The 72089-nt window shown below is 37.8% G+C and overlaps 2 protein-coding genes across 4 annotated transcripts; one reads left to right on the forward strand and one right to left on the reverse strand.

The window, feature by feature from the left end:
- Positions 1-21389: 21389 nt before the first annotated feature.
- On the reverse strand, positions 21390-26516 carry LOC123841243 (centrin-4). Of its 2 annotated transcripts, none has more exons than XM_045870888.3 (5): positions 26398-26516; positions 24831-24977; positions 24307-24435; positions 23117-23254; positions 21390-22962 (listed from the first exon to the last, which is right to left on the reverse strand). In XM_045870888.3, the coding sequence occupies exons 1-5, from the start codon at positions 26398-26400 to the stop codon at positions 22873-22875; spliced, it is 507 nt and encodes a 168-aa protein (XP_045726844.1). In that variant the 5' UTR covers positions 26401-26516; the 3' UTR covers positions 21390-22872. The 2 variants fall into 2 exon arrangements, with proteins under 2 accessions (XP_045726844.1, XP_045726843.1); XM_045870887.3 differs by lacking the exon at positions 26398-26516 and adding an exon at positions 25636-26386.
- A 166-nt stretch (positions 26517-26682) lies between these two features.
- BBS12 (Bardet-Biedl syndrome 12) lies at positions 26683-45462 on the forward strand. 2 transcript variants are annotated; one of them, XM_064585023.1, is made up of 3 exons: positions 26683-26840; positions 35879-35939; positions 37761-45462. In XM_064585023.1, exon 3 carries the CDS (start codon positions 37768-37770, stop codon positions 39907-39909), a length of 2142 nt encoding a protein of 713 aa, XP_064441093.1. In that variant the 5' UTR covers positions 26683-26840; positions 35879-35939; positions 37761-37767; the 3' UTR covers positions 39910-45462. The 2 variants fall into 2 exon arrangements, with proteins under 2 accessions (XP_064441093.1, XP_064441092.1); XM_064585022.1 differs by lacking the exon at positions 35879-35939 and having other exon boundaries at positions 26684-26840.
- The last annotated feature ends 26627 nt before the right edge of the window (positions 45463-72089 follow it).

Raw genomic sequence — 72089 nt, forward strand, 5'->3', positions numbered from 1 at the left:
GAAACAATATTATAACGTTTCAAAAGGCCATTTAGCCTCATAATAAAACTGAATGATATCAATAATGCCAAGGCACCCAAAGGACACGTTTTCTCTCACTGCTCAGATTTCCTTCTCTCTTTTGGCCCCCCTTTTTCTTCGTTTGCTCTTTCCAAAGGAAGAGGAGCAGCTGATTGGTTGAAGCCTAATGTTCATTGGGTCACCTTTCCCGAGTGGGCAGGATCACTGTAGAAAAGGTGATAAGGACCCTCACTATCTCAGCTCTGTCATCCTCCCACAGTTGTTTGGCTTCATGGACTTGGAGTCTGCTCTGCAGCCTCTCTCTCTCTTTCTCTCCCCCTCTCTCTGCCTCTCCTTCTCTCCCTCTCTTTTTCTTCTTCCCAGGCATACCTGAGATTACAGTTCCCACATTTCATATTTTCAAAGGCAGCAGGAAATTGCAATTTAGTCTCAGGCCTAAGATAGGTTTTCCATCACAGAATACTTCAAATTCTTTAATCAAGGAGTTTAAAAAATGCTGGTTCAGATTAATAGATCAGTGTTTAATTTCTCTTATTTGACTGGTGGTCCTTACTAAATGCATCAGTCATAAAGCTGAAGTGCCAGGAATAGCTGGCATTTAGAAGTCTTAATACCCAATCCTTAATGCTCCCTATTCCTGTGGAAAAATTCTTCCTATGTTCCAACTGAGGAAGCTGGGGCACATCTCAAATGCAACCTCCTTTCATGTCCTGCGTGGGGGACGGCTCCACTTCACAATGACTCCTCTTTTGGAAGAATCTCCAGTTCTTTTGTAGAGAAGTAGTGGTCATGTTTTGTTAGAAAACAGACATAAAAGTTGATTTTAGAAAAACTAAGAGAGGTAGTAGAAAATATATGTGTTCCATTTCTTTAAAAATTGCATAAAAATGCATTAACTCATTTTTCTCTGTTCAGAATGCAGAGATTTAGCTGTTTCCTAACCTTGGCTTCAACTGATCAAAATTTATTCTAATATAAACTCTCAACATCATTTTTTCAGAGAACTCTGACATTCTTCAGTAACATCACTATTTTAACTAACATTACTTTTTTTATAAAGATTTTTATTTATTTGAGAGAGAGAGAGTGAGAATGAGCAGGGGGGAGGGGCAGAGGAAGAGGGAGAAGCAGACTTCCCGCTGAGCAGGGAGCCCGATGTGGGGCTCAATCCCAGGACCCTGGGACCATGACCTGATCTAAAGGCAGCCGCTTGACTGACTGAGCCACCCAGGCATCCCATAACTTTACTTTTTTATTTAATTAAAATCTTATTATTAATTTTTTCTCATATTTTTAAAAAATCAAACTATTTAGTATAGACATATGACCTTTCTGTTTGTAACCAGAATTTTCTCCTTAAATTCATTCTGAAAGCCATTTCTCTCCGTAATCGATACCTCATAAGAGCCTCATGTACTGAGAAAGATAATTGAATTGTCATTGAACTGTTTTCCCTACAAATTTTATAGCCAGTAAAACTTTACTGGTAATCATATATTTTAACTATAAAAATTTAATAACATTAAAACTGAGATTTTCCAGCCCTCATTTAATATAGCTGGTATTTAAAAATGAGCTGAAATCTATGTATCATGTCTTATATACAGTTCAAATACTTGTAAAGGCCATTGTAAGACTTCACTTCTAGGTAACAGGTGACTTGAGCCAAGGGCTTAAAGACTAAGTAAGATTATCTTGTAAATCAATTCTGAGTACCCAGCAAAAGCACTTTAAAAACTCTCTCCGGAGTGCCATATTCTTACTGTTGAGTGGCCCACCCCAGCTGGACTAGTGGCAGTGGCTAGCCAGGCCAGTTGCACAGGTCCTGGCTTCTCTCTGTGGCTGATAGAGATGGGAGGCTTTGGTGCAGTGGGTGGCTGACTTCTCCTGTGAGGAGGAAACTCCTCTGTGGAAGAGCACCAACATTCTGAGAGAAGCAGGGACAAGCAAGGAAAAGAGGGAGAGCCCTGGCAGGATTTGATCCTGGCTTCATGTGCCCAAGCACCAGATACATCCCTGTGCCTCCCACAGTTACATGAGTGACCCAGTTCTCTTTAAAACAGATCAAAATACTCTTCTCCTTGAATAGCAGAAATAGGGACATGTCTAGAGCCTGGCACTACTTTTGGTCACTGCACAAGCCATGAGAGAGCTACCAGCTCATGAGGCCTCAGAGAGACCAAGGAGGGTGGGGGTTCCAGGGTCAGCTTTCCATAGAGAACATGGGTATGAGCCACACCCTTTTGAGATGCCCCTCTTCCTAAGCTTTGGAGGAAGTAAGGGATGCCATCCTGGCCCTCGTACCCAACAGCTTTCGCCTAAAATGCATGGAGTGTTTCTTTCTTTTAGAAATCATAGCAAAACGACTACTAGTAGTAGTTTACAAGTCTCTTTTACAAGAGATTTTAGTTTACAAAATCTCTTCTACTGATTATAGAATTGGGGGTGTAGTATCATATATATAAAGAAACCATCAACTAATCAGTATTTCAATATAGAACTAGGACTTTATTGTTATTACTATCAACAATATTAATAAAAGTTTGGGGCGCCTGGGAGGCTCAGTCGTTAAGTGTCTGCCCTTGGCTCAGGTTATGAATCAGGCTCCCTGCTCGGCGGGAAGCCTGCTTCTCCCTCTCCCACTCCCTCTGCTTGTGTTCCTGCTCTCGCTATCTCTCTCTCTGTCAAATAAATAAATAAAATCTTTAAAAAAAAAAAAGTAAAACATTTTGCTCTTTGGGCTTCCGAAGACAAAAAGCATGCATCCAAGGAAGCAAAACAAAATCCAGAAACTGTAGATATGAATCACCTTTTTCATGAGTGTGTGTATATGCATATATGTATACACATATAATATACATACACTAATCACAAATGTAAAATAAGGATTTTATACATAAGAATGTGTGTAACATAGGAATTATAAACATACAATTCCTTTTTAGTGTTTAAGGACCACAGCTTAATTGAGGACAACTTGGGGAGAAATATTACCTATTAAGTTTTATGCTTTTGGTCCATTTATGTAACTCTTTCTTTTCAGGACTTGTTTCATAACAAATAATGGCAGAATTTACTCAGTGTTTCTAATAAAAACTATTGTAAATTGTGAGAAATGAAATAAAAATGTTGATAAATGACCACTAAGAGATAATAAATGGGAGCTAAAAACAGATCGAAGACCCAGCTGTGTCACAATAATTAAAAGGGTTTGAGTCTAGCTGGATAACTGCCTTAATTCTCTCTCACTTTGACCCTGATAAAGGAATTGATGAATGACATGAATTTTAAGAGGTTACTCCGTGACTTCAAAAGAGGTGTTCCAATAATGATCGTACTAATGACTCAGTTGAATTTCTAGCTATAAAAATGATGCTTATTTGCTCTAATTATGTATGTATATACTCAAGCTGTAAGCTCTTTTTTATATAGAGCAGCTCCTAAGGAGTAGCAATTAAGGTGTGGCCATCAAGCGCCAAACGGCCTGACATATAGAAATGTTCAGGTTTTCCTTTGAAGGTCCAGCCAGCTTACCCTAAGTCTTTTCATGTGTCTTATGTATATTGCTCAGCAGTGTGGGCATAGACACATTCCTCCTTCCTTTCACAAAGAGAAGCATTATGGTGATTTCTTGATACTTCATGCCAAAATCAACGGTAGGTTATTCAAAAATGGTCTAATCTGAGTATTAGAGAAGTACTGTAAAAATTCAGAGTCTTTGAGATTAAATAATAAAGATCTAAGGCAAGAGGAATTGTAAAGCTATTCAACTACCCCATGTTGACTCCTGCTTAGAGAACTTTTTTCCCCAGATAATATAGGGAATGTGCATAGCACTAATTAGACAGGTTATTTATTGATTCATCACTCAGAGAGCTACATGTATGTATAGGATTATTCATAAATGGTAACATGTATTAATTTTTAAATATTTTTTCTAGATCCTGATGGGTTAGACAGGCATCATGTTATAGTGATAAGAATAAGGAATGGATAAACTGACAGACATGAAAAGAGGGAAGAAGGGACAGTGAAGGGGAAATGGATCCACTATGACATGCAAATATAAAGTTCCCTAGCTAAGAACAATGAAGCATTAAAAAAAATACATGTAAAGGTATTGTGGTACTTTTCCATTAATTTTTCAAAGGTCTTGACCTCCTAAAGAAAAATTTCTGACTAAAAGGGGTTTTCCTCGCCACCCAGTTACTTCTTCTGCTGGGTCCTACAGAGAAATAATGCTCCTATATTTGGCCCTTCAGACAGTTGCCACGGAAATGAGAGCTGCAAACACTTTCAGCTTTCTGGCTTCGCTGTGGGATCCAGTGTCACCATGATTAAGCTGTCAGAGAACCTCCTTAAGTACAGTTTTACCTGATAAGTAAGAGTTTCCAGAAAAATGGTGACACATACAGGAAGGAAAATAGATTGTTTAACTCACTCTGAAAAATCCCTTTGATTCACAGACTGTCTACATGATTGAAACCATCTCTTTCTCTAAACAGACTCTTCTCAATTCACAGACAAGTACCTCAGGGGACAAATAAAATGCCCCTAGCTTTGCATAAAGAAGTATCACATTAACAAAAGGAAAATAGGGTGTCTGAGTGCTGAAGAAGTAAGAAAGCAAAATGTTAAAATTGGGGGAAGCCAGAGTGAATGAGAGGGAGAGAATCAAATGCCATTCAAACCATTTTGAGGAATATTAAATATGCTATTGGAAAAAAGAAAAACCACTGTGGATGTCAAAGAACACTGGCTTTTCACAGAAATGATTGGATATGGAGGGGATGGATCTACAGCAGTGGACTTGAAACCTTGTTATCTTTCTGTTCCCAGCAAAGAAGACCTGGCTTCTCTGGGAAAAAGCTCTAGCTTTCACTCTGAAACCACTGAGTAGTTCTACTCCATGTCATTGACCCCTAATGAAACTCTTATTGATTCAGGTCAGTGTTTTTCATTAGTTTGGGGATTAGAAAAGAGAACACACCACTCCCTGTGGTATCATAGCTGCAAATGAAAGAACTGGTTGGCAGAAGCCAATGTTTAGACAGCTACTTGGAAGAAGACTTTCCAGATAATGGTGGAATAGGAAAAAGAAGTTGCAACTTGAAAAGATTGTACCCTCCATCTTACATTCGGAATTTATAAGTTCTTTTAGTTAAAAATACCCCTGTCATCTATATGCTTGCTGGTGGGTGTCTAAATTATTGCAACCATTTTGGAGAGCAATTTGGAAATATCTAGAATATTTGAAGATGTGGATTCCATACAAACTAACAATTTTACTACAGGTGGATGCTATGGACTGCATTGTGTCCTCCCAAAATTCATATGTTGAAGCCCTGACCCCCAATGTGACTATATCTGGTGATTGGGTCTTTAGTAGGTAATTAAGGTTAAATGAGGTCGTATGGGTGGGGCCTTAACTGATAGCATAAGAAGAGATATATCTTTCTCCCCCTCTCTCTCATTCCCCCTCTTTCTGTCATGTGATGACATAGCTAGAAGGTGACTATCTACAAGCCAGCTGAGACCTCTCACCAGACCCCAACCATGCTGGTACCCTGATCTTGCACTTCCAGCCTCTAGGACCGTGAGAAAATAAATATCTGTTGTTTAAACCACCCAGTGTATGGCATTTGGTTATGGTAGACCAAGCTGACTAAGATAGTGGCTATCCTAGAAAATGTAAAGATATTCATTATATTGTTGTTCCTAAAAGCACAAATATGGAAACAATCTAACTTCTTCTAGAAAAATAAATATATACACTGTTTGTTCACATAACAGAATTGTACTGAGTAGTTGAAATGAATGAACAATAGTAATAAGTATTAATGTAAATGAATCTCAAAAATATAATGTCAAGCAAAAAATCAAGCTGTAAAGGGTATTTACACATGCTATCACGTAAATTTTGAAATACCTAAAACAATAGTTTATAATTTTAGGGATACATAATTGTATAGTAAAAGTACAAACATCTGCCTGGAAGTTATACACACCAACTACTTCTGAGAAGAAAGGGAAAAATAATAGTGAAGGCAAGGAAGTGACTTTTGCTATATGTGTAATGTTTTATTTCTTAATAAGAAATGAGATTTGTGCAAATTTCAGCAAATTGCATCTTTTAAATCTAGGTGGTAAATGCATGGTGCCTGTTATATTATTTTCTGTTGGTTTCACATATTTGATAAATAAAAAATGTTTTCCCTTGTCATCTGGGTTTTCAGCAGTATGATAGTACTTTTTAGACAGATAGTTCTTATCCACCTTTTATATATGCTGCAATAGGAAGCCCAGAGAAGTTAGGTCATATGGCCAAAGTGTCCCATCTAGTTAAACAGTGACTTGAGAACTAGAAATGAGTTGTCTGTCCATAGCACACTCCACACGTCTGTTAATTTTCTGCTGTAGAGACAATGACTCCAACTTTGTCATCTAAGACAGAAATAATCCAAATCACATCCAACTGTGGAATAGCACATTTGAGCTCACTGGATCTTTTCTGTCCCCCAAGTCATACTCCACGGTTGATGTGTTACTTATTTTGCTTACTCACAGGCATCCACACGACTTAGGAGAGTTCAGATTTTCTACTTTCGAAAAAAAGTATATGAGGAAACAAGACTGCTTACTGATCTACAAATTTTCTGAAACAATTGAGAAGTTGGCTGAAGCTTTATAAATGGGAATTTTACTGGTTATAATTAAGTTTGGTTAGAAGATTTTAGTCAGGAAATTTATATTCTTTATAAGACAGATTTTTAAAACTGTTCAACATAGATTTACAGCATGAGAATTAGAAGCCATTTATACTGAATTTCCAAATTAATCCTAGTAATTGAGTTTTTGAAAAATGAATGACATGAAGGATTGCACGATATAATATTGAAACATTAGGTAGGAAATATTCAGGGATTTTAAGAGTAAGTGTTTTTTTCTGCCAACACCTAACATATTCAGACAAAAATAATCATTATCTAATCTTTATCATGTTTTACATAGTTGGGGCAAGGAATTTTGGCTTTGTAAATTAGGTAGTGTCAACTCACTTCAGATAACTGATAGGATTCTTTAACCTACATCTTATAAAATAAATAAATACATACATAGGACTTGAAGGAAGACTGAACTTCTTTTGAGAAATAATGACTAAATACACAACTTTTGCATAACTTCGTACTAAAATTTACTAAAAATACAAAGCTGAGGAGAGATGATCACAATGGCTGGGCACAGACACACACACACACTACATGCTTAGCCAGCTACAGGTAAGAACATGGGCTCTACACTTGCTCAAATTAGATAGCTGTGTTTTTTTCCATTATCTACATTCTGCTGATTCTTTAGTGTGTCCCAAACAACATCTGTTGTTTCCATCATCAAAGGCCTTATCTCTATTTGCTTATCTGACTGCTCAAAATTAATTTTAAATCTTATCTTGATAAGTAGTATTCCTAAAATGTTCTTTCCATTCAACATGCTTGGCAAAAAGTTGTGTACCCTTTGTTCTCTGGCCAAATGCCTCAATGATATTCCCATACTGTGTTGATGGAAGGGATATTTTAACTCTAGTCCTTTGGGCAGGAGGAGTGCCTTTTTTGATTGGATTTGAGAGCTGTGAATTGTATAAGACTGATGAATCACAGACCTGTACCTCTGAAACAAATAATACATTGTATGTTTAAGAAGAAAAAAAAAGAAGAAGATAGTAGGAAGGGAAAAAATCAGAAGAGGAGATGAACCATGAGAGACTATGGACTCAGAAATAAACTGAGGGTTCTGGAGGGGAGGGGGGGGAATGGGTTAGCCTGGTGATGGGTATTAAAGAGGGCATGTATTGGGGTGCCTGGGTGGCTCAGTCGGTTAAGCGTCTGCCTTCGGCTCAGGACATGATCCCAGGGTCCTGGGATCGAGTCCCACATCGGGCTCCCTGCTCAGTGGGAAGCCTGCTTCGCGCCCTCTTCCTCTGCCTGCTGCTCTCTCTCTGTCAAATAAATAAGTAAAATCTTAAAAAATAAAAAAATAATAAAAATAAAGAGGGCATGTATTGAATAGGGCACTGGGTGTTATACGCAAACAATGAATCATGGGACACTACATCAAAATAAATAAATAAATAAGTAGGAAAAAATATTAAAAAAACAAAACAGTAAAAACATAAGAACCATGACACTTCTTGTGTCCAACCCCTAAACACTTCTAAGGGCACGGCAGTTCAGGGGTGTTTTGTAAATGATAGCATGGGGTTGCTATTCACATGCTACTTTATGGGTTTTTACTTCATTATTTTCATGTGGTTTGATAAGTGACTTATCCACATTATTTCCAAGAGAAGTAAAAGGTACTTACATATTTCTAATAACAAGACAGAAAGAGATAATGTAATACAGTGTAATTATATATTTTTTCATTCCCTTAAAATTAATTTAAAGGACCTTATTTGAGAACATAATTTATTTTGACTATGGGTGTTTCTTTGTTTATATATAGTTAGTTCTTTTGTACATGCCAGTTTTTCCCAAACTGAATTCTGTAGAGCTGTGTTATTAACTCTTCTGTTAAGTGTGAAGGAAAAAAAAAGTGTTCAATTCTCAAGTAAACTGGTATATTTAGGGTTAGAACAAATTAAATAAGTTTCATTTTTGAAGACCTCAGAGCCTATATGTGACTATCCATTATACAACACAAGAAATGCTAAAATATACAGGGTAACACCCTTCCTTTTTGATTTTTATTATAGAATGCTTATTTGTATCACTTAGACACTGTATTTATTCATACTTAGGCAGATTATATAAACTTGGACTTACATTTCTAAATTGGCATCCTAACCCAGTTTTTAAATGCAACTGAATTTTTTACTTCTTTTTATTTAAATTATAAAATTTATGTTCATAGAAATTCAAACCATATATAGGTATGATGAACAAAAAGCAAATACCTTTACCTTCTCCTCCCCCAGAAGTAACCACTGTCATCAGCTTAGTAAGTCTCTTCTTTCTAGTCATTTTTATATGAAACAATTGGATTCCTACTTCATAGGGGAAAATGTCAAACATCTTCAAAATTGGATTGGAGGGAAAAATATTTTTTAAAAATCTTCAAATAATATACTTCCCCCATAATTCCATGGCTTACATTTTGAATAGTGTTAGATTTGATTTTAAGTGCAATTCTTGACTTTTAATGAACAAAAGTAATTAGTTATCATGAAAGTGAGATAAAGAATAATACAATTTCTGTAAGTCTTTCCCCAAATTGTGCTAGATAAATTACATCTTTAACTTTGATCTTTCCTTAAATCCTTCTCTGATTTACATCAAACTACCAAAATAAGCATAAATCAAACCACACCTTCATTCACCAAACTGAAATAAGACCTCAACGCCCTCTAGTGGGGTGACCTCCATCCTCCATCGTTTATGACCAACCCCCGGGTCCAGTGGGTAAGATGAAGTAACATGAACTCTTACTGTTAGAATTGTACTTCCCTCCTTCATTCATCCAACAAATATTTAAACTTGTACTTAAAATTTTCTGGTAGACATGAGTCATCACCAAGAAAGCAAGGGAAAATTATTTTGGGAGGAAATGTCCATATATAAAATATCAAGTAATAACTTTTATCACTATCATCAGTCTCTGATCTTCCAAGTTATCCACTTGCCTTGACTGCCTACTCTTGGTAACCTCATGACTGTCTACTTTTTAACCTACAAAGATTTAAATCTATTCTTTCATTTAAAAAAGAAAAACAGATTCATCTTTTTCATTGGTTTCACTTCTCTGGATTTACCACTTTCCTTAAGTATTACTCCACTCACTTTTCTAAACAGTAACAAAAAGTGTTCAGGAACCACTGAATCCATTTGTCAGGAACCCATATCCATGGGCTATCAACCTCCCCCACTTAAAAGATAACACCTGTTGCAAGGAATGATGAGAGCACAGTGCTTAAGAGCACAGAGAGTGGATGGACATCTTGGCTCTTTACACAGTTTGGCTACTGTGGACATTGCTGCTATAAACATTGGGGTGCACGTACCCCTTCGGATCCCTACATTTGTATCTTTGGGGTACATACCCAGTAGTGCAATTGCCGGGTCTTATGGTAGCTCTATTTTCGACTTGACGAACTGCCATGCTATTTTCTAGAGTGGCTGCACAAGCTTGCATTCCCACCAACAGTGTAGGAGGGTTCCCCTTTCTCCGCATCCCTGCCAACATCTGTCATTTCCTGACTTGTTAATTTTAGCCATTCTAACTGGTGTGAGGTGATATCTCATTGAGGTTTTGATTTGGATTTCCCTGATGCCAAGCGATGTTGAGCACTTTCATGTCCATCGACAAATGAATGGATAAAGAAGATGTGGTGTATATATATACAATGGAATATTATGCAGCCATCAAAAGGAATGAAATCTTGCCATTTGCAATGACGTGGATGGAACTGGAGGGTATTATGCTGAGTGAAATAAGTCAATCAGAGAAAGACAAGTATCATATGATCTCACTGATATGAGGAATTCTTAATCTCAGGAAACAAACTGAGGGTTGCTGGAGTGGTGGGGGGTGGGAGGGATGGGGTGGCTGGGTGATAGACATTGGGGAGGGTATGTGCTATGGTGAGCGCTGTGAATTGGGTAATACTGTTGAATCACAGACCTGTACCTCTGAAACAAATAATACATCATATGTTTAAAAAAAAAAGAAGAAGATAGTAGGAAGGGAAAAATGAAGGGGGGAATCGGAGGGGGAGACGAACCATGAGAGACTATGGACTCTGAGAAACAAACTGAGGGTTAGAGAGGGGAGGGGGGCGGGGGGATGGCTTAGCCTGGTGATGGGTATTAAAGAGGGCACGTACTGAATGGAGCACTGGGTGTTATACGCAAACAATGAATCATGGAACACTACCTCAAAAACTAATGATGTAATGTATGGTGATTAACATAACATAATAAAAAATAAAAGAAATTTTCTAATAAAAAAAAAAAGAGCACAGAGGGTGGAGCCAGCAGGCCTGACTCAAAGTCCAAATGAGCCATTTATTGTCCATGTGACTTTGAGCCAGTCACTTAAACCATCTCTATCTTAGTTTTCTTGTCTGTAAAATCAGAATGATAATAATAGGATCCCATAGGCAAAGGATTTAAGAAAGTCCATGTACAGGAGGTAGAACAGTGCCTAACTCAGTAACTGTTACTTAATATAACTCTTTCATCAGAGTTCTGTGAATGAAAATCAGATAGCATGAATGAAAGATTTGAATCATGCCTCTTTTTTTTCCCCAAACCAAATGCAGCTATCCATTAGGTCCTCACCATCCCTTGTTTAAATGATTGTAGTAGCCTCATAACTGGCCTTTCAGCCAGCAGTCTCTCCCAGTGCCAGTCCAGGGTGATCCATAAGATTTATTTTCCTGAAAAGAATACTGATATTTCTAATTCAGGATATGATGAACTCATCTTCCTGTTGAAGACAACTATAAAAGCTACTATATGAAAAAACTGTGTGAGGGAACAGGAAAGTGCCCAGTTCAGGCAAGATTGGAAAGGAAAAGCTGCAATCCTTGAGAGAAGAGAAGCACTGGAGAGAAGCGCCATACTCATCGTGACTTTTTCCCTGAGGGCATTTTCCAATTCAAAAAAATAGGGGAAGATCCCTGATGATGAATAATGTTGAGCATCTCTTCATGTGTCTGTTGGCCAATCCACATGTCTTCTTTGGAAAAATGTCTACTTCTGTCCATTTTTTTAAACTGGATTTTTTTTGGATGTTGAGTTTTAGAAATTCTTTAGATATCATCTCACACCAGTCAGAATGGCTAATATTAAGAACATAAGAAACAACAGGTGTTGGCAAGGATGCAGAGAAAGGGCAACACTCTTACATTGTTGGTGGGAATACAAACTGGTGAAGCTACTCTGGAAAACCGTATGAAGATTCCTCAAAAAGTTAAAAATAGATCTACCCTATGATCTAGGAATTGTACTACCAGGTATTTACCCAAAGAATACAAAAATACTAATTCAAAGGGATACATGCAGCCCGATGTTTATAGCAGCATTATCAACAATAGCCAAATTATGGGAAGAGCCCAAATGTCCATCAACTGGTGAATGGATAAAGAAGTGAATAATAGAATATTACTCAGCCATAAAAGAGAATGAAATCTTGCCATTTGCAACAGTGTGGATGGAGCTAGAGAGTACTGTACTAAGCGAAATAAGCCAGTCAAAGAAAGACAAATACCATATGATTTCACTCATATGTGGAATTTAAGAAACAAAACAAATGAATAAAGGGAAAAAGAGAGAGAGAGGCAAACCAAGAAATGGACTCTTAACTATAGAGAATAAATGATGGTTACCAGAGGGGAGGGGGTGGGGGGATAGGTGAAATAGGTGATGGAGATTAAGGAGCTCACTTGTGATGAGCACTGGGCATTGTATGGAAATGTGGAATCACTATATTGTACACCTGAAACTAATATTACGCTGTATGTTAACTAACTGGAATTTAAATAAAAACTTAATAAATAAATAACTAAACAATCAAATAGGAGAAATAGGCCCCAAGCAGAAAGGCAGGAATCTTATTGAGCTGAAGGAGAAACAGGTTGGAATTTGGGGATGCCAAAGGATCTAGCACTTGGGAAGAAAAATTACACAGAGCAGGGATTCAAATTTGAGCTCAAGCCCAGGCAAGGTGAAGGGGAGCAGGGCTGTGTCAGTAAGTACCCTGGGCTTTCAGTCAATGCAGAAGTATCACATCTGGGAGTAAGGGCAAACATGAAATAGAAAATCCTTAATAATGATGAAAACCATTTCTCAAAAGAACAAAATTATTCTTCTATATTTTATATACCTCCTAGAAGAAAACTTAACCTTCTGTGAAAGAAGATGACAGCATTTATAGTCTCTCCAATTTTTCATCCACAATATCTAGCTAAGACAAAAAAGAACCAAAGAACTAAAAGCCACAATTTAAAAGAAAAACAAAAATCAACCTAGAGATAAGATATTGAAGTAATCAGACAGGGACTTTAAAATAAAGATAATTTATGTGTTCAATAAAACTGAGGAGAATGTGGAGAATTTCAACAGAGACCTGGAATCTGTTAGAGAACTTCTGGTAAACTGGAAAACAAGTCAGTAAACTATATAGAGTTTGAAGCACAGGGAGAAAGGGGGATAGAAAACACCAAAAAGAGTGTGAGAGACATATGAAGAAAAGTGATAAAGTCTAACATACATTTATTTAATTGGAGTTCTAGAAAGAGGAGATGATGGCTCAGAAACAGTTTTTGACGAAATACTGGCTAAAGTAGTTTCGAAGCTGATTAAAAGCCGTCAAACCACAGAATCAAGATACTATGAATCTCATGTAGAAAACAAGTGTAAGGAAAACCACACCTGGGTACATCATAGTTATGCTGCTAATAACCAAGACAAACAAAAATCTTAAAAGCACTCAGAGGAGAAAACCCCCCCACACATTATCTTCAAAGAACCAACAGGGGCACCTGAGTGGTTCAGTCGTTAAGCGTCTGCCTTCGGCTCAGGTCATGATTCCAGGGTCCCGGGATGGAGCCCTGCGTCAGGCTCCCTGCTTGGTGGGAAGCCTGCTTCTCCCTCTCCCACTCCCCCTGCTTGTGTTCCCTCTCTCTCTGTCAAATAAATAAATAAAATTAAAAAATAGAATCAATAATAAAGCCATAAGCTTACTTTTCAACAGAAATTATGGAAATCAGCACATAATGGAATGACATTAAAAGGTTAAAGGTTTTTTAATAAAGACCTTCCTATCATTTCACCTAGAATTCTATACACAGTAGAAATGTTATTCAAAAAAAAGAAGGCAAAAATTAAGGTCTTTTCAGACAAACAAAATCTGAGAGAATTTATCACCAGTAGCTCTTCACCACAACAAATGCTAAAGACTTATTTAGCCTAAAGAAATGATCCCCCAGACGGAAACACAGGCTTGCATAAAGGAATGAAGAGCACCAGAAAGAATATGTAAGTAATCTAAATGAAATACACTGGTTTATAAAAGACAAATAATAATCTGATTATAAATAGAAGTAAAATGCATGACAAAAGCACAGTAGATCAGAAAGAGAAATGGAGTTAAGCTGTTGTAAAATTCTGTTTGGGGGGCATTGTAGAAGTACTAATCAAAGGTAAATTATAATAAGTCTAGGATGCATGTTGTAGTCTATTGTTGCTCAACAAACAACCCCAAAATGTACTGGTTTAAAACAATAACAGCATTTATTTTGCTTATAAATCAACAATTCAAGCAAGGCTGGGTGGGGACGTCTTGTCTCTACTCAGAATCAGCTATGGTGGCTCAAAGACTGGATGCTGGAACCATCTGAAGACTTAATAACTTACCTGTCTGGCAGTTGGTGTTAGTCATTGGCTGGAACCCTCAGCTATTCCCAGAATACCTCCATGTGGTTGTTCCATGTGGCTACCTACCATAGCATGGTGGCTGGATTCCAAGGTTGGGTGCTCAGAAAGAGAGCCAGGCAGAAGCTATATCACCTTTCCTAACCTATTATCACAAGTCCTGCAGTGTCACTTCCACTACATTCTATTAGTTTAGAAGCATGTCACTATGGACAACTCATTCAAACGGAGGGAAAGGAGGACTCTTTCTGTTGATGGGAGGAACATCAAAGAATTTGTGAACATGTTTTAAAACCACAAGAGTAAGTTTCAACAATTTTCAAATAACTGTTATTATGACACTTCCTGATAATAATGCAATTCAGCTATAAATCATTATCAAAAAGCAGCATTTAAAAATTTAAAAATTCCCTGTATATTTGGAATATAAAGAGCACACTTGCATTAATAATTTATTGGTCAAATAATAATAAAAATTTTAAAACTTAGGATGAAATCACAGTAAACCTACTGCATATTTAAATATATATTTAGAGCGGATATTTGAAGAAAAATTTTACCCTTAGGAAAAAAAATGCTGAACATTAGTAACAGAAGGATGTAACCTTAAAAGTAAAAAGCAAAACAATAAACAGAGAGGAGGAAGTAAAATAAAAATAAAATTAATAAAATAGAAAACAAAGACACAATAGAGAGGATAAACAAAGTCAGTAGTTCATGCTTTAAAAGTTCTAACAAAACTGGCAAAACCTCTAGCAAGATTGATCAAGGTGAAAAAAAGGCATAATTATACAACACTAACATAAAAATGGATATAACCAAGATGTAACAGAAATGTATTTGGCTGAAAATGTTTGCATGTTCATTACATACTTTTTCTTTCCAATATTGGCTGTGATGATTAATAAGGAGTGGAGAACAAATGAAGGTCCACTAGGTCCTGTTGCAACTGAATGTTTGGCAGCCCTCTCTAATATGTCAGTGATCAATTTTCCTTACCCTGGGACTATCTCTATGTTGCTAGTGTAAATGACACAAAATCATGATGCCTAACAATGTGGACATGAATGATTTTTTAAACTTTTCTATTGAGGTATAATACTCATACAAACGCACAAGCCAAATAAACAGCTCAATGGGTTAAGACAATGTAAACACTTAGGTAATTACTATGTAAGCCAAGATACATGAAGTTGCCAAGAATTCAGAAATCCCTTGCAAGCCCCTCCTCCTCCTCCTTCCTCCTTTTTCCCACTATCATGACTTTTAACTCTATGGTTTAGATATGCCTGGTTTTAAACTTTATAGAGACGGCATCTCTGCAGAACATATATTTTTGTTCTTGATTTCTTTCAGTCAATGCTGCTTGCAATTGGTCCATGTGGCTGTATGGAGGTGAATTTTTTTCATTGCTATGTGCATTCCATTATGTAAATATGTAACAATTTATACATTTAACTGTTGAACATTTAGAGTGGTTTCAGTTTTTTACTATTATGTATATTGCTGCCATGGAACATTTTTTGTATGTCTCATGGCACACATGTGCACATATTTCAGTTGGGTATGTAAGTAGAAATACATGCTGGTCATGACATATGCATATGTTCATCTTTATTGAATTACGCCAACTGTTTTCAAAACAGTTGAAGCAATGTACAGCAGTAGTTGAGAATTTCCATTGTTTCACATTCTTATCAACACTTTGAATTATTATTTTAGTTTTACCCATTCTGCTGGATTTATAGTGCTATCTCAGGATGATATTAACTTGTTTTGCCCATGTGTGATTTTTTTGTGACTGCTGTAACAAATGATCACAAACTTGGTGTCTTAAAACAACAGAAATCTATTCTCTCACAGCTCTGGAGTCCAGAAATTCAAAATCAGTTTTACTGGGTCCAGATCAAGGTGCCAGCCAGGATACTCTCCCTCCTGAAGCTTATTCTTTAACTCTTCCAGCTCCTTAGAGCTGTCAGCATTCCTTGACTTATAGGCACATTGCTTCATCAGATCTTTAGTAATTCTATTTTTCTTCAGTCTAGAAGGAAATGCTACATAATTAGGAATTAAAGATACTGTGAAACACTTAAGAATGTTCATGAGCATCCATGCCATTGTAGAAACAATATTTTCTGCCTCCATGATTACATTACCTTCTCTTCTATGTGTCAAATATCCTTCTGCCTCTCTTTTTTTTTATTTTATTATGTTATGTTAATCACCATACATTACATCATTAGTTTTTGATGTAGTGTTCCATGATTCATTGTCTGCATATAACACCCAGTGCTCCACTCACTATTCTTTAATACCCATCACCAGGCTAACCCATCCCCCCATCCCCCTTCCCCTCTAGAACCCTCAGTTTTTTTCTCAGAGTCCATAGTCTCTCATGGTTCGTCTCCCCCTCCAATTCCCCCCCCCCCTTCATTTTTCCCTTCCTACTATCTTCTTTTTTTTTTTTAACATATAATGTATTATTTGTTTCAGAGGTACAGGTCTGTGATTCAATAGTCTTACACAATTCACAGTGCTCACCATAGCACATATCCTCCCCAATGTCTATCACCCAGCCACCCCATCCCTCCCACCCCCCACCACTCCAGCAACCCTCAGTTTGTTTCCTGAGATTAAGAACTCCTCAAATCAGTGAGATCATATGATACATGTCTTTCTCTGATTGACTTATTTCACTCAGCATAATACCCTCCAGTTCCATCCATGTCGTTGCAAATGGTAAGATTTCATTCCTTTTGATGGCTGCATAATATTCCATTGTATATATGGAATGCATATGTATGTATATGTATATACCACACCTTCTTTATCCAGTCATCTGTCGATGGACATCTTGGCTCTTTCCACAGTTTGGCTATTGTGGACATTGCTGCTATAAACATCGGGGTGCATGTACCCCTTCAGATCCCTATATTTGTATCTTTGGGATAAATACCCAGTAGTGCAATTGCTGGGTTGTATGGTAGCTCTATTTTCAACTTTTTGAGGAACCTCCATACTGTTTTCCAGCGTGGCTGCACCAGCTTGCATTCCCACCAACAGTGTAGGAGGGTTCCCCTTTCTTTGCATCCCCGCCAACATCTGTTGTTTCCTGACTTGTTAATTTTAGCCATTCAGAACATTCCATCCCAAAGCAACAGAATACACATTCTTCTCTAATGCCCATGGAACATTCTCCAGAATAGATCACATCCTAGGTCACAAATCAGGTCTCAACTGGTACCAAAAGATTGGGATCGTTCCATGTGTATTTTTGGACCACAATGCTTTGAAACTAGAACTCAATCACAAGAGGAAAGTTGGAAAGAACTCAAATACATGGAGGCTAAAGAGCATCCTACTAAAGAATGAATGGGTCAACCAGGAAATTAAGAATTAAAAAAATTCATGGAAACCAATGAAAATGAAAACACAACTGTTCAAAATCTTTGGAATGCAGTAAAGGCAGTCCTAAGAGGAAAATATATAGCAATACAAGCCTTTCTCAAGAAACAAGAAAGGTCTCAAATGCACAACCTAACCCTACTCCTAAAGGAGCTGGAGAAAGAACAGCAAATAAAGCCTAAACCCAGCAGGAGAAGAGAAATAATAAAGATCAGAGCAGAAATCAATGAAATAGAAGCCAAAAGAACAGTAGAACAGATCAACGAAACTAGGAGCTGGTTCTTTGAAAGAATTAATAAGATTGATAAACCCCTGGCCAGACTTATCAAAAAAAAAAAAAAGAGAGAGAGAGAAATGACCCAAATAAATAAAATCATGAATGAAAGAGGAGAGATCACAACGAACACCAAAGAAATCAAACAATTACAAGAACATATTATGAGCAACTATATGCCAGCAAATTAGATAATCTGGAAGAAATGGATGCATTCCTAGAGATGTATAAGCTACCAAAACTGAACCAGGAAGAAATAGAAAACCTGAACAGACCCATAACCACTAAGGAAATTGAAGCAGTAATCAAAAATCTCCCAATAAACAAGAGCCCAGGGCCAGATGGCTTCCCAGGGGAATTCTACCAAACATTTAAAGAAGAATTAATACCTATTCTTCTGAAACTGTTCCAAAAAATAGAAATGGAAGGAAAACTTCCAAACTCATTTTATGAGGCCACCATTACCTTGATCCCCAAACCAGACAAAGACCGCATCAAAAAGGAGAATTACAGACCAATATCCCTGATGAACATGGATGCAAAAATTCTCACCAAAATTCTCACCAAAATACTAGCCAATAGGATCTAATAGTACCTTAAAAGGATTATTCACCACGACCAAGTGGGATTTATTCCTGGGCTACAAGGTTGTTTCAACATCTGCAAATCAATCAATGTGATACAACACATTAATAAAAGAACAAGAACCATATGATCCTCTCAATAGATGCAGAAAAAGCATTTGACAAAGTACAGCATCCTTTCTTGATCAAAACTCTTCAGAGTATAGGGATAGAGGGTCCATACCTCAATATCATAAAAGCCATGTATGAAAACCCACAGCGAATATCATTCTCAATGGGGAAAAACTGAGAGCTTTCCCCCTAAGGTCAGGAACGCAGCAGGGATGTCCACTATCACCACTGCTATTCAACATACTATTAGAAGTCCTAGCCACAGCAACCAGACAACAAAAAGAAATAAAAGGCCTCTGAATCAGCAAAGAAGAAGTCAAACTCTCACTCTTTGCAGATGATATGACACTTTATGTGGAAAACCCAAAAGACCACCCCAAAACTGCTAGAACTCATACAGGAATTCAGTAAAGTGGCAGGATATAAAATCAATTCTGCATCTCTTTTATAAAGATACTTGTGGTTGCATTTTGGGCCCACTAGATAAGCCAGGAAATCTAACTCATTGTCCTTAATTTGATCATAATGCAAAGTTGCTTTTTGTTTATGTGTGTGTGTGTGTGGTTTGTTTTGTTTTTTTGGGGATTTTTTGTCATATAAGATAACATTCATGGTTTCCAGGGATTAGAACATGAATCTTTTTGGAGGCCATTATTCAGCCTACTACTTTCCTTATTTTGATTTTTCACATATTTTTGACCATTTCCATATCCTTTTCTATGAAGTGCCTACTCAAGTCTTTTGCTCACTTTTAAAAATTGGGCTTTTTCTTACAGATTTTTAAAAATTATATGTTCTACATACAAGTATTTAGTCAGGTAGATTTATTAAAAGTATCTTTTTCCACTTAGTAGCTTATGTCTTCATTCTCTCCTTTCATGAAGAGAAGTTCTCATAGTACAATTTATCAATGTTTTCCTTTAAAGTTAGTGGGTTTTGTTTCCTAATTAGAAATCTGATCTCAAGGTCATGATCATATATTGTTACCTTGCATGTCTTGATCAACAATAATTTAGACTTAGTTTTTATGTATAGTGTCAGGTTGGGGTCGTTTTCTTTTACTCTTTTTGGATATCCTATTGACTTGGAACAATTTATTATAATGTTCCACTACTCTGCAGTTACCTGTATCCTAAATCAATGGCCATATACATATGAGTCTGTTTCAGGACTTTCTGTTCTATTCCATTGGTCCATTAGTCTATCCTAGTTAACACCACACTATTCTAATTACTATGACCCTATAATAAATCTTGATAGTCAGGCAAGCTAGCCTCTCACCTTGTTCTTTGAGTCTGTATTGGTCCCTTGGATTTCCATATAAATTTTAGGCTTGTCAAGTTTCACATAGGCTAGGATTTTGATTGCACTATAAGCTATAGATCAATAAAGGGAGAATTGACATCTGTATAATATTGAGTTTTCCAATCCATGAACCTAATAATATTCCTCCATTTATTTAGGTCTTCTTTAGTACTCTTCTATAGTTTTTGATGTTGAAGATCTGTGCATCTTCATTAGATTCAGTGGTAAGATTTTTATACTTTTAATACTATTAATAGTATCTTAAATTTCATTTTCTAATTACTCATATCTGGTTTGTAAAAATAGAATTGTGCTTATATTTGTATTTGCATAACAACTTTGCATCCAGCAATCTCTAAATTCTTTGGGATATTCTATGTATATATATACTGTCATCTGCAAATGGAATTTTATTTCTTCCTTTCTGATCTCTTTTTTTCTGTTTCTTGCCTTAATGTACTGGCTAGCACTTCTGTACAATGTTAAATAGAGGTAGTGATAAAGGACATTCTGTCCTAGGGAGAACTGGGGATTGAATGAGAAGGAACTCTTTGAACTTGTTCATGTATATTTAGAACTCTTTGAACTTGTTCATGTGTATTTTTAAGTATACTACCCACTTAAAAATATAAATCATTTAACAACTTAAAGCCCATAATTTTCACATATGAAGCATGTTTAACAGTTATGTCTTAGCCTAGAAGGAAATGCTGCATAATTAGGAATTAAAGACACTGTGAGGGCGCCTGGGTGGCTCAGTTGAGTGTCTGCCTTCAGCTCGGGTCATGATCTTGGGGTCCTGGGATTGAGCCTTAAATCTGGCTCCCTGATCAGCTGAGAGCCTACTTCTCCCTCTGCCCCTCCCCCAGCTGTGCTCTCATTCTCTCTCTCTCTCTCTCCCCCAAATAAATAAGTAAAATCTTTAAAAAAAAAACCTCACAATTGTTAAGGGGCGCCTGGGTGGCTCAGTTGGTTAAGCGACTGCCTTCGGCTCAGGTCACGATCCTGGAGTCCCGGGATCGAATCCCACATCGGGCTCCCTGCTCGGCAGGGAGTCTGCTTCTCCCTCTGACCCTCCTCCCTCTCATGCTCTCTGTCTCTCATTCTCTCTGTCTCAAATAAATAAATAAAATCTTTAAAAAAAAAAAAAATAAAGACACTGTGGAACACTTAATGAGCGTAAGCATATATACCATTGTAGTTTCAATTGAAAAAAACCTCTTGTGTTGACAAAACCTTGAGTCTTCATTTCAGTTGAGCTAAAAATGAACTAGGTGGGGCAATTAAAGTTACATTTTCTATAATCCTTTCTTGCTCCAAAGACAATTACTTAGATTTAGGAAGAGTTTGTATCCAGCAAGTGGCATCTGTTGCCTATTATCAGGAGCAGAAACCTGAGAGCTTCTGCCAGTGCATCTTGGTATCAGTTTAATTGCCAAGGAAAACACAATGCAGTCAACTACGGGGTGGAAAAATTCTTCATTCATATAGAGAAGAGACAGAGCAGTATCAGTTTCAGTAGCGAAAGTCGGTTTCCCATGGCCAGCTGGCCCCTCCCAGAAGCCAATACAGGGCAACTGGCCTGTAAACAGCCATCCTGTTGTGCTGCAGAAGGAGCCCACCCTCTCTGAAGGGGACATCCCCTTTCCAAAGTGGGGTTGGCCAGGTGCCATATTACACACACAGGCACCATATTATACACATGCTTAAGCAGAAAAAAGTACATATGGAGTCTGAAATGGAAAGATATTCACAGACAATTCCAGCATAAGCTATAGAGACTCTTTCTTGGTAAAGAAGTATCCTAGGCCCAAGGCCCAGTCTTGTGTGACCCAGTGGGGGATCAAAAGACTGTATCTTGAGACTGCCTTTCCCAACAGTTTGGCTCTTTCATAAAACAAAACAAAACAAAACAAAACAAAGTTAAATTACAAGAGTCGTAATATTAAATGAGTTAGAAAATATACACTTAAATTATCCTGAGATATTTTATCCATAGGGAAGCTGCATAGTGAAGCATAAGGATACAAGATTTAGAATCCATGTTTTACTTATTATCTATGAACAACTGAACAATTTTTAAGTCCTCTGAACTTTAGTTTTCTCATATGTAGTAAAATGGAGCTAATACTACCAGCTTCCCCAAATTGTAACATTGAGATAACATATGTAAAATCCCTAGCACCTCCCATGCAGAGGTATTAAAAGCTCACTTGCAGGGTCAAACTTACAGGAAAATCTAGGTAGTACAAGTACTGCTTTGAATTTCTTTATAAGAGGAAAACTAGCAAATAATGTAGTTGCTAGGCAATTTTATTTAATACTTTACATATCTGAATAACTGATTAAAAAGCAAATATTTATCAGTTTTAAAGAGTTGCACAAAAAGAAAATAATAGGGAAACTAATTGCTTGTTCGCCAAATTCATTTGGATGTGGGGTCAGTTTCATTAAACTTAAAAAAATTCTAAGTCTTCAGACCCTGGAGCTCTAAAAGTAGCAGTTGGAATTAATACTGGTTTGGGATCCATGGTTCACAGAAATCATTACATTTTCTTTGTTTCTTGATGCTGCAGATTTAACAACATATTGGTAGAAACATGTAACTTCTCACATGGATTAGACATCAAGAGACCATTTTGTGCATATAAACTAAAACTTGAAAATACATTCAGATATGATGGAACTGTATAGCAAATATAAAGTTGTTAACAACTTTCCAGAAGGAATAAAAAAAGTATTAATAAAGAGTGGTCTTTTTCATCATTCTCAAAAATTCTTCCTCATTTATTTCTCCGTCCCTATCACGATCAGCTTCATCAAGCATTTCCTGTAGAACAAAATGTAAATATGATATGTGAAATCATTAAAAATGAATGATATAAATGAATATTCAAATACACAAATTTTATTTTGAATGTATTTGACCAACAAAATTAAGATTTATATACATGTAAATCATAATTATAAAAATAAAAAATTACCTGAAGTTCATCATCTGTTATATTTTCCCCCAGTTCTTTAGCAACCCTCTTGATATTGTTTAGTGTTATGCTTCCAGTATCATCATCATCAAATAATTTGAAAGCCTTCAATATTTCTTCTTTTTCATCTTTTTCACTCTTTAAAAACAGAAGCAATTAAATGTCATTAATCTTTCATTTATTCTATCAAATTGGACTTATGGGGTGTTTGAGGTCTAGAGTAGCAATGTACCAGGTAGCTGAGTTCTGACTTTACTGCTATAACTTTTTTTTTATTATTATGTTATGTTAATCACCATATGTTACATCATTAGTTTTTGATGTAGTGTTCCATGATTCATTGTTTGTGTATAACACCCAGTGCTCCATGCAGAACGTGCCCTCTTTAATACCCATCACCAGGCTAACCCATCCCCCCACCTTCCTCCCCTCTAGAAGCCTCACTGCTATAACTTTTAATAATTATTCCAAATGCACTCACATTTGCTCTCAAGGTATCTTAAATTCAAGATTTGTTAAAGTGGAAGAGGCAAGGATGGTAAAGAGAATATATCTCTTATTAGCACCAGCAACTGATATCCATTATCAAAAATGTAAGCTCTAAGTTCTGAGAACATCGGGAGGTTGTCTCATCCAATGCTCTCTAGAATAGTGCTTGGCAAAAATGGGCACTCAGGAGATGTTTGCTAAATTCAAGGCTTCAAAATTCTGACCCCATTTCTCTCTATCCAGCTATATATCCTTATTATTTCCTAACAACCTTCTCCACACTGGACAGTCTTCATTACTATCCTGAAAACATCTTTAATCTTGCTATTCCTATCTACCTAAATCCTACCCATCTTTAAAGACCTAGTTCCGGGGCTCCTGGGTGGCTCAGTTGTTAAGCATCTGCCTTTGGCTCAGGTCATGATCCCAGGGTCCTGGGATCAAGCCCAGCATCAGGCTCCCTGCTCTGCGGGAAGCCTGCTTCTCCCTCTCCCACTCCCCCTGCTTGTGTTCCCTCTCTCGCTGTGTCTCTCTCTGTCAAATAAATAAATAAAATCTTTAAAAAAATAAAAAATAAAAAAATAAAGACCTAGTTCCAATTCTTCCTCTATGAAACCTCTGATTGTTCCAGCCAAAAAAAAAAAAAAAAAAAAAAAGTAGAAGGCTATTGCTTGTATTTCTTTGAAAAACAAAATCACTACCATTTTTACACTCATTATGGCAAAAAAATCTTCAAAAGTAATGGTGCCAATTCCTTCTTTGTCGATTTCAGCTATCATTCTTTTAATTTCTTCTTTCTTTGGTTCAAATCCTAAGGCTTGCATTGCAATCTGAAATAGGAAGCAAATAAATTATAATATGTCACATTCTCATTCCTAGGTTGTAAATGACCTATTAGTGACTAGATTTTCTCTTTTTCACTATGGACAAGGCATAAACCTAGGGAAAGTTAGGTCAGGAGGACTAGGTTCCAGTCCCACTATGCCACAGGATATGTTACTGTCACCTGCTGGGTTTTGTTGTACTCATTCATAAAATAAGAATAAAATGCCTAACAAGATACTATTTTGTTAGTACGAGGCAGGTATATATACTGAAGGTGTAGGTGTCCACACTGATGAGATTTTATATCAAGCTTTTAGACGGCTGCTGTTAAAGACTGAAAGATTGTCACAAATAAATGATGGTTTTTAAAATGTCTTAGAATCAGAAGTAATTTCAAAACCTTCAGTTCTTTCACATCTATGGTTCCAGACCCATCAACGTCAAATAAATCAAAGGCCTCTTTAATTTCTTGCTTTTGGGTTTCATTCAGTTCAAGTTTTGCTGCTCTTTTCTTCCCTTGGTCTGAACCTGTGCAGTAGTTGGATGCCTGTAATAAATACACATGTGCATGAAAAACTATGTAACTGGAAAACTTACCAGAACCAGAATAATCGATGATAAATATAATAAATAAGCATATTCGAGAACCCTATTCCCTACTATATAATGACCATCAGCAATTTCCCTTTTCCCTTTGCTAACATTTATGCTTTTAGTTATTAATATCTTGGTGGAAAGCCTGGTTCTTTCTACCACTTAAGTTTTTCCTGCAAACTAGTGCTTTTTTTTTCTTAAGATTTTATTTATTTATTCAAGAGAAAGAGAGAGAGAGAGAGAGAGAGAGAGCACGACAGGGGGTAGGGTCAGAGGGAGAAGCAGACTCCCCGCTGAGCTGGAAGCCTGATGTGGGACTCGATCCTGCGACCCCTGGATCATGACCTGAGCCGAAGGCAGACGCTTAACCAACTGAGCCACCCAGGCGCCCAAACCAGTGCTTTTTGAGAGAGAGAAGAGGCAAAGGCATGCATGCTCCAACAGTAGATGTTATGTCCGAGTACGAGTACGAGCCTTACTTGGGATATCTAAAAAGTAGTGTCTAAGGCACACCTTTCATCTAGGCCTATATGTCTCGTAACAAAATTTGTTTATTTTGTGGGATAGGTTTGCTTGAAACATAATACCCTTTCCCACCTATTTTAGCGTACTTTTCTATATTGCAGAAGCTGAGAGATGAAAACTCCATTTTCCAGGTGAAAAACTACTCCAGGGATCGGAGTAAGAGTAAAAGTTGGGCCAATTATCAGCATCCAGGTAAGGTGGAGGTCATCTTCCTGCTGTGTGCCATTTTCCCGCAAGCAAGGTCACAGTGTTACTCCTGGGGTTTTTCTGCAGCCTCATTTCACTATCTTGTCTCCAGCTTCGGGTTAAGAAGCAGTGGCAGCAGGGATGGCAACTGGGCATCACGGTCCTGTGCGCCTCGCCTCCGGTCTCACGTGGCGGCGGCGGCGGCTTCCTGGTCCCTGGACTGCAGATACACAGGTGTGCAGTTCCAGCCTTCAGAACCTTCACCTTCCCAACCGTGGCGGAGTGAGGAGCTACCCTGGCCACTTTTTCGGAGTTCAGGGCCTCTTTGCTAGAGGGCTGGACCCTCCAACAGTTTCTAAGCCTCTTATTCTCTGTATTCAATTCCTTTCTGGCTAACCAGTGGTCTCCGTTTGCATCACGGAACCTATCGCGGTTGGCGGGGACGACGCGGAACGAACGAACTGCAGGCCCGCTCTTGCGGCCCTAGAGCCACGGCAACGTGCTTCTAGTTGGCCACGAGAGGAGGGGTTACTAAATGACGCTCGAGGATCAGGGGGTATCGAATAATACATTTCATAAACCAAACAAAATTCCTTCCTTGCTCCGGCTTGAAACTTCAGCCCTAGGCCCGGCCCAGCAAGGGGTTACGGCTTGGCACTCACCATGTCCCCAACCGGTGCCCTCAGCCGGGACCTCCCGGCCTCAGCCGCCAGCCGCGCAGCCCAACTGCAGTCTACACAGTTCAGCTAAGGCCGCTCTAGCCACCCTCTCAGGCAGCCCCGCCCACCCAGGCTTGCCTACTGATTGACAGTTATTCTACCCAATGGTCAGAAAAGAAGGCGCTTGCATCCCGCCCCCTCTCTACTTTCTACCAATAGAATAACGCTCTGCCTTTCAGAGCCGACCGTTAGGCAGAACTTTCCCTCTGGTATCTTAGCGACCAGCCCCACCCGGCCGACTCGCCGCTCCGCTTCGCACATGCGCAAAATGCGGGCGGAGAAGGGGGCGTCTTCGTCCCGGGGCTTTGGTGTCCCAGCGCTAGCCAGAACGTCGTCTGAGGTGGGAAGCTGGGATCTGAAGCCTCGCGTGAAAAGAAAAGAATGAGGTTAGTAACGAGATGCTTCCACAGACTGCTAAGTCTTTAGTGCAGACGCGGAGAGCCTTTATTTGCCTTTTTGACCTTTTCGTGCCCCGGGAAAGGATGAGAATCCAGGGCCTGGCGGGCCGGGTAATTTGGCCCAGTTTTGGTTTACCATCCGGCGGGGATTAACAGAGGTGGGAGGGAACTGACCTTTCCAGGGCCGCTAGATATTTCTCAGCCCCCACAGTGCCTGGTGCTTGGCCTTCAGCTTTTCCCTCTTACCTGGTTCAGAGGGATTCTGGCGCGGTAGCCAAATGGCTGGAAGGAAGTGGGCATGGGGGCAGGATGGGTGTTGGGATGCACCGGGCCTCACCGCATAGATTTTACCAATGTTGTATGTATTTGTCGGGTAGGACTTTGGCTCCAACCGTAATCACGATCAGACACCTATCCCTCCTCCCCACCCCACTCCTCACCCTCAGCCATTCTTGTGGTTGAATCCCAAGATGTGGCCGGCTTTCCAGCCATATCCAGCATAAATCCAGTCATGAGTCAGACATAGGTAGTCTGATAATCCAATTGACTCAGTAATTGCCGAGATTTAGAAGCCCGTAACTACTGTAAATCAAAGCAAATTCCTGTCCAGAGGGCCAGACTTGTTGGTTTGCCCAGTCGTGAATCTGGTCAGGGACCAGCTAAAGGGGTGGGAGAGAATGAGGTGGACCTCTGACTTCCTGGTAGAAATGAAGAGATGATAGTCCTTCAAAACTTCTAACCCTAATTCCTCACTCATCAGGACTCTTTATGCCTCCTGCAGTACCTTCTGCAGAGTAAGTCCTTTATTTTCCAGAAATCATACTGGATTCTCCAGTAGTGGATTCATGAGGAACATTAACTTTTGCCTAGTGTTTTTTTTCCTCTTTATCCCACTTATCTCCTTGAAGGCAGGGCAAGAAAAATGTGCAGAGTACATTCTTGAAGCAGTCTCCCAAATCACTGTTCGTACTGTAGTATGTAAAGCATGGCCCATTTTCCAAAACCATCATCCCGTCTGGTTCACATTATATCCCAGTCAGACACTCAAGCTTTGTGATCATAGATAAACAACACATTAGGATTCTGGAAAATGGGTAAGGTTATTCTAATATTTGAAGTGATTTTTCCGTATAAAGTTGTCCCAGTGGAAATTAAAATTATGCAAGTTCAAGATATTTTGTGAATTAAGTAAAATGTTCATTCACTTAATTATAATACAGTAGACCCTTAAACAACAAGGATTTGAACTGTGTGGACCTACTTATACATGGTTTTTTTTGGAGATTTGCCACAATTTGAAAAAACTCCCTGTTGAACCCTGTAGCCTAGATATACTGAAAAAAAATTCTTATTAAAGGTATTATTTTAAGAATACAGCGTATAATACATGTAACATATAAAATATGTGTTAATTGACTGTTTTTGTTATCGGTAAGGCTTCCAAACAACAGTAGGCTATTAGTAGTTAAGTTTTGGGGGAGTCAAGAGTTATATTTGGATTTTCAGTTGTGCAGTGGTCCCCGTCCCTAGCCCCCGGTGTTTGAGGGTTAATTGTATTTTGATTTTTCAGGCCATTAACCTCACCGGGAAAGTTGCTCTTGATGAGTTTCAAGGACATTTACTTCATCTTTACTACTGATGTTAAGGGGATTTCTGAGACCCAGAAATGAATAGTAACCAAATATATAGAACTGAATTCTAACCTAGATCAATTTTGATCTTATGACAATTAAAAGGCTGAGTAATATGTTAACCTGCTTTTACATCACTTTATGATTTAGGCTCTTGTATTTGGGAAATTAACTTCTAGTAAAAATGATTTTTTTATTATAGGCTCAGATTGCAATTTCTAGGTCTTGGGTCTAGGAAGTACTTAGTTTTGAAAAATAGCTGTGACTAATCCGATTGTATTGTAAAACAGTAGTAGTAGTAATAATAATTAGTCTAGGAAAATATTAAATCCATTGGCACTCTTAATTCTACTAAATTTACTTAACGCTTTCCACATGTCCTATACTGTGCCAACTGTTGGGTGAGTTTGAAAGGAGCTGAGTGTGGAGTATAAAGATGAATAAAAGTAAGGAACCCACAGATTAGTGGGGGAGAAAGGACAGACATAAATACAGAGTTTTAAATTCAGGGTGCTAAGTGCTTTAGTAGATGTGTGTAGAAAGTGCTTGAGTACAGGAAGGAGGCACTACTTCTTCCTGGGGCATTGAAGAAGGTTGTATCAAAAATGTGGAGCCCTTCATCATTCCTGCTCAGCCAAAAGTCTGCTCCTCCTCTCCCTCTGCTCCTCCCCCCACTCATGCGTGCGCGCACTCTCTCTCTCTCTCTCAAATAAATAAATAAAATTTTAAAAAATGTGGTATTTGCCTTGGGTCATGAAAGATATATAGCATTTGCCAAGGTGAAGAAAGGGTAGGATATTCAAATCTGAATATAGCATGTGTAAAAATGAAAATAAATGTATGTTCTAGTGTGGCAAGATCATAGGGTTTATAAGGAAAGGTGGAAAAGGAGTCATAAATTACATTGAGGTCCGATTATGGGACATCTTTGTCAAACTAAGGAGTAAAGATTTTATTTTCTAAGCTAGATAGATGTTTTTAGGCAATGGACTGCTTTGATTAGGTTTGTGCTTTGCAAAGATAATTCTGACAACCATGTGAAGGAGGAACCATCTTGGAAGCAATTAAAGGATCTCAACTAAGGCAGTGCCAAGTAGGAAGCACGTCAACACTAAAGGTGATTGAAACTTAAATTTTGGTGGAGTAATACAGCCATCTGTTTAATCTTGTCAGTTTTGTGCTTAAAGTTAAGATAGCAAATATGGTGAAAACCATTCATTCATTTGTTCATCAAATATTTATTGTCAGCAGCGTGTCAGACAATATTCTTGGTATGTGTGATACCTCAGTGACTAGAATTGTCCTCCTGGGAATTACATTCCAACAGAGGGAGATGGTCAATAAATAATAAATAGATATGTAAACTGTGTACTACTTTATAAGGTGGTAAGTTTTATGGAAAAAAGGATGTAGAGCAGTTAAAGGGAATCCAAGTGTAGAGGAAAAAGAGGAGTTTGTGGTGTTATATAGGGTGCTCAAGGGAGGCCTCACTGAAAAGGGTAAATTTGAGTAAATATTTAGAGGTGGCAAGGCAATAGATTTCTCAGGGATGAACATCCCAGAGGGAATGACTAGAACAGAAACTCTAAGTTAGGGAGAATGACTTGGACAGTGCTCGAGGGATAGCGTAGTAGAAAACAAAGGGGAGTAAGAGGGAGGAGTGCAGATTATTAGGGTTTTATTAAGACCTTCATTTTCATTCCTAGTGAAATGGGAAGGCATTGCAAGACTGAGCAGAGGAGTGAAAGGATCTGAGTTGATAATTTTTAAAGGGGTTCCTGTGTCAGACAAAGGAGTAAAGACCTTTACGTTCCAAGTTGAAGGTTTTTAAGTAATGGAATATGATTAGACTGCTATATTGGGAATAGACTGGAGATATACAAACTGTTGATTTTGATAATGAAAAAAGCTAATCATACCTGTCAGAAAATATTAATATATTTTTAATTAATTTATTTATTTTTGATGTAGTGTTCCATGATTCATTGTTTGTGTATAACACCCAGTGCTCCATTCAATACATGCCCTCTTTAACACCCATCACTAGGCTAACCCATCCCCCCATCCCCCTCCCCTCTAGACCCTCAGTTTGTTTCTCAGAGTCCACAGTCTCTCATGGTACGTCTCCCCCTCCGATTTCCCCCCCTTCATTTTTCCCTTCCTACTATCTTTTTTTTTTTTTTAACATATAATGTATTATTTGTTTCAGAGGTACAGGTCTGTGATTCAGCAGTCTTACACAATTCACAGCGCTCACCATAGCACATACCCTCCCCAATGTCTGTCACCCAGCCACCCCATCCCTCCCACCCCCCACCACTCCAGCAACCCTCAGTTTGTTTCCTGAGATTAAGAATTCCTCATATCAGTGAGATCATATGATACATGTCTTTCTCTGATTGACTTATTTCACTCAGCATAATACCCTCCAGTTCCATCCATGTCGTTGCAAATGGTAAGATTTCATTCCTTTTGATGGCTGCATAATATTCCATTGTATATATGGAATGCATATGTATGTATATGTATATACCACACCTTCTTTATCCAGTCATCTGTTGATGGACATCTTGGCTCTTTCCACAGTTTGGCTATTGTGGACATTGCTGCTATAAACATCGGGGTGCATGTACCCCTTTGGATCCCTATATTTGTATCTTTGGGGTAAATACCCAGTAGTGCAATTGCTGGGTTGTATGGTAGCTCTATTTTCAACTTTTTGAGGAACCTCCATACTGTTTTCCAGCGTGGCTGCACCAGCTTGCATTCCCACCAACAGTGTAGGAGGGTTCCCCTTTTTCCGCATCCTCGCCAACATCTGTCGTTTCCTGACTTGTTAATTTTAGCCATTCTGACTGGTGTGAGGTGGTATCTCATTGAGGTTTTGATTTGGATTTCCCTGATGCCGAGCGATGTTGAGCACTTTTTCATGTGTCTCTTGGCCATTTGGATGACTTCTTTGCAGAAATGTCTGTTCGTGTCTTCTGCCCATTTCTTGATGGGAATATTTGTTCTTTGGGTGTTGAGGTTGATAAGTTCTTTATAGAACTTATAAAGAACTTTATAGTTCTTTATAGAACTTTGATAAGTTCTTTATAGCCAACATTCCTCTGGCTATTTGGGCTCTTTTCTGGTTCCATACAAATTTTAGGATTATTTGTTCCATTTCTTTGAAAAAAGTTGATGGTATTTTGATAGGGATTGCATTAAATGTGTAGATTGCTCTAGGTAGCATTGACATCTTCACAATATTTGTTCTTCCAATCCATGAGCATAGAACATTTTTTCCATTTCTTTGTGTCTTCCTCAATTTCTTTCATGAGTATTTTATAGTTTTCTAAGTAAAAACTGAGAGCTTTCCCTCTAAGGTCAGGAACAGGGCAGGGATGTCCACTATCACCACTGCTATTCAACATAGTACTAGAAGTCCTAGCCACAGCAATCAGAGAACAAAAAGAAATAAAAGGCATCCGAACCGGCAAAGGAGTCAAACTCTCACTCTTTGCAGATTATATGATACTTTATGTGGAAAACCCAAAAGACTCCACCCCAAAACTGCTAGAACTCATACAGGAATTCAGTAAAGTGGCAGGATATAAAATCAATGCATGGAAATCAGTTGCATTTATATACACCAACAACAAGACAGAAGAAAGAGAAATGAAGGAGTCAATCCCATTTACAATTGCACCCAAACCATAAGATACCTAGGAATAAATCTAACCAAAGAGGCAAAGAATCTGTACTCAGAAAATATTAATATTTTTTAAAAATTCAACTCCTGACAAGTATTGCATGTCTTGGTATTCTAAACCAAATGCCTTAAACAAGACTAGGCATATTAGGAAAAGAAAGATGCTTTTGATGTCAAAACCCAGTGAAGTAGTGTGACTGTGCTTCTATTACATGCTTAGAGAGTTAAAGAAACATTAAGCTGGCAAGTAAAGTTGTTAGGGAACCCAATAATAAAACAGCTGTTTGTGGAAAACATTGGTGCTGATGTATCACAGAACAAAAATCAGAGTGTGTCAATTTAATGCCAAGAAAAGTTATCAGAGATGTTTTTTTGATCTTTGAAATTATTTATTTCACCATCCTCTTTACTGTCTTTGCCTTTTTATACTCAACTTTTTAGAAGATTGGGGATTTTTGTTTGAGTTTTTATTTTATGTTAATTAACTAATATCTCCAAAATAATTATTTAGGAGCTTTTCTGAACTTAGGAATGCTAAGACTTCTTTTTTTTTGAATTGCTGCTGATACTTGGAATAGAGTCTTCAAATGCTGAAATAGCGTTTCTCTTGAATATTTGTTTGTTCATATTTTATTGGATATAGTTGACAAAATATTATATTAGTTTCAGATGTACAACATAGTGATTCGACAACTCAATATGTTATGCTCTGCTTATCACAAGTATAGCTACCATCTATCACCATACAATGCTATTACAAAACCATTGACTATATTCTTTATGCTGTACCTTTCATCTCTGTGACTTATTCCTTCCATAATTGGAAGCCTGTACCTCCCACTCCCTTTTACCCCTTTTTGCCCATCCCATACACCCCTTCCCTCTGGCAACCACCAGTGTGTTCTGTGTATTTATGGGTCTGTTTCTGCCTTTTCTGTTTGTTTTGTTTTCTAGGTTCCACATATAAGTGAAATAATTGAATATTTTGAGATCAGTTTTATGTAACTTTTTGCTTGTAAATTTTGTTTAAATAATTTCATGTCTTCTCTGGGAAAACTGTTTTCACATAAATTAAATACAGACTTTGAAAGTTTGAAATAGCCTATGACTTTTTCCTTTTGCTTTAAATTCTGTAGGACTTTTCCATTCATACAGTAATATGTTGTGATTTAAACATAGTATAAAGAGGAAACCATAAACAGAGACTCCGATGCTTCGGGAAAAAAGGGCATATCCATACCAAGGGTATGACCAGGCTTGGAAGAAGGCAAGAAGGTTTGGAAGTGGAAAATGCAGTGGAAAATTCTACAGGAGAAAGGGTGAATCACTATCATGTCAGGTAGAGGGGCAGCCAGAAGGCAGTATTGTATGGTAGTTAATAGCATGGGACTCTGGCATTAGACAAATCTGAATTTTAGTTCATAACCTATTAGTTACTAGCTGTGAGGTTTGGTATGTTACTTATCTATTTTTCATTTTAATAGGTTAAGTGTAGTACCTACCTCATAATATTATGAGAACTATATTACATAATCCATGTAAAGTGCCTCATACTTAATAAGCTGTCAGAACATGTTAGAAATGAAAAAACAAACAAAAAGCCAGTCCTTTCAAGCTTGTCTTTTCAACAAATTATTTTGGAGCAACTGGATATCCAGGAGGAAACAAAATGCTACCAGCATGGTTGTGTTTGTCTTTCTTTTTATTTTATTTCCTCACACCATTTACAAATATCAGTTTAAGATGAATTATAAATATAAATGTAAAAGCTAAAACAAAAAGAGCTAAATTGGACGATTCACACTCCCTCACTTCAAAGCCCATCACAAAGCTACAGTAATCAAAAAAGTGTGGTCCTTGGGCACCTGGGTGGCTTAGTCGGTTAAGCATATGACTCTTGATTTCGGCTCAGGTCATGATGATCTCAGGGTCATGGGATCACGTGGTCCTGGCTTAAGGATGAACATACAGACCAATCAGATGGAATTGAGAGTCCAGAAATAAACCCAAAAATCTATTGCCAATTGATTTTTGACAAAGATGCCAAAACCAGTCAATTGGGAAAAGAATTGTCTTTCAACAAATGATGCTGGGACAATTTGACATCCAAATGCAAAAGAATGAAGTTGGACCCCTACTTCATCCCATATACAAAAATCAAATGTATCAATGAACTTTAAGATATAAAACTATAAAACTCTTTGAAGAAAACACTGGGTCAGATCTTTATGACTTTGGATTTGGCAATAGATTCTTAGACATGATACCAAGAGCATGAACAACAAAAGAAAAAATAGACAAATTCAACTTCATTAAAATGGGAAACTTTTATGCATCAAAATGATTATCAAAAGAGTGGAAAATACAACCTACAGAAAGAGAAAATATTTGTAAATTGTATTTTGATAAGGTTCTTGTTTCCAGAATATGTAAAGAATTCTTACAATTCAACAACAAAAAGACAACTCAATTTTTTTGAATAGATATTTCTCCAAAAAAAATATACAGATAGCCAACCAGTACATGAAAAGATGCTTAACATCACTAGTCATTAGAGAAAGACAAATCAAAACTGAAATGAAATATCACTTCACATCCACTAGGATGTCTATTATTAAAAAAACAAAAAACATTAAAAACAGAAGATATGTATTGGTGTGCATACTGGGTTGAATAGTGTTCCCTCCAAAATTCATGTCCACCCAGAATCTCAGAATGTGATTTCATTTGGAAATAGGGTCTTTATAGAAGTAGCTAGTTAAGTTCATGCCAGATTAGGGCTGACCCTAAATACAATGAATGGTGTTCTTTTAAGAAAGTTATATGGAGGAAAAGCAGATACTGAGTTTTGTTACCAAAAGCCATGGACCTCCAGGAGCCAACTAGAAGCTGGAAGAGCCTTCCCTAGAGCCTTCAGAAGAATCATGGCCCTGCAGATACCTTGATTTCAGACTTCTGGACTCCAGAACCATGAGAGAATAAAAATGTATTGTTTTAAGCACCCAGTTTTTGGTAATTTGGTATAGCAGCCCTAGGAAATCAATACAACAAGGATGTAGAGAAATTGAAACCCTCATATATTGCCAGTGGGAAAGTAAAATGATTTAGCTCAATGGAAGACAGTTTGGCAGTTCCTCAGAAAGTTAAACATAAAATGACCATGTGACCACTCCTAGGTGTATACCCAAAAGAATTGAAAACAGATACTCAGACATTTGTACACAAATGTTCATAGTAGCACAATTCACAATAGACAAAAGGTAGAAACAACTGAAGTGTCCATCAACGGATAAACAAGGTGATACATACATACAATGGAATAGTACTCAGCCATAAAAAGGAATGAAGTACTGATACCTAATACTGTGTGGATGAACCTCAAAAACATTATGCTAAGTGAAAGAAGCCAGACACAAAAGGTCACATATTGTGTGATTCTATTTATATGAAATATCCAGAATAGGTAGATCCATAGCCATGGAAGACTAAAACCATAACGTTTTTAGAAGAAGAATATCTTTTGTACTTAGGGGTAGGCAAAACTTTAAAAAATAGAACCCAAAAAGCAATAGCCTTTTATAAAAAGGAAAAAAAAAAAAGATAAATGAACTAGGAAAGTAGATTGCCAAACAACAATAAGGGCCACTTGAGGTTTGAAATGCTACCAGCGTGGTTGTGTTTGTCTTTCTTTTTATTTTCAGCTGCAGCAAGGTAAGCATGGAGTAGAGAGTTGGATTTCATCAAGATTAGTGTCTTTGCAAGGTGAGTAGGATGAACCTGAAGAGGGATAAGGATTTTGAGGATATATGTGCAAGGGAGTGAATATAATAACTGACAGATAGGAATTTAAACTGGGTAAGTAGAGAATTGATAATATGGGGTGGGGGGTGAAGCGAAACATGGTAGGATCAGATAATTGTAAGATATGATGGGTCTCAGGGTTAGAATATTGGAGTCCTAGAGTATATTTTGATGCAGTCTAGGGATATTCCTGGGTGTATCAAGAGTTTTATCTTTATTTTATAGAATTGAAATGTTCACAAAAGAGCATTTGAAACTGACTTCAAACAATTCATTATACCTTTTCCTAGGCTGTATTAGCTTTTCTACTTAGTCCTTGAAAACTTATAGGAAGCCACTCTTGAGGAATAGTTGTGTTATGGCTTTCTCCTGATCTTAAGTATCTCAGATAGTGGTGCTCCTCAGCTTCAAGGATGAATCCAGGTATTATAGAAACAAATTTATCAGATGAAAAGCAAAACTCTAAATTGCTTGCTTTTTGATATTTTGAATTTAAAAGATTGTGATAAAAAATATTCAAAGAATTATAAAGTCTTCGAGTTGGAAGAGAAGTTTATATTGTCTACAATTTTAGTTCTAGTCCTTTAACTGAGAGCTCATACCTCACAAGGTAGGTCATTTTATTATAGACAGCTTTTCAGTTAAGGGGTACTTTGTGAAAAAGTTCTTTCTATTGGACTAAAGTTTTTCTCTTTAAGTCTTATTAGTTTAGATGTGGATTTCAAAATACTACGTGGAAAAAGCCCATTGCTCTTGAACTTCACTTTAAATAATGCGTTTTTCCTCTTTACATTCTAATCAGTAACAAGCCCATCCTCTCAGCGGCATTCCCCTCCCACCTAGATAACTGTAGATGATCCTTAGCTGACTTCTCTGCCTCCAGTGCGGCACCCGCCCAGTTGGTTCTCGGTGCTATCACAGTGGTGATCTACCCAAAGCACGAGCAGCCCCAGTAGCACCAGCAGTACTCAGAGGGGATTATATGCCAGGCATTGTTCTAAGCACTGTACGCATTTACTCCTTATAATAATCCTATAAAGTAGGTTCTGTTATAGTCCTTATTTTTCAGATGTGGACAAAGTCGAGTAGTTAAATAACTTACATAGCTAGTAAGCATTAGAGCCAAGTTCAAATCCAGACTTCTAGATTCGGAGCACATGCTTTTGAACTCTACATCAAGCCATTTCTTAATCTTTCTTACTTAAAACACGTCCGTGGTTCCCATCATAGGATCAAGTTTGACATGGCACATAATGCCTTTCACGATCCAACCCTTTTTCTCTTCTAGAGCTTCATCTCCCATTTCCTACTACTTTCTTTTTATTTCTGTAAAACTAAACTACTTGTATTACCCTAATACACTGTGTTTTTTCACATATATGTGCATTTACTACCACCTCCTTCAACTTGCTGACTCTTTCAAATTATTCTTCAAGACTCATTTCAGGCATTGCCTTCTTCTGGAAACGCTACCAGAATCACTGCCTGAGTGATCCACTTCCCCTATTGGATGAAGTGTTCCTTCTCCACATGCCCATACCTTTATCGAAATATCATTGTAGTACTGTTATCCTTGCACTGACCATATTTATTTTTGTTGTTGTTGTTGTTTTGTTTGTTTTGTTTTTTTGTTTTGTTTTGTTTTGCACTGACCATATTTAGTGGAAACTATATATACCAGAAACTCCTCAAAGGCAGGGACTATATCTGATTTTTCTTTTATAAGCAACTATAACCATGAATTACACTGAATAGATTTCCACGTTTTTATTTTATTTGCAGATGATTCATGGTGATGGCTTGCAGGGTCATAAATAAAAGAAGGCACATGGGACTTCAACAACTTTCATCATTTGCAGGAACAGGAAGAACTTTCCTAGGCCCATTAAAATCATCGAAATTTATTATAGATGCAGAGTGTCATGAAGGTGTGTTAATCAGTTCAACAGTAAGGCTTCTCGAAAGTTTGGATTTAACCAGCGCAGTGGGACAACTTCTCAATGAAGCAGTTCAAGCACAAAATAACACATATAAAACTGGAACTAGTACTCTTCTGTTCCTTGTTGGTGCATGGAGCAGTGCTGCTGAAGAATGTCTCCATTTAGGTGTCCCCATTTCATTAATAGTGTCTGCAATGTCAGAAGGACTGAACTCTTGCATTGAAGAGGTAGTTTCCCTTCAAGTACCTATCCACAATGTATTTGACTATATAGACAGCACAAAGACATTTTCTGGACTTGAAACATTTAGTGGCAGTTTGTGCCCTTTTCTACAAATCCCTTCAGATACTGGTTTACAGAAAGAGCATGATCTCAAAGATGTTGCCTCTCCATCACTGACCATTTGCAATCTTTCTGGGATACCTGTTAAATCACCTAAACTCTTTAGACCTCAGGCTGAAGTTGAAGCAGATAAAAACATGTTACAAAATTCTCAAACTCTGAAAAACAGTCTGCTCACAGGCAACCATCATAGAAAGTCAATACTAATCCACAGTAGGCATTTTAATAGGACAGATAATAATCAGTGGATAAACAAACCAGATGGATTTCTAGAACAACATGGTGCAGCTTCTCCCCGTACTTACAGATGTAATGATTTGGTAGAGTTGGAGATGGGTTTAAGTCACGGAGATCACAACAGCATGAAATTAGTAGATGAAGCAGTACGGCTGCAGTATCAGAATGCAAGTATGCAGCAAGGCAACTGTACAATGCCATTTAGGTTTGACATTTCAAGACTCTTCACTTGCTGTTTACCAGGTGTACCTGAAACTTTCTCTTGTGTCTGCCCAGGATTTATCACTGTAGTATCAATATCTAATTCTGCTCTGATTAAGGAATTACAGAATCAGCCTCTCCGGATTATTCTCATTGAGGGTGACCTCACAGAGAATTATCGCCACCTGGGATTTAACAAGGCTACAAATATTAACACAGTACTGGAAAGCATGAAGGTTCAACAAGACAGCTCAGAAGAACTGTGGACAAATTATGTATTACAGGTACTAATTAAGTTCAATGTGAACCTTGTCCTGGTACAAGGAAATGTGTCTGAACACTTAATTGAAAAGTGCATACCCAATAAGCGGTTGGTACTTGGGCCAGTGAATAGCAGTGTGATGCAGGCTTTTGCAGAAGCTTCAGGAGCAGTACAGGTGACCTATGTCACACAAGTGAATGAAAACTGTGTGGGCAGTGGGGTCTACGTGACCTTCTGGAGAAGTATTCCTTCGGATGTCATGGATAGAATCAATATAATCACAGTCGTGATAAAAATAGAAGGAATTAATTTGGTTACAGTAGTGCTCACTAGCCCAGTCACTGCACAGATGAAGTCCAAAGAAGACAGGTTCTGGGCTTGTGCCTGTCGTCTGTATTATGCTCTAAAAGAGCAAAAGGTCTTCCTTGGAGGTGGGGCAGTTGAATTTTTGTGTCTTAGCCATCTTCAAATTCTTGCAGAGCAATCACTGAGTAAACGAAACCACGTCTGTTCAGGATGGCTTCATAATACTTCCTCTTGGCTGGCCTCATCTCTGGCACTATACAGATCCACTGTGCTTAAATGCCTGGCAAACGGATGGCACAAATACCTTTCAACTCTCGTATATAACATGGCCAATTGCTCATCAGAATTTGAAGCCAGCACATTAATTCAACAGCATCTACAAAATGCCACAGACTCTGGCTCTCCTTCGTCTTACATCTTGAATAAATATAGTAAACTAAATAGTGGAATTTTTAATTCAGGCATTTCAAATAAACTGGAACAGATTCCAAGCATTTATGACGTTGTTATACCAAAGATTGAGGCATGGCGCCGAGCTTTGGATTTAGTACTCTTAGTACTTCAGACAGACAGTGAAATTATTACTGGACTTGGACACACACGGTTAAATTCACAGGAAACAGAGGGCTTTTTATTTTTGTAGTGTTATTGGCTAAGTCTTTGGAAAATAATATTTTGTTATATATCATGCTAATAATAAATTTCCTAGTAGCTAAGTCATAGTGCCTAAAATGCCAGCCATTACCAAGAAGAAAATTATTGATGTCTGTCAGTAATTGCAGGGTCTGAGATTTCACCCGATTTACAAGCTAACAGGTTAGCCTGTTACTATTTCATGGTATGCTACAGGATACATGAGACGCTTGGACAGAGACAAAGCACTTTTATTATTCACAACAAAAGTGGTAGCCAGAGCTTCCTGTTAGTTTGTATCAGTTCCCATTTCTCTGAGCCCCATAAGAGCAACATAAAAGGCCATTGATGGAAGCCTGCACATGCAGTGGGTTGTGTTACAGAAAAGGAACGCTGAGCTTGGGACATGGACTGCTTTTATAGTGACCAGAAACAATCCTGTTTTTTGTCCAAGGGGTAGTTGCTACCTCATGCCTCAAGGTTGCTTAGTGTAAACACAAGCCTAAGACATGGACTGGGTAAAGATAGGTCAGGTCCTTGCATTCAGGGCACACCCAGAAAGTATGCAGTGTCATTCAGAGCCCATAATGGATAGCCTCTTCCATTTACTCACTTCTTAACCTGACATGTTCTTGGCCAAACTTGAATTTTCATGGAAGAATGCCACTCAGTTTACTAGTCTGATTAATCTGATAAACAGGTTGTTTCGTCAATACCAGATCTATTCAGTTGGTTTCATATAGCAGTTAATTAAGGCTACTATCAACAGACTCTGAGCAGCAGGACGAAACCAGTCTGCAGTATTGACCTCAGTCATGTCCCGTAGGGTCTTGAATTTAGTCAATTTTAAATTCCAACGGGGGTCTTTTTATTAGCCTGAATGTATTGTAAGACCAATGTATCATATATTACGACCCTCACAAGGGAGCTTTGACTGAGTTGCTGATCTTTGGTGTCAATGACAAAATGACAGGGGCAATAGATGGCCAAAAACAAATCCCCCCTCCCTAATGGAGAGACCTACTATGGCCCATTTTTCCCACATATAAGCACATAACCCCAACAGGGCACGGTCTCTCTACTTCAGGATTTGTTGTGAAACCTGATTTGAATCACCATTATATAGATTTAATTAAGTCACATAGGTAGTGCCACCCAGTAGTTGCAGCCTCAGTTGCCATAATGGCAAAATCCAAGGCTACTCAAACGTTGCTCTTCCCACCCTGTTGAGTAACTTGTACTCAACAAACTTGCAATTTTTTTTTTTTAAAGATTTTATTTATTTATTTGACAGAGAGAGACACAGTGAGAGCAGGATCACAAGCAGGGGGAGAGGGAGAGGGAGAAACAGGCTTCCCGCGGAGCAGAGAGCCCGATGCGGGGCTCGATCCCAGGACCCTGGGATCATGACCTGAGCCGAAGGCAGATGCTTAACGACTGAGCCACCCAGGCGCCCCCAAACTTGCAATTTTTATTTCCTCCTTGCTGGTGGCATTTGTTTTAGCTTTGAGGACCCCTTGACTTAGAAACAATAGCCTACTCAAGCATAAGATCAGTCAGATTGCAATAAGGTTGTCCTGGTTTCTGTGTTTGTGCATTTTCGCAGCTGCCATCGGTGGCATTATGAACTGCTTCCAATACTGAATAAGTCTTAATAAGGAGAAAACATTTGTTTGTTTGACTCCTGGGTGGATTGAGCGCTATGACTCTGTCTAAACAATGCTGGGAAACGGCTTGGCAAACAGAGTTCTGAATTTTGTTTGGGTTTAGCAGCCACTTCTACTGGTGGAGGTTGATAATGGCCACAGTCAAAACCATTGAGATGAGCTTCTAACTTGACCACCAGAACATCATCTATATAGTGAACATTTGGGATATCAGAGCATAGAGGCGCTCACACTAAATCCCAACCCGCCAATAGGTTAGGATGGGTTAGGGCATGGTAGTAGATGGCAGGAAGTTTGTCTCATTTCTCTATATAGAGCAGCAATACCCTGGATGGGAGGATCTCCTCTGGCACTTTATGAGCATTTGCAAAATAAGCATATAACACCTCAGTACCAGTTACGTATTTTCATAACAATTCATTCTAATCCTATCAGTTGACTTTAGTCACTTTATCCCCCGTATGGGAATATGGCAAGTTTAACGTTGGCACATTAGGAGCTTTAACTGTGGTGAAGAGATTATGTTAGCTCCTTGGTTGGGAGCTCCAGAAGGAGCAAGGGGTAAAGGCTGCATCCAAGGAGCCTCTTTTTTTCTTTTTTTGGCCCCTTGCTTCAGTGTTGGTACCAACTTCTTTCCTGTGCACTTCCCAGTATGTAGGGAGCCCCCACACTCTGGGGATCTTTCTTTTTGCCCTCCATATAACTAACCGTGCACCTCCTCAGTGTCCTGCAGCCTTTGGTACCTTTGACCACCCTGTGCCCAATACCAACTTCCCCTGTGGGACTGGGTAGAATGGTGACGAGCACCTGTATCTAACAGCTGTAAAAGTTTGAGTTACTTTCTTCCCCCATGTATTCCCATCATACTTGGCTTTCTCCTTAAAGCAGCTGAGGTCAGGGTAGAGGGTGAAGGAATTACCAAAAAGTGTAGAGGGAGAGAATGGCTCCAGTATTGCATTTACTTTTGTTTTTGATCAGCTGCCCAACTTGTACTCAACAAACTTGCAATTTTTATTTCCTCCTTGCTGGTGGCATTTGTTTTAGCTTTGAGGACCCCTTGACTTAGCAGCAATAGCCACACTTCTTGGCTAGAGCCCTGGGGCGTGCTGCCTTGTTATCATATTAATATCATTGCTCTTCCCAACCTGAGGTGAGTGAGCAACAACCAACACACCATTTGGGTGGCTTGTTTTAATCCTACTTCTCACTGCTTAGCCTCCAAACATAAATTAACAGGCAGGACAGTGGGAGACTCCTCCCCACCTCCCTTTCCCACTACTTAACATTTACTGTTGGATCCCAGGGAGTCTTATATCTCTTAACCCAGAGCAGTGGGGCCCTCATCTTTTTCAGAAACCATGGCTCTCTCAGCCAAAGCAGTAAAGAACTGTGTAGGGTCTGAGATTTTGCCCCGTTTATAAGCTATCAGTTAAAATGTAATGGGATACAGCCAGAAACAAATGACTTTACAATAGCCAGAGCTTTGTGTTGGTTTATTTTGGTCCTCTGTCCTTGCAAGTCCCACAGAGGTGACATAAAGGGCCATGATGAATACATGCACAAGAGATTGTGTTACAGGAGAGGAGTGCATAACTTGGGCAAATCACAACTTTTACAGTAAGCAGAAGTAAGCCTTTTCTTGGTCTGGAGTGAGATGTTACATCATCATTCAGGGTTACTCGCTAGAAACACATCCCTGAGAAATGGCCTGGAAAAAGAGTACTCCAACCCAGCAAGAACATGCTGAGAGTCAATAGCATTCTGTGTATCCCAACAAAGTCTTGCTCTTTTGCCACTTAGCCATTAAATGAACATCTTAAGAATGGAATTATGTGTGGAGTTGAATATTAGAAAAGCTCTGGGGAAATAACAGTAGTAATTAAGTTATTGATTACCTACCATGTCCCAGGCACTATTCTAAATTCTTCACATATTGTATTAATGTTTTAGGGTTGCCATAACAAAATACCACGTATTAGGGGGCTTAAACAACAGAAATTTATTTTCTCACAATTCTGGGGGCTAGAATCTGAGATCAAGGTGTTGGCAGAGTCGGTTTCTTCTGAGGCCTCTTTCCTTCACTTGTAGATGGATATCTTCTCCCTTTGTCTCACAATGTCTTCCCTCTCTGTCTGTGTCCTAATTTCCTCTTCTTGTAAGGACACTAAGTCCTAATGGATGAGGGCCTTCCCTAATGACCTTATTTTAACTTAATTACCTCTTTAAAGAGCCTGTCTCCAGTGAAGTCACGTTCTGAGGTATGGGGGATTAGTACTTCAACATATGAATGGGGGGGGGCACACAATTCAGCCTATAACACATATATTATCTCAATCTTTGAAACATTTATTTTCTCCATTGTATGATGAGGAAATTAGTTTAGGAAGGTTAAGAAACTTGCCCAAAGTCTTAAAGCTAGTAGGTAGAAGAGCTGGAGTTTACACTAAGATTTTATCTGGCTCCAAAGTATATTTCTAAGTATTAACTGTGAAAGGAAACTTTTTCTGGAAAGTAACAACAACAAAAGAATGTCTAGTTTATTTATAGGGATAATTTAAATGTACTAGAAAATATGACTTGGTTATCTTCTACGCAGGTAAAAGAATATTAACTTTTGGTTTAGTGGTTGTCTTAAATGTGGTTACCTGAAAACCTTGCACAGATCATCATTCCAGTTATATACACCATCTTTGTTCAAAGTTAGAATAACAGCAACATTAAATGTTGAACTGTTTTTTAAAATAAAGTGTATTTTACTTGTTTAGGAATTGATACTTTTACTCTCCTATGTACTATTAACACTTAATTTTTGTTAAAATATTACAAAGATTATGAGCACCACTAATATTAATGTAGATGCTTATTTATATAATAGATTTTTTGTGAAGTTGGTATTTGCATATATTGGTACTATTAAATATTTAGTAAAATCCTGTTATAAATACTTTCCTTTGACACTAGAAGTCTCATTTTAATACAGATTGTATAAGTCCATTTTGTTTTCAGATTGTAAAAAACTTTGTACTGTTATGTGGTTTATCAGCTATTTTTCTAATTCTTACCAGGGATACCTTTAAGTTTTAATTACTCAAGGAACTGTTCTGTCCTTGCAGAGGCAGTCCCTCACATAAATTTGATTCATTTAAGTAAGTGGGTTTTCCAAGAAGCCCTGTGCATAAGCAGGTAGTCATTTCTCAAAAGACCAAAGAAGTGTTGACATCTTTGAGACCAATCTGCTGCTTTAATATTATAAACTACAAAGAGGTTTGCAGTTATTCTACATCCCATCCACATTATAGCCAGCCTTCCCAAAGATAAATAACCCTTCCTGAACCAGGAGTTAACTGGCTCTTCAAAAAATAATCTTTAAGAAATTCCAGCAATGGAATCCCTGCATATTCAGAATATGGGCAGGTGTACCTGCCTACCCAGACACTGGGCAGATGCAGGAGCAAAAAGGAAGTGGGAAGCAGCAAGAGTGAAGGGGTTACTGACAAGTCATTGTGAGCTATAGTCCCCAAAATTGTTGAAAGGACTCTACCTGAATGGAAATACAGTAAAACAAATTTGAGAAGTAGCTCATTGGCATCACATTCTGAGTAAGTGCAAAGCAACAACAAAAAGCAAAAACAACCCCACTTCTATGTGTATATGTAGATGGAAGAGAATTGACTAGTGCTGTAGTGATCTAAGCTCTGAAGAATATCAAAAATATCCAGCACATGCATCCTTCCAGGATGACTGAGCCACACTCTGAGGAAAAAATGTTGAAAAGAAATAAAATAGAGCAGGGCAGGAACATTTGGAATAAAGGAGAGGGAAAATTTACATTGGGAATGGTAAAACAGTGTCATTTTCTATTAGGCTGGGTGGCCAGCAGACTCAAGATGAAAAGACCTCCGAAAATAAATGTAACCTTGAAAGCAAGGTCTGTAGACTTCTAGGAAACACAGAGCTAAAGGCAGAAAATTTTTCCAACCAGTCTTAGCTTTGACAAATAGAGAAGGGTTACACAAAAAGGCTCTATTTCTGGTTCTTCATTTATAACATAACAGAGACCATGAGCCATGAAGCTGAGAAATTGACCCTGGCCCATCCACATCTCCATAGGAAACGTGGGATATGTCTATGTATGGGATACACAAAAATCCATGTAATTTGGGCATGAGGGAAAAAAGAAATGCTATTTAACCTCAAATGACCTGAGTACAAGAGAAGAGATTAAAATGGATGAAAGAATTTTTAACAGAACATGAGAACTCACAATATAAAAACTCTAGCTATAACGCAGATCAGAATATTTTTAAATGAGTTAAATCATTTAGATAGAAGTTTTTGAAAAAACAGCATGCATTAGAAATGAAGTTCTCGGAAATTAGATGGCAAACAACAGGTTATGGAATGACGACACAACTCAGAAAAAAAACTGGATGAAATCAAAGGTAACACAAGAGCACATGGAGTCCACCGAAAGCATGGTAAAGGAAGTAAATTTCTTTCCCAGGAACTCAGGAGAGGAATCTCTTTCACAAACCCTTCTAAATTTCCATAACAAAGATCTGCACTGTATCAATTTTTTTTTTTTTTTTAAGATTTTATTTATTTGACAGAGGGAGAGATAGCGAGAGCAGGAACACAAGCAGGGGGAGCGAGAGAGGGAGAAGCAGGCTTCCCACTGAGCAGGGAGCCCTATGTGGGGCTCGATCCCAGGACCCTGGGATCATGACCTGAGCCAAAGGCATATGCTTAACGACTGAGCCACCCAGGCGCCCCTGTATCAATTTTTTTTAAGATACTGACTTAAATGGCCAAACTTTACAAAGGATGACTTTCCTGTATAACACACAGACCAGTATAACATTAGGGTCCCCCTCTGGAACTTTACAAAGCCATTAACGACTCATTTAAGTTCAGGAGCAGTCCTTGGCTGGCTAGTTCATGCCATTGTTCGACTCTACAAGGCTTTGTTTCATGAGGGGAAAGCGATGGTGGGTCAGAGGAGTCCAGGGCCTCTCAGGGTGCCAGAGCCTTGCAGTCACCAAAAGTGAGGGTTTCCAGGAGCATAGCTTTCCAGGCCCACAAACTTTTGTCAAGTTAACAGGAAGTAATCATCATCAGAGGGATTAATCATAACTTGTACTAACCAAATTCACAGAGAATTGTGTAAACCAAGACGCTAACTTCATATTGGTATTTATAACTCCTAGAAAAAGCAGAATACTCATATGAACTGAACCAAGAATTGTTTTCTCCTGTTTCTGACAGTCTCTGGGGAGCTAGGAACATTGCTTGTTGAGGCTGGAATTGAAGCCAAGGGACTCCTCTGATGCAGCACTAGCCAGACACCTCTCTTCAGGATAATGCTGAACACCCACCACTAATCAGGAAAGTCAGCCTTTTGCTCACTTCTGTTGCCATACTCTTTATTCAGGTATTACGTTAATGAGACACTGCTTTCTTTTTACTCAGTTATATTTCAGACTTGCTCTCTGGGGGCAGCATCCTGTGGCCCCTCTGAATGTTAACTTACTGATTTGGGAGACATCTCCTCTGTAGTGATATCTAATAACCACAATCACCCACTTCGTGATATTTGTTAAACCCAGCAGAACTTAACCTTATCTCCAGTTTCTGGAAGCAACAGGTCAGTCTCCTTTGGACCAGCTAAAGGTTCTCCCTTCCATGATAAAAGAATGATAAAAAGGAGGTATCTGTCAGCTTCCAGGATGTACTTATAGTGTAGTCAGATAAGCATTAGACTTTAAACTAGAAGAAATTTTTCATAATCTGACTTTGCCCCCTGTGTGACCTCGGGCAAGTCACTTAACCTCTCTGAAATCTGTAAAATATATTCTTAAAGCAACTTTGAGGTTTAAATTAAATATACATTATGATAACTCAATATAAACTGTGTGCAAATATCCAGGGAAATAAGTCAAGCAATTGAAACTTTGTTATAAAAGAGTTTCGCGAGATTTCTGTTCCTTTCCTAGCTTTACAATTTTAATGGTTCTTTGTGCCCCTTCCTCCTTTGCCCTCCTTATAAGTGATTAGAAATAATGCCCATGAACAAAAAAGGTCAGTGTGCCTACTTTGGAGATAAGAGCAATAAGAGAGGAGAGTACTAGGCAAGATGTATTTCACTTCTCAAGATGGCTGGAGGAGAGAACCCAGGCAGTTGAAGATAATAATGACAAAAATTAATAATAGTAGATTTGGTGTAGTACTTTACCCTTTTAAATAGTTACTGACCCTAGCCACTTCTAAGAGTAGCAGGACTACTGTCTACCACATGGATTTGCTGGCCTAAGGGAGCAAAGCCAAGCCCCAGCTAGGGAGACTCCAGAGTAAGCCAACAGATGATTGTAGACCACAACATCCTTCAATCAGCCTCCCTTGATGTGTGCATGTGTCATCTTTTCCGAATCATGTTGTCAAGTTCTTATGATTGCCAACTACTTTACTTTAGTATTTTGTTTATATAGAGTAACAGTTCTCAACCTTGGCTTCAAATAAGAATCAACTGGGGAGCTTTTATGACTGCTAATGTCCTAACTACATCTACAGATATTTAATTAGACTGAAATCAGAGCTCCAGGCATTGGTATTTTTAAGAGCTCCCAGGTGATTGGAATATGTAGCCAAGTCTGAGAATCGCTGACATGAAGTGATCATTTTTCCCTTGCTCAATGGTCCTCAATCCCTAGCTGCACTTTAGTATCACTTGGGAGCCTTTAGACAAATTAAATCAGAAGCTCTGGAATTGGGGCCTGGGTATATCAGTTTTTAAAGCTTCCTGTATGATTATAATGTGTAGCCAGAATTGATGATCACTGCTATAATTTAAACAGAATATGAAGAGATGGTCTTTTTAATATAAAGTAATTGCTATCCTTCCTTGGGGAAACTGAATCCACATGTTCAGGGGAAATACACAGTTGCAACTTGGCAAAAATATGAAAAACCATGCACTTAGCTCCAGGCTAAGGAGATAATGTAGGAAAAGAGCACAGAGATAAGGAAGAATAAGGAAAGATAAGGTAACAAATCTCCATGAATTATAGGAAACAACTTGAATTCCAGAAGTACCAGATTAATCAACTTTAATTCAGCAATCATCTAAAGAAGGATCATTCCTTGCAAATTGTCAATCACAGATCATATCTACCATTAGAGACCACTTCTTCATGATGGGGAGCACTTTCCAGGCACTGGCTCACGTAATCTTCACAACAGTTCTGTGAGGCAGGCTGTTACTATCTTCATTTTACAAATAAACCGAGACACAGAGGCTAAGTGTCTTGCCCAAGATACACAGCTATTTAGAGGTAGAGTTTGGCAGTGGGTCTTGAGAGACCCTAATGGCAGCCAGTGGTCTCTGAAGAAGGGCGGATGCACAGACAGGAAGGTACAATGTTGTGCAAGAGGAATATATTAGAATTTCTACTATTTTTTTTTTTTGTAACTTTAACTTTTTTATTTAGGTTATATAATTTACATATATTAGTTTGGTAGGACATATATATATATATATAGATATAAATATGCATGTATTGGGTCATATGATAAAAAACGGTTGAATATCACTTCTCTAGAAGCTAATGGGTACACTAATAACAAACACAAATATACAAATTCTGCGTAAGGCATAATATCAATCTATGTTGATAGAGTAGAAAGGAATCTAGGAGCAAATTATTCATTAAAGGGTGAAAATCAGGGGCTCCTGGCTGGTTCGTCAAGAGTCATGGGACTCAGGGGTGCCTGGGTGGCTCAGTTGATTAGGCAGCTGCCTTCAGCTTAGGTCATGATCCCAGAGTCCCTGGATCGAGCCCCGCATCAAGCTCCCTGCTCAGCAGGGTGACTGCTTCTCCCTCTCCCTCTACTCCTGCCCGACTAATGCTCTCTCTCTCTCGCTCACTCTCTCTCAAATAAATAAGTAAAATCTTTAAAAAAAAAAAAAGTCATGGGACTCTTGATCTCATGGTCATTGAGTTTGAGCCTTGTGTTGGGTGTAGCCATTACTTAAATCAGTAAGTACATGTTTAAAAAAATAATAATCAAATAAAGGGTGAAAATCAAATGAATTTTGGTTAGCTCTATCTTCTATATGTAAAAATATTGAGACTTAAAAAATATATATTTTAGTGACATACCCTCAAACATTTTGAAATACCTTTCAATGAGCCATTCTAAAAACTCTAGTTTCTTTGTTATTTTTAAATGAGTTTTCACCTGTGACCTTTTAGCAATATGTTTTTATGGAGCTTTTTTTTTTTTTCAAGATTTTATTTGTTTATTTGACAGAGACACAGCAAGAGAGGGAACACAAGCAGGGGGAGTGGGAGAGGGAGAAGCAGGCTCCCCCCAAGCAGGGAGCCTGATGTGGGGTCCCAGGACCCTGAGATCCCAGGACCCTGAGATCATGACTTGAGCCGAAGACAAGATGCTTAACCGGCTGAGCCACCTAGGCATCCCATTTTATGGAGATTTTTAGACAGCTTAGGTCTTTATTTAAACTGGAATACTTTTAAACTGTTCAGATTGACTCCCAAGATAACAAAGTCCATGCTGTGTGAGTAGCAAGCATGCTGATTTACCTGGGCTGCTTTGTGGCCTTATTTCCAAGCTTCTAGATCATGATGTTCCAGCTCTTACTTCGCATCTGACTGTGTCCTTGATCAATTTTATTACATGTTCTGGTACCTCCATTCTTCCTAAGTACTTTTATTTCTTTCCTCATAGCCAGACACCATTCTTTTTATCTTTAACTATGTACCACCTTTTTCTCTTCCCTATTCACACTTCCATCCTGGGAGTTGTTTTGTTTGTCTGAATGTTTGTTTTTTAAAGTACATTCATCTTTAAATTCTTTCCATTATTCCTCAAGAACATTTTTATTTATGTGTTTTTATACTTTTTTAAAAGATTTTATTTATTTATTTGAGAGAGAGAGCACGAGACAGGGGGAGGGTCAGAGAAGGAGAAGGAGACTCCCTGCTGAGCAGGGAGCCCGATGTGGGACTTGATCCTGGGACTCCAGGATCATGACCTGAGCCGAAGGCAGTCACTTAACCAACCAACCCACCTAGGCTCCCCTTCAAGAACATTTTTAGAGTAAACTCTTAATCTCTTTTCCCCCTACACACCAAAGTAACCATTATTAATATTTGGTGTACAGTTTTCTAAGGCCTTGTCTGTGTATGTGGATGCATATATGTTTTTTCTAATCAATAAGTGGGCTCAACCTGAACACACTGCCATATAACCTATTTCTGTCAAATACCATATTAATAGATTTCCCCAATATTATTATTATTTTTAAAGATTTTATTTATTTATTTGACAGAGAGAGACACAGCAAGAGAGGGAACACAAGCAGGGGGAGTGGGAGAGAGAGAGAAGCAGGCTTCCCGCGGAGCAGGGAGCCCGATGTGGGGCTCGACCCCAGGACCCTGGGATCATGACCTGAGCCGAAGGCAGACGCTTAACGACTGAGCCACCCAGGTGCCCCTCCCCAATATTATTAAATAGAGTTCAGTTAAATAATTGTAATGGCATCATATTATCCCAGTGTAATAACCTACTATAATTTATTTAACCCATATCCTATCATTTAGTTCAATTCAGCTTGGCCAGTATTAGAAACAAGACTATATAAATGTATTTGTACTGAATCTTATATCTTATTCATGATTATATCCTTTGGATGAGTTCTTAAAGACAGATATTTGGTCAACAGTTAGGTGGACATTTTAGCATTTCTCGTGTATTTTTGCCAAATTGTTCTTTTAAAAGGCACTGCAAATGAAAGTGTCATTTCCACAGCCATTGTCAACATTGGATATTATTATTAAACTTTGTTTGACTAATGTGAGAAAATGCAATCTCATCTTAAATAATCTTTAAGAAAGAACAGTGATTTTCTTTATAGTCTTAATGTTTGTAAAATATCTAAATTTTCCTTCGATTTTCTTCCTTCGGTGTTAAAGGGCTTCCCTACTCCAAGATTATGTTACAATCACCTACACAGTCTTCTATTAATTTTATGGTCTTGTTCATCTTTCACATTTAAATATTAAGCCATCTGGGATTTATTTTAGTAGGAGATATAAGACTTTTTCCAAATGGTTATCCAGTTGTCCCAACATCATTATAGGATTTTTTTTTTGCCCACTTAGGTATTTCTTAGCAGTGAGGAGGAAATTCTAACCGAAAAAGGAAGATGGTCTCAGTTGCTAAGAAACATTTTCATGGCCTTCTAATTATGGGTTCATACTGTTCAGTGTTCTATCATTCTTTTCTACAAACATAGCACCATATACTGTTGGAAAAGGAACACTATAGAAACCTGTCAGACTAACAGTGATGAGAATGAAGGCAACATCCCCTTGATAAAGTCTTCCCATGCTATGTTGAGAGCTACTCTCCCAAAGAAGTGTTTTAAAACACACTTTTGCTTTGTAAAGATCATCAGAGCTTTACCCTGGAAAAACCTAAAAGATTTCTTCTTTCTTTTGACCTGTAGGTGGCAAACTTCCACTCTCATCCTCTTAAAATTTTGACCTGCTTGTTTAAAGTCCACAAAAATAAAAGGTAAGATGATTTTAGTGTGGGTTAGCATAAAAATAAGGGTGAGGAGATTTAAAGTAAAAGGATAGTGAAAGTAAAAGGCAATTCCTTTTTAATTTTTGTATGTCTTGAGATGATCAGAGAGATGGGTCATAGTACCAGCTCTGCTAATATTAACTAGCTTTGACTTTGGAAAGGTAATTCAAGTTCTCTTGGCCTCTATTTTCTCACCTTTAAATCACAAAGTTGAATGAGGTCATCCTTCTTATACTTTTCAGCTCTAAATTTTATGATTCTTGGTACCAATTTAAATCCCCGACAGATTTTGAGTGATAGTGAAACTCATTTGAAAAGGGGCAAAAAGGTCAAATTGTTCTTTCAAAAGTCCCTGAAAAAATTCTTAAAAGATTATAGTGATTAGGCCAGACTTTAAAGTTGATTACAAAAGGTTTAGTGCATGATGTTTGTAACACTGGGGTTTCAAACCTGGCCAATTATAGATTCAGACCTTTATGATGACTTATTTTATTACAAACCAGAAGTAATACAATAGAGAGTGAAATAACTTTTTTTTGAGTAGGCTGCATGCCTAGCACAGAGCCTAGTGCCGGGCTTAAACTCACGACCCTGAGATCAAGACCTGGGCTAAAATCAAGAGTCGGATGCTTAACCAACTGAGCCACTCAGGTGCCCCATAACTTTTTTAATGATATGAAAAAGAATTAACTTAGATCTATTGTTACCACAGCCTATCCATAAATTACAATGGGTTCAAAAGAAGCAAATAAGTTATAAACCTGCAAGAAACCAGAATGTAAAATATAAAACCCAAAAAAACTGAAATACATATGCATCCCTTTTGTGGGTGGGAGATAAATTAGTGGATATTAAAAGAGAGGACACCATTGAATGTAGATATATTTTTCCATACTATAAGAATAAAAATATTTTGAAATGACAGGAAGAACTAAATGTGATACACTATTAAAAGCTTGCTCTTTTAAATATATAAATATGTATAATCCAGGCAGCAGTCAGGTACCCTAAACTCAGGTTAAACCTGACCCAAACCTTAAACCCAGTTACTCTGATATCAAAAACACTGGCTCAGTGGGTGGAGCATGAGACTACTGATCTTGGGGTTGTGGGTTCAAGCCCTACATTGAGGGTGGACATTACTTAAAAAATTAAAAAGACTGAGGATTTATTGTGCCCCCCAACACACACACACACACACACACACACACACATTTTTGCTTCTCTCTGTCTTGTGTATTTTATTGGCAAACTATTTTTTTTTCTTTCCTCCTCCCACCCTTTACTTCTCTAATCTTAGTGTCCACAACTAATCTACCCATTCATATTATGCACTTCATGAGTTTTTAAAAGTACTTTAAGATCTGAGTAAGTTATAGAGAGGGTAAATGTCAAAATGTGTAGTGCTGACCTCTCACTATTTCCTCTTTACACCCTTCTTTCTTGCTTTTCCTCTCTCATCCCCCATCCTTCTTAACAAAATTATCCCTAGTCTCAAAAGAGCTCTGCTTATATTTGCCCTTGACTACAAACTCCCATTTTCCAAAAAGGGCAGTTCTACCTAAGAGGACATTAGTAAATCAAATTTTCTTCATCTAATTTCATCCATAAAGTTGGCATTTAAGTTCCCATTTGGAAAAGAAGAAACAGGGGCACCTGGGTGGCTCAGTAGGTTAAGCGTCTGCCTTTGGCTCAGGTCGTGATCCCAGGATCCTGGGACCCAGTCTGGCATTGGGCTCCTTGCTCAGCAGGGAGCCTGCTTTTCACTCTCCCTCTGCCTGCCACTCCCCCTGCTTGTGCTCTCTCTCTCTCTCTCTCTGACAAATAAATAATAAATAAAATCTTTAAAAAAAAAAAAAAACAGTTTTCACAAGGAGACATGGAAAAATGAACAACTTTGCTCCAATAATAACAGTGTATAGCAAAGCAAATTTAAAGCAGCATTAAATTCTAGAGTAGAGAATATATGAAAGAACTCAGGGTTGGTGACTGTGCAGAAAAGCTTGCATTATATGCATTGCTGGAGAAAATGCAAATTGGTTCAACTTTAAGTTGTTCTTGTGCAAAGATGTTAATAGTAGTATTACAAAAAACAGAAACAAACCAAGTATTCAACAATGGGAGTAGTTAGACAAATATTTTAATATAATAGAATGAGCCCTATTAGACTGCTTTTAAAAATGTCAAGTATACATTTTACTTCAACACGTGAACAAGTTTATAAATAGTGAAAAATTAAAAAAACAGAACTCAAGATAACATGAACTTTATGGCGATGTAAGCAAAAATAATAACAAAGATTGGAACCCAGAGGAATGTAAATAATTTCATTTCTTATTAATTTCTAAAGTTAATTTCCAGTTTTTAGAAATGACAATAATTCTATTAGTCATAAGTAGTCTATCTTGTGTTATACCTTTATATGCACTAAGACCAATCATTCAAGTCTATTTGAATTGATCCTAATAGTTTGAACCATCTCCAAAAGAATTATTTTCCTTTTAGGATTACTTTAAATCAAATTTTTCTAATTTATCAGTTGAATCTAAGAATAAATTATCTTTAAAAGTTTATTATTATGTGATACTCTAAAACTTATCTGACCAACACTGCTCAAAAGTGTCAGTATTATTTAAAAAAACAACAAACAAAGAAAACAAAACAACAACGAACGTCTGAAAAACAGTCACAGCCCACCAGAGTGTAAGGAGACATGACAAAAATAATGTGGTATCTTGGATTGGATCCTGGAACCGGAAAAGGACATTTGGTCAAGACTAAGGAAATCAGAACAAAGTATGGAATCTGGATTCTAGTTAATAATTATGTATAAATACCAACTCATTAGTTGTAATAAATGTATCATATGGGTATATAGAAATTCTCTGGGCTACTTTCACAATTTTTCTGGGCATCTAAACTATCCTACAATTAAAATTTTATTTTAGAAATGTTAGTATATTTAGACAGCTAAATACCATCTAATGTATTGAATTAGTATACTAAATAACAGAACCTAGTTTACTGTTAGTGACCAATTGACAAGGTGAAAATTTGCTATTGATAATCATGCAGTAAATCAAGAGAACACTTCAATAAGGGAAGCTGTCCTTCAGTAATGAGAATGATACATTATTAAGAGCTGAGGATGTAAAGAATACTGTATATGAAGCACTGTCTTTGCCCCGGGTATGTATAAACTATTCCCCAGCAGGACCAGATGATAGAAATACATTCCAAGGGCAAATGCCAACTCTAGCTTCTAATAAAATGTTCTTCCTTATCAATAGGTAAAGTTGTTACTTTCATACTACAATATATAATGAAGTCTGTTTCAGACTGTTTTGGGGTGTCTTTTCCTTTCCTGAATTTTCTCTTCCTTTTCCATTTTGTTTGCCATTTTTCTTGGCAATCGCATTTTAAAAATTTCCCAACATGTTTATCTGGTGATGTGAAGAAGATTCTTTGTATGTTGTCCATTACGAATGGAAAGCAAATTGCGAATTTCAGAGTCTGTTGACAACACTGAGACTGGGCTGATGTCTAAAAAAAGACCTGTTTCCTGTGTTAACCTCAGAGCAGAGGTGGAAAAGGCTACTTCCCAATGGGTTTTCATTTTGGACTGATATCAAATTAAAAGAAATGAGGCAGATGTAATATATTTTTCCTCCCATCACTCTAATTAAATCATACATGAAAATGGTTTCTTTTTAATGTATTAAGAGTATCTTAAACTGGCATCTGTGTTTTCTCGTTTAAAAGCAATAGAAACCTCTGTTGATGAAGTCATTTATTTTTTTAGAAATAATTATTGGTTTCCTGCAATATTTCTGAAACTGCCTTATAAGAAACACATGGGTCACTTGTCAAAATGCAGATTCTCACTGTCTCAAGAATCTAATTCAGTATGTCTGAGGGTCCAAGAGACTGTCTTTTGAATTAGAGCCGCCTTTTTGTCAGGCTTTTACTGATTAGTTGTTTGTGGTAGTTCTTAGCTCTGGCAAACAACAGAATCATCTGGACAATTTTTAAGACTACGAAAGCCGCAGCCTACCCCTATTATACCCCCAGATTATAATTTATTTATCTGGAATGGAGCCTACACATCAATGTTTTTTAACTCTTCCTGGTTGATACTGGTTGATCTACCTGGTTGATTAGTTTTGGCATGGAACCATAATTAGTTAGGAAAACCTGTACTTCACTCCGTAGGCTCTATTCAAAAAAATATTGGCTACTGAACACAGCACATGAATCTCGCAAGCATAAGTTTGAGCAAAAGGAGCCAAAAGCAAAAGAGAACATATAACTGGGACTAACTGCTCGTAGGTACAGGTTGTTTGTGGGGTAGAGTAGGAGATGGAAATATTCTGGAATTAGATAGTGGTGATGATTGCACAACAGAGACTACAGTAAAAACCACTGAAGCATACACCTTAAAGTGGTGATCTTTATGTTGTGTGAAGTATATCTCAATTTAAAAAGCTACTAAAAAAGAGAGAACATATGGTTTAGCCGTTCTTGTAAATTAAAAAAAAAAATAGGCATATCTAAACCAAAGTGTTTGAAATCAGGTTCCTGGTTATCTTTGGGGAGGCGGGGAGGGTCGTGCCTGGCAAGGAGAATAGGAAGGCTTGGGAAGTGCTAGTGCTAGCAGGGTTCTTATTTCATGACCTGAATTGTGGTTACAGGGGTGAATTCACTTTGTGATCATCCATTTAGGGGCTATGTGTTTATGATTTGTGCTCCCAGAAAACCGAGTTGTCAAGAAAACGTTAAAAGATAATTTAGACTCCTCCACTTAAAAATACAGGGAAAATTAGCTGGTAATCTAAATCTATAATAAAAGCAAGTCTGATGAGACAAAGATAATGTTTGACAGTACAGGTCATTTAGTGTTAGACTTATTTTCCAGAGATGGCTATAGAATCTCTGTCTTCAGAACTCATGAAAAATAATCTTGCAGTAAAATCAGTTCTATTATGGGATGGTATCTTGTAGTAATTAGCCAGATACTATTTTGAGACTTGATCTAGTTCTTTGAGTCTACCTTCAGTTTACATTGACTTTTTACTCTGGGAAATAAATAGACAAAATAAAAGAAAAACTAAGAACTTTGAATTCCCAAAGAGAATTGGCTAATTCATAATACATTTTTTAGTTTCAGCAAAACTTACTGTAATCCATTTCACCAGTCATCAAACTGAATCTTTCTAAGCTCAATTTAATTTTCTTTCTCTTATGTTATCACCAATAATTTTTTTCTTAATTGTCATTAATATGCTGACAATCCTAGATTCTCCTTCCTTTCTTTGCTTATTGCTTTTCCAGGTTCTATGAATTTCGTTGTTCCCACTTTCTTTCTTCATATGTTCCAGGGTTTCCTTATTTTATTGGCTCTTTTATATTTCTTTAGCTCTACAAACATTTGTAAGATCTTTGGTTTCCAGAGATGAATACAATATTATAAGGTTCTAGAACATGTCTCCTTCCTTTTGCAACAATGTTTGTAGGCTACAATATGGTTCAACATTGACTCCTCTGGTTCCAGGATTCCATCTTTAGAATCGAGTCAATTTAACATTGCCACTGATTTCATAAGCTTTGTTTTGCATGCAGTCTATTACCTTTGAAATCTTTTCATGAATTTCCAGAACTCCTTATTCCATTAGCCACTTGTAGACTATGCTTTTATATTCTTATATCTAATGTTTGTTTGTTTTTTACAAAAAAAACTACCAAACATCATTTTAAATTTGCTTTGTTCATAATTGTTCTAATTTTTCTGAAGACATCACCAATACATGATATTAGCCAGATTCAGAGATAATGAGTAATTTTTTTCTAGTTCTTAATTTTTCCAATTGTTTCTTCATTGTCTGACAGATATTTTTTCAATTATTTTATTTTATTTTTATTTTTTTATTTTTTTTATTTTTAAAGATTTTATTTATTTATTTGAGAGCGAGAGAATGAGGGAGAGCACATAAGAGGGGGGAGGGTCAGAGGGAGAAGCAGACTCCCTGCCGAGCAGGGAGCCCGAAGCGGGACTCGATCCAGGGACTCCAGGATCATGACCCGAGCCGAAGGCAGTCGCTTAACCAACTGAGCCACCCAGGCGCCCTCAATTATTTTATTAATGGTGCTATTTATTTACACTTAAGGAAAATAAAACTGCAGAAAAAAGAGTGTTTCTTGTTTTTTAGCAACTAAGCAAATATATATTTTATATGTATTCTCCCTTATTGAGGATCAAATTTTGTGGTAGCCATAGATAATTTTGTAGCCAGAAGGAATTTTATAGATTCTTTTTTCCAATTTCCATAACTACAGATGAGGAAACTGAGACCCAGAGAAACCCATATAATTAATTACTGATAAAGCCATTTTTCTTCCATTCTTTATTGCTTTATTGTACTTAATTTACATCTTTTTTCTATGTAATATATATATTTTTAAAGATTTTATTTATTCATTTGTCAGAGAGAGAGAACACAAGCAGGGGGAGCGGCAGGAAGACGGAGAGGGAGAAACAGCGGAAGCAGGGAGCCCAATACGGGACTCGATCCCAGGACCCTGGGATCCTGACCCGAGCCAAAGGCAGACACTTAACCTACTGAGCCACCCAGGCATCCCTATGCAATATATATTTTTAAAGATTTTATTTATTTACAGAGAGAGACAGAGAGAGAACTGGGGGAGGGATAGAAGGAGAGGGAGAGAGAATTTCAAACAGACTCCTTGCTGAGTGCAGAACCCCATGTGGGGCTCAATCTCACCACCCTGGGATCATGACCTGAGCCAAAATCAAGAGTTGGACACAACCAACTGAGCCACACAGGAGCCCCTCTATGCAATATTTTTAACATGTAAGCACACTGCATCATTTTAGCTTTTTTTCTCTTAATTTCTTTAAAACTTTTTGGTAAATTAGTTAACTCCTTTTTAGTAGCAGACGTTCAAGCTAACTATTTCAGCACCATTTACTACATTATTATATTAGCACAACTTTAAGAACTTCCTCAGAGCAAAGCAGTTTTCTTTGTTGTTGGTTATTAATGTATTATATTTTTTCCCCACCCTTACTAATTTTCCAAATCCAGCCACTCCCAGAAAAGACCCATCCCTTCACACTCTCAAGCTCTATTTCCTTTTTTAGATACACATTGGATAATAATAACAGCTGACAGATATTGAGCTCCATGCTAATTGTTCCCATTTTACTGACAAGATAACTGAGACACAAAGATTTTTTTATGGCAGAGTGAGATAAGACCTAGGCTTCCTTATTCTGGATTTGGTATTTAACTTTTTATATATTCCTTCAATAAATTCTATTTTTTTGTGTTTCATAATGTCCATTATATACTTGTATGTCATACTTGTATATAATTTATTAATTTATAAAGGTAAAGAATTAGCCTAATCTAAAGAGAGACCTGGCCTTTGCCCTCAGCTCCCGGGAAATGATCTCCCAGGAAATGATCTCTTGGAATGTCCTGCCTGATAACACTGTCTTTGTTTACCTGAGACCATTGGGCTACACTGGATGGTTTAACAATGTGATACATGGTAGGGGCTTTGGACCAAGTAGTATAAGCTTAACCTTCAGTGGAATTGGACACTAAAGGTATGATCAAACCCCAGTAAAGACTCTGGACACCAAGGTTCAGGAGAGCTTCCCTAGTTGGCAATACTCCAAGTGTAATGTCACACATTGCCAGAAGTTAATGTTGTTCATGACTCCACAAGGAGAGGAGAGTTGGAAGCTCCATCCATAGAATTCTCCTGGACATTGCTCTCTATATATCTCTTCTCTTGACTGATTTTAACCTGTATCCTTTCGCTGTAATAAACCGTAACTGAACATAACAGCTTTCAGTGAGTTCTATGAATTCTAGTGAATTATCAAAGCTGAGAGTAGTCTTGGGGACCACCTGAACTTGCAGTTGTTGTCAGAAGTGAGTGTGGTCCTGGGAACTCTGAAACATGTGATCAGAAAAGTTTGGAGCCATTAGTCTAGACCATGTTAGCAAATGATTATCTAGTTTCTTCTTAAAGATCTATGGAGATATAAATTTTATCAGTGATTTATTTTACTGTGATGGTATAAATGTAAAATCACGGCAATAATAGAGTCAAATTTCAACAACTCTAAAAGTGTGAGTCCTTCTCCTTTTCTTTTCTTTTCTTTTAATTTACTTGGGTTATTTTTTTCTCATCTTCTTGGTTCTAATGACTGCATTAAAAATTGTTGATGGCTCCATCCTTCTTAAAACTTTCTCCTACCTGATCTCATAGAATCAAAGGCCCCAAGGCCTAAGACCACAATTTATTTATAGTTTTAGTCCTAACACTTAATACAGTGCCTCAGTTCCTTTTGTCAGGAGAAAAAACCAAAATCATTGTCTCTAATATAGAGATAGTATTGGAGAAAAAGGCTGATTTCTAGTCCCTGGTTTTTTATTTGCTCTGTCAGCAGTGAGCAAGCCACTTACCTTCTCTGAACCTCTGTTTCATCATCTATAAAACAGAATGTGGGCTCAGTGTTTTTAAACTTCTCTTCTCTTCTCTTCTCTTCTCTTCTCTTCTCTTCTCTTCTCTTCTCTTCTCTTCTCTTCTCTTCTCTTCTCTTCTCTTCTCTTCTCTTCTCCTCTCCTCTCCTCTCCTCTCCTCTCCTCTCCTCTCCTCTCCTCTCCTCCCTTCCCTTCCCTTCCCTTCCCTTCCCTTCCCTTCCCTTCCCTTCTCTTCCCTTCCCTTTCCTTTTCTTTCTATAGATACTGCACTATTTTCAAATGAAATCTCACACAGAAGCCGAAGTTGAAGAAGCAATGAGAAGGCACCTGGAGACTCTTCTGCTCAGAATCTTACCCCCTCCTTCCCATGGCCTCGAGGGCCCTGCAGATCCCTATGATTCTTTAGCGCAGCACCAGAAACCCACTGAGCTAGAAAGTTTTCACAGTTCTATCAGGCTTTAAAATGCTATATTCTGGAAGCAGTACCAAAGTATTTTTTATAGTATTATCACCCCAAATGTTATCTAATTACCAAAAAAAATTTCATTTGATCCAATTTTGCTTTGTATTTTTAACACAATTTTTACATTGTAAAACAGATTCAAATTGAATTCCTGAAGAGATGGAACAAAGGACAAAATAAATTGGAAGCCAAATCCATTGTTTTCCTTTTTTTTCCAACTTAAGTCCAGTAACACTAAACATTTGGTGAGAAATTAACAAGCCCAGAAATCTTCAACGACATGGGTTCTTCATCTTGTCAGGAGGCTGCCATTTCTGTCTGTTGGAAGAATGGGAAATCATTAGATGAGAGGCACTTATACAAGTTGAGTACTGAACTTTCTAAATGCTTTGGGAACAGTCTTCTGGTTAGTCTGTCTTAAAGGTTATTGGTAAACCTGAACTTGGATTGAGAATGAACAACATTTGGCATTGCACCTAACAATAAGCATTTACATAACATTTATTTCATTTAAATTTACAACTTTATGAGCTGAATATTAATATATTATTATCATTATTGTCACTATTTTTTATTTAAATTTAATTAGCCAACATATAGTACATCATTAGTTTCAGATGTAGAATTCAGTAATTCATCAGTTGCGTACAACACCCAGTGCTCATCACAACACCTGCCCTCCTTAATACCCATCCTCCAGTTACCCCATCCCCCACCCACCTCCCTCCAGCAACCTTCAGTTTGTTTCCTATAGTTAAGAGTCTCTCATGGTTTGTCTCCCTCTCTGATTTCTTCCCATTCAGTTTTTATTATTGTCACTATTAATTCACTAATAAGTTTAATGCATTTATTTTTATTGTGATTATTACTGTTTGAACTGACATTCACCATCTTATTCTATATTTATTTACCATACATTTCCTTTACTGTCTGTTATTGATCTACTAGACAAGAGGAAGATTAACATACTATTTCTGTTCTTTAAGTGGTTGCTCTTAAATTTTAATATGCATATTTAATTTAATGAAGTTTAATTGATATATAATCCTCCTACCAAACAATGATCTTTAATATGGCAATTGACTTTTTTCCATGCCTATCTCTGGCTCAGAGGTCTCTCAGGCCTCTCAGACCCCTAGGTTTTTTTTTCTTAAAGATTTTATTTATTTATTTGAGAGAGAGAATGAGAGACAGAGAGCACGAGAGGGAAGAGGGTCAGAGGGAGAAGCAGACCCCCCACTGAGCAGGGAGCCCAATGCGGGACTCGATCCCGGGACTCCAGGATCATGACCTGAGCCGAAGGCAGTCGCCCAACCAACTGAGCCACCCAGGTGCCCCCAGACCCCTAGGTTTATGAAAGGACCCCTGCTATAGCATCTAACATGCACGGGGCCATGCATACCTTAACTTCCTTCCTCGCATGATTATAATCTCCAGCTCTTTAGCTGGATATCTTGTTCTAATGCCCCTCTGACTGTATTTAGCACTAGCTCTCCCTCCACATCCTGATTTCTTATTTCCTCTTTATTTCTTTATTTGGAGATCTCCCTTTCTTACTTTCAAACCTATTTTATTTTATTTTTTTTTTAAAGATTTTTTATTTATTTATTTGACAGAGAGAGACACAGCGAGAGAGGGAACACAAGCAGGGGGAGTGGGAGAGGGAGAAGCAGGCTTCCCGCAGAGCAGGGAGCCCGATGTGGGGCTTGATCCCAGGACCCTGGGATCATGACCTGAGCCGAAGGCAGTCGCTTAACCAACTGAGCCACCCAGGCGCCCCATCAAACCTATTTTAAAACTTTTAAAACTTTGTGGAGTGAGCAGATCTCCAATGTTGGTTTAATCTACCATATTAACTGGAAATCTCAGAGCTACTTTATTACTTCTTTACAAATATGGAAGCAAGCATAGAGAAGTTATGACTAGCCCATGCCAGTATTGAAAAAGAATAAGCAGACTTTATTTTAGCTCTTATAATTCCAAATCCAATATTATTTCCATAATACTGAGATTCATTCTTTTTCCCTTCCTCCTCATTTATTTTGTAAAGTTTTTCCTAGATTCCTATCGACTCGTAACACCAGTCAAATTTTACACTTCCAAAGAAAGTCCTGTGCATTCATTATGGTCCCAGAAGCTTTAGCCCCATTTTTGCCAGTATAATTTTTTTAATTTTTTAAAGCCATGTTAAGCATTTTTTTCCAAGCCCAGGGTCAGGAAAAAAAAGTAGATGCTAAGGTTTTAGATGAATCATGAAAACTAAGGTTTACTTTAGTCCTCTGTCTTTTACCTCTCATAGCCTGATACAAAGCCATGCGAACCTCGTCCGCTTTATTCATAAATCCACACCTTTCTTTTACCCTCACAAATAAGAACTAGTAGTCTCTGGACTCCTGTGAACCATGCATGAGAGACTTTGCATCCATAGCCATCAGTATAATTAGCTTTTGAAAATTCACACCTCTGTGCCATTTTTAAAAGCATACTCTTTCTCTGAAGAATTCTTCTCATCTTCACTATAACAAACACTTCCACTGTCTAAGCTCATACCAAGATCACACTCAGCTCACACTCATACACGTTTCTTAAAGTTCACTATTAATCTGATAATCATTTTTTGATTGCTATTCCTGGCTAAGCAGTAGAATCACAAGGATGAGGGAGGGAGCAAGTTCACTGAAATCAGTGCTGGCATAGTTATAGGCAGATTAGACTACAGAATAAGGAGCATTTACTCTTTTGGAGATAAAAAGGGTAGGGATCGGAAGAGGCTCTGGCATGTACAAGGGCATGGAAGTCAGGGCACCTCCAGGAAACTCAAGTCTGTCTGGGGCAGGGGATCTAAGATGGGAAGGAAGCCTGGCAGGGAGGATCCCAGAGAGGCTGGCAAGGGCTGGGCTGTTTGACCCGGATTCAAGTGTTTGTGTTTCATTCTGGAAGCACTGGGCAGCCCTGGAATAATTTTAAGCAGAGAAGTGGATTATAGTAGGGAAAGCTAGAGCCAAGGATACACATGGGATAATTATAATGCCTGGCTCGTGGTTAGCACTCAGTGGATGTCAATTGAATTGTTACATTCTTATTCATGGATGAGTATCCCATGCCCATATTGGCCTGCACACACTTAAAAAATTTTAAGTGTAGAAGAATGAATGATGTCTGCATAAAGTAGAAACTAGTTTGGCTAGACCACTTTCATTGTTTACATTCCACATGGCTCAAATATCCTCTTAATGGGTGGCTCCGTCATTAAGCGTCTGCCCTCGGCTCAGGTCATGGTCCCAGGGTCCTGGGATCGAGCCCCACATCGGGCTCCCTGCTCTGCGGGAAACCTGCTTCTCCCTATCCCACTCCCCCTGCTTGTGTTCCCTCTCTCGCTGTGTCTCTCTCTGTCAAACAAATAAATAAAATCTTAAAAAAAAAAAAAAAAAAAAAAGGGCTCATTTAGCTTGCTATTTACTTAGAGCAAAAGTAGCTCTCTATCTGACCAGAGTGGGCAGAATCCTTGCTTAGGTTTTGCACAGGATGTGTTCACAGGTACTTTTTGATTACTCAGAGCCTCTTTTATTCTATTTATAATCCAAGTTCTTTGCTTTTCTTCTTATTCCTCCTGGTGTCCAATGTTTCAAATTTACATTTAAGGACTCTTCACCTTCACAGGTAGTGGGGAGAATGAAAGAACAAAATAAGTTCATTTTAATAAACATTTTTGGAATGGGAATTCTCACTAAAAGTCTCCCTAAATTCTACATGCTTCCCTAAAGACTTTAATATCAGAGGTATATTTATGCACTTTGAGAGTCAGGTTCTTTTGTACAGAAAATATCCATTCCACCCAAATTTTGTTTATTTGGAAAATTATTTACATAACAGTAAAATTAAATTCTCAGTATTACTGATTTATTTTTCTGACTGGTTTTTCTTTATGGGCAGTTAACAATGATAAGAAAAAAGAGAATTCATGACTTTTGTTTTAAATATTTCAGTAACTTGAGAATTTATGACAAAGTATATACACTTTCCCTGAGATAGGAGTTAAAATTTTAAATATTTGCTCTACCTTCTAAGCCATTCCAGACTATCTTTCTAAGGGATATGTAGGTTTTTCATTTATTGAGATGCATTTATTGTTGGTACAGATGAACTTGTAAAGGTTAGTTAGGGGTATGGATGACAAATAACTGAAGTGTTGATAATCCATGTATTCATTACTGAAGATGAGATTTGGGATAGGGTGGGGAACAGAAAATATGTCAAATTTTCATCCTACTTCAACCTCAAAATTATGGTTTGTTGTTTTTCATTCTTTATGACAAGTTTTGTTTAGTTTTGTTTTCATTAACAACCTGTGTCAGACAGCAGGCAAGGCCATGGCCAAGGCCTGCAGGAATTGGCCAGTAAAGACCATGAGTCCTTTTTAGCTTTAGAGGGTTTATTACTTACACAGACACGGAAGAGTAGCCAAAGGTGCCTGTTTCACAAACCAAAAAGGATGGCACTGAAACAAAAGGGCCAGATGATTACAAATCAACTCAAAATACTCTCTGTTGCCAAGGAGGGAATTCTAGATTGCAGCTAAACAATTTTATAGCCTGCGCTTCCTTCTAAGGGGGAGTGAGGTAGAATGCCTCACACCTCATCAGAACCAGGGAGACAGTGAGATACTGTCTCATGTCAGTCTCCCTGACAGATAGGAAAGCAAGTGAGAAATGTCCTGGTAGCCCCTCCTCACAAGCCTTCAGGTTCTCGCATTCCAAGAAGAACAGAAGGAGGCTCACCAGACTTAGGGCAGGCTGCAGACCAAATCTGGCCTATTTGGATACATGCAGGGTCACCAAGGTGCAATGACAGAGCTGTCCCCCCCCACACACACACAGTTTACTGGTTATCTCCCTTATCTGCAGACTCACTCATCTCTTCTAATCTGCAATGATACTTTCTTCATTTTTCCCCTTTCCTGTTGCTGAAGTAAAGCTGTATGATCCATCTGCATAGAACTTACTCGCTGTCTGTTCTCCTTCGTTCACTACCTTTTCCCAAATTATCTAATATTTTCCACTATGCTCCCGGGAATAAGAAGAAAAAGTATGACTATGTATTTCGGTGTAATAAAGCACACCAAAACTTAGTGGTTTAAACCAACAACAATTTACTATTTCTCAAATTCTGTGTGTTGGCTGGGTGCTGCTGGTTTTTCCTGGGTTTATAGTCAGAGGTTCAAGATGGCCTCAGGCACATATCTGGCAGCTGGTGCGAGGCATCAGGGGGGCACTTGGTTCTCCTGTGTCCTCTCATCCTCAGTAAGCTAGACTGGCTGCCTCACATGTCAGTCTCAGGACAGCATTCTCAAAGAACCAAGGCGGAAGCTTAAGTTCTAGTTTGAAAGTCATAACTTCACTTCTACTATATTCTTTTGGTCAAAGCAAGTGGTAAGAACAGTCTAGATTTGAAGGGTAGGGAACAGACTCCTCTTGATAGGATGAGTTGCAAAAAGAGTGTGCTTGTGCTTTTCAATCTACAATGTAAAAAGACTTGACTAAGTGTCTTCAGGTGAATAGGTTCATTGAAACCCAAACAAAATATGATTTTCCTTTTAATCAGTTGACTAAACATCTTCAATTCTGATCATGGCAATAAAATCCCTGTAACACTAACAAATCACAAGGGTAGAAAATTAAGGAAATTGTCATAGACCCAGGAAATATTTGCCAGAGGAAATGGAGGTACTAAGTCTTATTTCTGTAGGCAAAGTGACCAAAGTGTGGTTTCCAAACCTCAGAAAGTTACTCCAAACCTCTTTAGTTAATAATAGAATGGAGAACACCAGCCAAAGATTTTGTTACTTACAGGGAATTTGCAAATTAACTCTCTTAAGTAACTATTGGTTGGCCAATACTCACTGACAGAAGTTTGCATTTTTACTATCTACCTTGCATAACTGATGAAAGTGAAATGAGATAATTAATGTGCCTAGTGTAATACCTGGCTTACCTTTGTCTCGTGGCTCAGTCGTTAATCATCTGCCTTCGGCTCAGGTCATTATCCTGGGGTCCTGGGATCGAGCCCTGCATTGAGCCCAGCATCAGGCTCCCTGCTTACCGGGAAGCCTGCTTCTGCCTCTCCCACTCCTCCTGCTTGTGTTCCCTCTCTTGCTGTGTCTCTCTCTGTCAAATAAATAAATACAAATCTTTAAAAAAAATAATAAAAATAAAAAGATATAGTTGTTACTATTATTTTATTTAAGGCTTCAAGAATTTACATTGTTTAATGGTAGACATTGTGTTAGGTACTTTCTTAATATATTTTATAGTCAAAGTGGGTGTTTTGATAAACTTGCTTTATTTTTTTATCTTTGATTTATTTTATTTTATTATGTTATGTTAGTCACCATACAATACATCATTAGTTTTTGATGTAGTGATCCATGATTCATTGTTTTCGTATAACACTCAGTGCTCCATGCAGTACGTGCCCTCCTTAATACCCATCACTGGGCTAACCCATCCCCCCACCCCCTCCCTTCTAAAACCCTCAGTTTGTTTCTCGAAGTCCATAGTCTCTTATGGTTCGTCTCCCCCTCCGATTTCCTCCCTCCATTTTTCCCTTCCTTCTCCTAATGTCCTCCATGCTATTCATTATATTCCACAAATAAGTGAAACCATATGATAATTGACTTTCTCTGCTTGACTTATTTCACTTAGCATAATCTCCTCCAGTCCCATCCATGTTGATGTAAAAGTTGGGTATTCATCCTTTCTTATGGCTGAGTAATAGTCCATCATATATATTGACCACATCATCTTTATCCATTCATCTGTTGAAGGGCATCTCGGCTCTTTCCACAGTTTGGCTATTGCAGACATTGCTGCTATGAATGCTGAGGTGCATATGGCCCTCTTTTCACTACATCTGTGTCTTCGCAGATGACATGATACTTTATGTGGAAAATCCAAAAGACTCCACCCCCAAATTACTAGAACTCATACAGCAATTCAGTAATGTGGCAGGATACAAAATCAATGCACAGAAATCAGTTGCTTTCTTATACACTAACAATGCAACTGTAGAAAGAGAAATTAGAGAATTGATTCCATTTACAATAGCACCAAAACCCGTAAGATACCTTGGAATAAACCTAACCAAAGAGGTAAAGGATCTATACTCTAGGAACTACAGAACACTCGTGAAACAAATTGAAGAAGACACAAAAAGATGGAAAAACATTCCATGCTCATGGATCGGAAGAATAAACATTGTTAAAATGTCTATGCTACCCAGAGCAATCTATACTTTCAATGCCATCCCGATCAAAATTCCAATGACATTTTTCAAAGTGCTAGAACAAACAATCCTAAAATTTGTATGGAATCAGAAAAGACCCCGAATCGCCAAGGAAATGTTGAAAAAGAAAAACAAAGCTGGGGGCATCACGTTGCCTGATTTCAAGCTATATTACAAAGCTGTGATCACCAAGACAGCATGGTACTGGCACAAAAACAGACATACAGACCAATGGAACAGAATAGAGAACCCAGATATGGACCTTCAACTCTATGGTCAACTAATCTTCGACAAAGCAGGAAAAAATATGTGATAAACTTGCTTTAAAAACTCTCCAAGCTAAAATTATCATTGCAATATTCTATGGGGTAAAAATTTAGAACCTTCATTTTCTAGCTTTTCATGTGTTGGAAACTGACCTAGCACAATTGCAATAGTCAGCCATTGGTGTGTAACAAATAACCAGACCAAAAAAAAAAAAATCCCAGTACCATTTAACAAAAGCTTTTATTTTTCTCATAGGTCTGTGAAGTAGCTAGGAAAGATGTGCCTTCACCTGCAGCACCTGGCTCTGTCTCATGCTAAAGGCCTACAAATAGGTTAGAACATCTCTGCTCAACACCTGTTTATTTTTAGGCCCAGATGAAAGGGGCAGCAAATATCCAAAGTAAGTTTATCTCATGGTAATGGCATAGGCTCAAGAGAACAAGCAAAAATATACAGGGTCTCTTAAGGTCTAGGTTCAGAACTGGCATACTGTCATTTCTGTCCAAGACACTGGAATAGCCAATGTCACCTTTAGTAGGAGGAACTATTAAGCAACAGGGCAAGCTCCAAGTTACAATAAGGTGTGAGGAATTGAAGCCAATAATGCAAACTACCACAGCAGTATTAAAGAATCTTGGCCTGTTGCAAGACACTCCCTACTCCTACCTCCATAAAGAGGCATGCATCCTGGTTAGGTTTCTCATACTTTCTCAATAGGACATGAATCTTTTAGCTGGTTGACTGTTGAATTGTATGATTCCATCCTCAAATAATAACATGGGATGTCTGCCTGTTTGTTACCTAACAGTATATCTTTGAATTCTGAATTATGCTGCCTCATAATTATAAAATCTCAGTTTGGAAAATCACATTTATGAGGATTTCCTAATGGATCATCTCTTTCTCAAAATAGTCTAAATTTCATATTTGGATCAAGTCAGGTTACAGAAGAATTTCTATGTACAGCATATCATGTTGGCCTCTTATAAAACTGCTTTTACTCAACTATGCTTGGGTGTTAAGCTCTCTGCCTACATTGAAGAAAATTATAAGGAAATTAGTTTATGGATCTAATTATTAAAATCAAGGTTGACATTGGTGTGCTCTACATATTCCAGTTTTTTAAGATCCATGGAAGAATTTTTTCTTGGCTCACAAAAACAAGAATTTTCTGGGCTCTTCCTGACAAACTGGCTTATTTTTAACTTAAAGTCACTGTGATGTAACTTTTTACTGTTCCATTCTTAAATTGGCCTCTAAGAAGCTCTGATACAGATTTACAAGCCATCTCTGCTGGAGCAGAGCTTCATGCATAGTATAGTCATTATGTGTCAAGCTTTAAGTGAGTTAACACATATTAAGTTCTTAGAAGTTGCTTGACAAAGAGTAAGTGCTATTTTGCCATTTTGATAATTGTTATTTACTTATTTATTATTTATTTATTTAGAGTATAGTTGACACACAATATTACATTAGTTTCAGGTGTACAACTTAGTGATTTGACAAGTTTATACATTATGCTATGTTCACCACAGGTGTAGCTACCATGTGTCCCATTACGTCACTATAACAATATCATTGGCTGTATTCCTTATGCTGTGCCTTTTATTCCTGTGACTTTTTCATTCCATAACTGGAATTCTGTATCTCCCACTCTTCTTCACCCATTTTGTCTATGCCCCCATTCCCTCCCCTCTGGCAGCCGTCAGTTCTCTCTACTTATAGTTCTGATTTAGCTTTTTGTTTGTTTATTCACTTTTTTTTTAGATTCCAAATGTGGGTGAAATCAAATGGTATCTGTCTTTCTCAGTCTGACTTATTTAACTTAGCATAATACCCTCTAGCTCCATCTGTTCTCTCAAATGGCACCATCTCATCCTTTTTTATTACATTGTGTGTGTGTGTGTGTGTGTGTGTGTGTCACATCTTCCTTATCCATTTGTCTATTGATGGACACTTAGGTTGTTTCCATGTCTTGACTATTGTAAATAATGCTGCTGTAATACATGGGGGTACATACATTTTTTCAAGTCAGTGTTTTCGTTTTCCCTAGGTAAATACCCAATAATGGAGTTATTGGATCATATGGCATTTCATTTTTATTTTTTTGAGGAATCTCCATACTGTTTTCCACAGTGGCTGTACCAATTTACAATTGGGCAGAGGTGTTCTTTTTTCCCACCAATAGGGCACAGGTGTTCTTTTTTCTCCACATCCTTGCCAACACTTGTTGTTTCTTGTCTTCTTGATTTTAACAGGTATGAGGTGATATTTCATTGTGGTTTTGATTTGTATTTCCCTGCTAACTAATAATGTTAGTTATTAATTTTTTAATTAATTAACTAATGATGTTAGCATCTTTTCATGTTGTCTGTTGGCCATCTGTATATCTTCTCTGGAGAAAAATCTGTTCATGTTTCCCATATTTTAATTGGATTATTTGTTTTTATCGTATTTAGTTGTATAAGTTCTTTATATATTTTGCATACTAACCCTCTATCACATATTTCATTTGCAAAATAACTTCTCGCATTTAGTAGGTTGTCTTTAAGTTTTCTTGATGGATTCATTTGCAGTGCAAAAGCTTTTTATTTTGATGTAGTCCCAATAGTTTATTTTTGCTTTTGTTTCTTTTGCCTTGGGAGACATATCTAGAAAAATGTTGCTATGGCAGATGTCAGAGATATTACTGCCTATATTCTTTATAGGATATTTATGTTTTTAGGTCTCATATTTAGGTCTTTAATCCATTTTTTAAAGACTTCACTTATTTATTAGAAAGAGAGAGAGAGAGATCACAAGCAGGGGAGATGGGTAGAGGGAGAAGCAGATTCCCCACTGCGCAGGGAGCCCAACGTGGGGATCGATCCCAGGACCCTGGGATCATGACCTGACCTGAAGGCAGACGCTTAACTGACTGAGCCATCCAGGCGCCCCTCTTTAATCCATTTTGAGTTTATTTTTGTATATGGTGTTAGAAAGTAGTCCAATTTCATTCTTTTGTATGTATCTGTCCAGTTTTTCCAGCACCATTTATTGAAAAGACTCTTTTCCCCATTGTATATTCTTGCCTCCTTTGTCATAGAGTAATTGGCCATATAAACCTGGGTTTATTTCTGGGGTCTTTATTTGGTTCCATTGATCTATGTATCTATTTTTGTGCTAGTACCATACTGTTTCAATTACTACAGATTTGTAGTACATCTTGAAATCTGGAATTGTGATAACTCCAGCTCTGTTCTTTCTCAGAATTGCTTTGGCTATTTGGGGTCTCTTGTGGTTCCATACAAATTTTAGTATTATTTGTTCTAGTTTTGTGGAAAATGCTGTTGGTATTTTCATAGGGATTGCTCTGAGTCTGTGAATTGCTTTGGATAATATGGACATT

Source organism: Mirounga angustirostris, unplaced genomic scaffold (assembly GCF_029215605.1).
Source record: "Mirounga angustirostris isolate CCGP_5_RB_7025 unplaced genomic scaffold, mMirAng1.0.hap1 SCAF_2, whole genome shotgun sequence".
Taxonomy (NCBI): Eukaryota; Metazoa; Chordata; class Mammalia; order Carnivora; family Phocidae; genus Mirounga; species Mirounga angustirostris.

What these genes read in the sequence shown, in the direction of transcription:
- LOC123841243 (XM_045870887.3), bottom strand. Translation starts at nt 25,737, where the DNA reads ATGCTGATAATTGGCCCAACTTTTACTCTTACTCCGATCCCTGGAGTA. An exon ending in AGCTTCTGCAATATAGAAAA is followed by an intron (nt 24,978 to 25,635) that starts GTACGCTAAAAT and finishes TATTTATTACAG; the next exon opens with GCATCCAACTACTGCACAGG. An exon ending in TAACAGATGATGAACTTCAG is followed by an intron (nt 22,963 to 23,116) that starts GTAATTTTTTAT and finishes TTTGTTCTACAG; the next exon opens with GAAATGCTTGATGAAGCTGA.
- BBS12 (XM_064585023.1), top strand. Translation starts at nt 37,768, where the DNA reads ATGGTGATGGCTTGCAGGGTCATAAATAAAAGAAGGCACATGGGACTT.